The 72,089-nt window shown below is 38.4% G+C and overlaps 1 long non-coding RNA gene across 1 annotated transcript; it reads left to right on the forward strand.

The window, feature by feature from the left end:
- Positions 1-17,616: 17,616 nt before the first annotated feature.
- On the forward strand, positions 17,617-47,409 carry LOC117080733. The gene is made up of 4 exons (XR_004435933.1): positions 17,617-17,794; positions 20,492-20,573; positions 23,654-23,768; positions 47,249-47,409. It is a non-coding gene; the product is annotated as an uncharacterized LOC117080733 (long non-coding RNA).
- The last annotated feature ends 24,680 nt before the right edge of the window (positions 47,410-72,089 follow it).

The following is a 72,089-nucleotide window of genomic DNA, read 5'->3' on the forward strand; positions in this document are numbered from 1 at the left end:
TTTGAAATAGCTTTCAAAAAAGATTACCATTCAGTTGCACATCCCCGAGCTCCTGGGGCAGACAATTCTACCATTTTTCATTTTCTTCCTTTTGCTATGAGGGGGCACCATGTGACCTAGATTTGACCAATGGAACAAGGGTGAAGCTTATATATAAGAGTTTCTGGCCTGGCTCCCAGAATCTCATGATCTTCTCTCTGCTTGTTCATGGTTTAGCAGATTGAAGAGAATCTGGATAATTACAACTCCCTGGAGTCCACTGAGTCAGCAGACGGGGGACTTCTGAGTCCCCACTTCAACAAATGTGATACGATGGACAAAGTATCACTTCTCCACCATTATGGACTGAGGTTGCACACACATATGCACAAGAAGTAGATCTTGCTCCATTAAGCTTCTGAAATGTTGGCATGATTTGCTACAGCAGTGGGCCTTTATTGAAGAATCCTAGCCCATTTCTAGAAATCCTTGCCCTGACTCTGATCCCCTGCACAAGCCTCACAAGTTCTCTTGTCCCTAACGCTATTTTTTTGTGGCTTTGTGGTCTTGACCTTCCCCAGCCTCACTGAGCTGTTGTCTGAGCCCCAGTTTTGACAAGAAGTAGCTATCTGCAATATCGTTATATAAATAGCCTGGACTGAAAGAAAGGCTGTGGGAAAATAGAAAATCCTCCTTCCATAACCATCCCTTCCCTCCCCTTACACCCCCAGTTTTAAGTGCCCGTATTTTCTATTCTGAAAGCTCTGTACATTTCTCCATAGAAACCTGATGATTTGTGGAATTATTGTTTAATTTTCTTCTCTTTCATAAAAATTTGAGTGAGTTCATGCAGCTAGGTAAATATGTATTAAGAATTATCTGCTGAGTGTTCAGGTACTATATTTTAAATTTATTTTAAAAATTATGGACTTTATAAGAACAGACACAATTTTACTTGAAGAGGGTAAAGAAATGGAGGCAAAAGAAGAAGGCAGAAGAAAGCTCACCTGCAAAATACACACAGTATGACCTGATGAACATGTGAGAGGTAGTCCACAAATTTGACTGTAATGCATTTACTTCTTGAAAATAATGTCATTCAAAATCAAAATATTTGGGGATATTTTTGATGCTTTGTCCTTTCAGGTATTGGAGGTCTGCTTAAATGTGTCTTTCCATTCTGAATGGACATTGAAAAGCTTTCAAAAGCACAGATGCCTGGGCCACCAGCAACTCCTTAAGTCAGAATCTCTAAGGCAAGACAATTTAAAAGCCCTTAGTGATTTTTATGTATACCTAGGGTTGACAATCACTGTTTTTCTAAGCATCTCCAAATACTATATGAATTGGCGTGAAAATCTCGAATATATTGATGTTATGTGAATTAAAAATTATTTCAAAACTAAATATATTCAAGTCAAATATGACACACACACACACGCTCTCACGTGTGTTGACTCAACTGTCACAAAATCCCATGAAACTTCAACTAGAAATTACGCAAAGGAGATAAGGATGATAGCCACCCCTCAGACTGTGAAAATTAATGAGATAATGGGTATAAAGTAAATATCAAACTATCCAATAAATGTCTATTGTTATTGTTGAAATAATAATTAGCAATTAAATATTAATTGGCCTTCTTTGACCCCTGACCTCCTGCAGATCATTTTCAAAACGGCAGCCAAACTGATCCTTTCAAAATGTAAGCCAGATAATGTCATTCTGCTCAAAACGATCCAATGCCTTTTCATCTCGCACGGAATTAAAATCAGCGTTCTTACCAGGGCCTACAGAGAGCAACAGGATATACACAGTCCTTTCTGATACACTCTCGACGGCAGCCTCCATAGTTCACTTTGCTCAGAGGGACAAATTCTTGTGTTTCCTTGGACAGGCTGGACATTCCCCACCTCAGAGGCTTTGCACTTGGTTTTTCCTCAGCCTTCAAGGCTCATCCCGCAGATATTTGCCTTGTCCTTTATCTTCTCTAAGTCTTGGTCTAAACACTATCTCCAGAGAGAAGGCTTCCATCACCACTCCAGCCCCACCTAGGTCTCTTCTTTCCTCTATTTTTCTCCTCCACACATAAAATGGCTTGATAAAAATATATTTGTTTATTTCTTTAGTTACTTTTTCACCTCCCTTTCTCACTCTATCTTTTCTGTACAGTACTTGTAACTGTCCGATAAACTATGCATCCTATATATTCATTTTATTTAAAGTGAGTTCCATGAGAACAGAATGCTTATCTTCTCATTTACAACTGTACCTCCAGTAATAAAAAATTGCCAAGCACATAGTAGGTCTTCAGTAAATATTGAAGTAAGAATTAGCTGTTCATCACAGAAACAAATACGACTATCTCTGTGGCTGGTCTGATGGATAATTAGGCGTTTGTTCTGCAACCTGAGGTGTAATCTTCAAGTTGTGATCCCGTGAAACGTGTCGTGGAGCTCCTTACTAATCAAACCATGACTCCAACAGTTAAAGCCTGTGAGAACATGGGCACGTTAATTCACTCTCTAATCCTATTTTCTCATTTTGAAATGGAGACAAAACTACCTTATGAGGATATGAGAGTTAAATGAGGTTGACATTTAATTTCTAGAACTCCTCGTCTGTGAAAGGGCACGCATGAAATCTAAGTTTTGTGGTTTCTGTTGTTCCTTTAAGCCAGGGGATGTGGCTCCATTGCATGGAAGATGAGAACTGTGCCTTTGTATCTGGAAATTTGCTTATTTTATGGAGTTATCTTTCTCCATTCGTATCCCTTGGTAGTGAAGTATGAATGATGACTTGACAGGAATATGTGAGAAGCTCCTAGCAATGAGGGGATTGATCTAGATCATGTTTAGGGAGGGTTCCTTCCTACCCTGACAGGCTATGGCTCTTTCATTCACACCCTAGGGTTTCTATCTATCAGAACATTGGCAGACACCTCAGTTGGTAGAAGGGTTTGAAACTAAAAAAGAAAAGTAAATGTAAAAGGCAATTTTTCCTTTTATCATATCCCTGTCCCGAAGGATTCTTGATTTATGAGTAGGGTTTACAAACCTCCAAAATGCACAACTTAATAACTCTTTTGTGTTCTCTTGGCAACAGGTTGCATAAAGAGGGTTAGATGACCAGCCATCATCCAGTCCTTGGTGGCTATAAAATACAAGGTATAAAAATAAAGCACAATGGAATAGTGTAAATAATAGGATGACATTTAGTAAAAAAGGAACTTGGGGAATAATAACTGGAAAAAATTTCCTTATGTTTTAGATCAGTTGGATGATGAAATAGTCTCTAGGGAAATGGTGGGAGCCTTCAAGACTAAGATATTTTGAAATCTGATTGTACTGAGTCCCAGAGGTCAACACTACAGGATCATTTGTTTTGTTTTGTTTTGTTTTGTTTTGAACGAGACGGCAGCAACGTAAGTTAATGGGTATTTTTCACCCTAATGCCAATTTATTGAATCAGAACTTGAGACTGTGTTCCTTACTCAAGTAACATATTCATTTTTTAACCAAATGGCAATAGTCCCAGGGGTGGTTCATGTAGCCACATATGGTGGTTATTTCTGGAAACTTTCACCATAAGCATATTGACACAGTTCCTTTCTTCCTCTCCCCACTCCCTTCCTTCCTTCCTTCCTTCCTGCCTTCCTGCCTTCCTTCCTTCCTTCCTTCCTGCCTTCCTGCCTTCCTTCCTTTTCTTTTCCTCTTCTTCCCTCTGTCTCTTCTCTTCTTGTGCATCTATTTTGTTGTTTATTTCCAGAAGCATATGAAAGGTTGAACAAACATCTTTTCCCTCATCCATCATCAACTCTTAAAGCATGTCAGGTCTTACAGTCTCAGCCACAAGCGACTATATCCAAGTGCTTAGAAATGTCCTGTATGATAAAGAAACACACAAAAGAAGTGGGAAGATATAATTAAATAGCTAACAGAAAGTGGCTGTAAATCAACGAATTTATCACAGTAGTCTTCGCACTCAGATATATCATCTTTAAATATCAGAGATGTCTTAAACAACACTTGAAGTCAATGGTGGTAGAAATTCAATGAAGATAAGCAGAAAGTCTTCCCCAGTTCAGAATTTTCCAAAATATCACTCAACATATTTCAAATCTATTATGTAATTTCTTTACTTTCCACTTGGCTTTGCTGTACACCAATTCAAAAAGCCATCTCTTCCTGCTTCTATTATACTGCCTTGCCCTGAAATGCATTTGGAAGCAACTGAACCACAACGGTTTCCCCGTAAAGGAGTGAGCAGAGGCAAAAGTAATCTTATGTAACAGTTACATAGGAAACAGCTGGGGAAATGAGAGATCAGTACAGCCAAGGCCAGCCACAGGAAAGAAATACCCAAGCATCAATCAACATGTTCAGAAAATGACAATATTTAATTCTACCAGGAAAAAAAAAAACTGAGGTGGTGGGGGAGCAGAGAATGGGTGAATGTCTGCCCAGGCTGTTAGAGAAACATAGACTGTGGATTTATTTTGAGTTTAGGTAAATAATCCCCACATCCTCAGCAGGAATTTTGTTCTGGGAAATTTGCACTTCTGTTTACATGCCTGCCCTGGGTCTCAGTGTGGGAGCAGGCAAATGGTTAGTGCCTTGCTTAAAGTTTACAGTGGAAAGCACTTCATCAACAAAGTGTATATATTCATTCAGCCACCCAAAAATGCAACTTATATATTTCTCTGGATTTGTAATTTCTCTTATGTATCAGATAAATATATATATTTACATTTATATATTTATATATTTAAAATAAATATATTGTATGTAAAACAATATATATATATATTCTTTTTCTTGCCCTCTCCTATTTCTTAGCTACTTTAATTAACTTAGTAGCTTTCCCATGTGATACGAGACATGATTCACATTCTACTGGATGTGAGCCTACAAGAAATTGGAATAGAGAAATGTCCTTACTGTCTAAACCTGAAACCACAGGGAGAGAGAAGGTAGAAAACTTTTCACGTAAGACAGATAATTTTCTTAACAACTACAGATTAATATATTTTTTGCTATAAATTTTATAGGAAATACAGTAGCCCAATTGCAAGAGCAAATTTTTCACAATATATGTGTAGCTTTCTACCTTCAGATTTAGAGAATATTTAATGAAATCAGAGATTTGTTTTATTTATTTGAATATCTTTATTGTCTGCAGTTTTATTACTTTTGGGAAAAAAGAAGAAAAATCCAGCCTCTTCTGGTTTGCAATCTAAGCTCCATTTTCTCAGGCTATTTTAAAGAGACTTCCACTATGAAATCCATTCTCTAACATCTGCAAGACTTGTCTTTTTCTGGAAGAAGAGTGGTTATAGTAATTGAGTAATAGGGAGTGAGATATGTCTCAGCATTCTGCACATTTTATTAATCACCAAGTGGTAAATAGTAAGCCTCTGCCCTCTATTTATAGTATAATTGGATGTATTTCATGACACTGGCTACACATCTGGTCAAACTGCAAAGCACATTTGCAGTCACCTTCTCTTTTTGAACTCCTAATGTATCGCAGACTACAGAAAGATGTCTGCAGATAATAATAGAAACACAAGGTAACGAAAACCTTCATGAAGGACAATTCCATGGATTGCCAGAGCATGTGTCAATCTATGAGAAACTTTGATGGATTCAGCTACCTTCTTGACTTAAATAACACAACAAAAGGTTTTAATGGTAATGTAAATTAAAAATGAAATGTTAAGTAAGGCCTTAGGGATCTTGGTGAGCAGAACTATTGAGATGGTGTTTGCAACGGATTCTAATTCTTTGCACAATCATACTTTCACACACATCGGTATATAAACTCCTGAGTTCCCACATGTGGATTCACAATTTGTAAAATATTCTGTTTTTCATTAGGCTGGGAAGAAATGTGTTCCACATTTCTTTAGGATTTGAATTCTTTATAGGGAGAGGGTGGAAAAAGGAATCTATCTGAATATTGGACTTCAAAAACAAGAACCAAATAAAGAGCTTTGCACTCCAGAGTATAATCCCAAATTACTTTGCCCAGTGATTTTAAGAAGTGAGATTAAATGTAATAATGCCTGCTTTCCTCAGGATTTGAGTTTTCTGGACAGCATTTACCAAATGCGACTGGTGGAGGGTGTAATAGTGCTAATAGCAATGGTACCATTCTTAACCTTCCTGTTAGATCTTCAGTTAGATACTGGCAACCCCAAGATGTTTGTGTTTGCTAACCAATGCTAGTGGTTCCAGGAAGCATTTCACAGGATTAATGAATTACAGGCCTGATAAACCTGTTTTCCCCAATTTCGTGACTTTCTAGGTCAGGAATTCTCAAACATTCCTGTACTAAAGAGTCTCCTAAATAGCTTGGGAAAGGTACAGATCCAAGCCATGTCCAAAGATGGAGGCTACATCTCAGTCTGAGATTCTGCGAGTTTATCAAACACCCTACGGATAATCCAGATGCAAATGATCTCTAAAGCTCACTTTTAATAAATGCTGTTCTAGAGATATTTCCCTACTTCATCTTCTCTCTTCTCCAAAATCATAAAGCTATTGGACGGACGGGGTTCAGTAATTGTGCTTATTCTTGATTGTTGGACAGTAAGTCACTTCAGTAGTACTCCCTATAGCACCATCATATTTAGGGACCTTAAAAAATAAGTTAGCCTTCAGTGAAACTCAATCAGTACTTAATCAATTACTCTACCCAAGGATGATTAGCATTCTTTTTGTTCTAAGACGTAAATTAGATGAAGAGTGAGAGTCATCAGTGAAATGATGCCTTACTACCATAAAGTCATTTGGCATTATGTATTATAATACATAAGTGTATTGTGATAAATCAATCCTGTTATATTATTATGTGACTATCATGTTAAATTACTATTAATATATCAAATAATTTTATATTCTTATGATAAAATTATATTCCTGCATGGTTGTGTCAAATAGCTGTCAGATGAAAATTGTGAGTTATCTATCTACTATCACTAATCAATGATTTTACTATCAATAATTTGTGCTACTGGGAGATTTTATTGGAAACTATAACAAAAATGAGAGGTAGTATCTACATGTTAAAAACTGATGTGATCGTATTATGCTTTTTTAGCTCTGATTACCTGAAAGTTACAAATACATTTAGTTTTTGCCCTAATTATCCAATAATTGTCTTATTTCAACATTTTATTCTGTAATTTAATATTCTGTTCCATCTATGTTCATGACTGTCACTCTCCATAGCACATTTTTTTTTCAATGAGTAAAATTACTAACAGAAAGAGGGGACTTAATTTAACAGGAAAAAAAATATGCAATAAAAGATTTATGGTCCTGCAGATGTTTCCAGCTGAAATACCAGCTGGCATTGTAGTTGTTTGTGTGGAGTGGAATCCCATAAGCCAATGAAAGGAGACAATCAGTTTTAGCTGACTCAAATTTTTTTATTTCCATTTTTCTAACACAGATGAATATGATGCAAATTGTTTGAAAATAAGAGCCTTACAGCTAAGTACATTACCATACTCTGTTGCAAAAAAAAAAAAAAAAAAAAAACCTGGTGACGTGACAACTGTCTAGAAATACTGCCTTCTAAAGGTTGTTAAAATGTGGCGGGAACCCTGTTAGTTATTTTGACTTTTGCTGCTATTGCTGGTGCCACAAATGATGGGAATGCCTCAGTTGTTATAATGTGCTTTCCTTAAAGAGTTCAAAGGTCCTTACCAATAAAAGCCATTGGGAGGCAGGTGCAGTGGCTCACACCTGTAATCTCAGTACTTTGGGAGGTCAAGGGAGGTGGATCACCTGAGGTCAGGAGTTCGAGACCAGTCTGAGAAATATGGTGAAACCCCGTCTCTACTAAAAATACAAAAAAAAAAAAAAAAAAAAGTTAGCCAGGCAGGGAGGCACATGCCTGTAGTCCCAGCTATTTGGGAGGCTGAGACAGGAGAATTGCCTGAATCCAGGAGGCGGAGGTTGCAGTGAGCCGAGATAGCGCCACTGCACACCTGCCTGAGCAACAGAGCAAGACTCCATCTCAGACATAAATAAATAAATAAATAGACACCATTGGGGAAAGCGTATACCACATCTTTTCTCATGTCCAGGCATCGTGGTTAACATGACATGGCAGACTTCCATGATATCAATCTAAAAATGACTGGAATATGGTATCCTACACTAGATGAGTGATGTAATGTTAGCAACTCTAATAGCTCATATATACTCAGTGCTTATTATATGTCAGGCACTTTATGTTATCTAATTTTCACAAAGTTCTATGATCTATTGTTATATTAAACTCATTTTACAGATAAGGACACTGGGGACACTTAAATTTTAAATAACTTACCAGAGGTTGTATAGTCAAGACCGTACCAGAGATTCACACTCAGGTCTGATCCTGAAACCTCTGTGCTCTTAACCACTTTGCAATATTAAGTCCTTTGTTCCTTACATTTTATTAGGTTATGTTCAAGAGATATTGCAAACAATAAGAAAGTTGGAAGAGCAGAATGGCAGGTCCTTACATTGCTCAGAGTCAGTATTAACATTCACTAGGCCAGTAGACATTGCTGAGCATTCACTAAGTGCCAACTAGGAGCTCAGGATATTGATATAAGTGTTCAGAAAATAATGTGACGAAGCTTAAACAAGGAATGCCCTATTATTTAGTCATTAAGAGAACAGAAGTAGTCAGACAGGCAAGTTGCTAGGAAAACTCTGCTAAACCATACTAATTTTGCTTGAAACTAGAAGACACAATTTGGTGAAGAATTGGTCTCTATGTGAAATACGCTGATCTGTGCCAAGAATCTGATCTCTATCACATAGCTTCAAATGATCCCACTGAAGAGAAACTCATGATGGAAATTGGGGAAATTTCTCAGTGAAGACTTCTGTGTTCTTACCTTTTAAAAGTGAGTTGAATGGAATGGGGATGATGACATTTTGCAGGGTGATTTTTTTGCTCTCTCGCTATCGATACCCATTCTCATATCATTCTCTTTTAAATTAAGTAGATAAAATTTAGGCCATTTCGCTGCACACTTGGATGCATGCAGTGAGCCGTGACTCCATCAAAATGGAATCAGCCAAACACAGCAACAACAGTGCATGAGGGTGGAAGGTTGGGATGGATCGACATGCTTAGGAAAGCCTAGGAGAACTGCCTGAGCCACTGTCATTTCTGCAACACCTCCTGAATCACTGGAGGACTTGGGACATTCAGTGAGATCAAAACCTGCCTTTTAGCCTTTGGGCAATGTCATGCTCGCAGGCTTGAAAAGTAGCCAGAGATCTCCCTGTCAACAGCTGACAAGGGACTCAATCTTCCTTACAGCTGCTGTTGATCCATTGCATACAGTTTACGACAACATCTATGAGCAGGGGGAGGCTTTGTAATACAGCTCCCATTGTCCAGAACTGCTCCTGAAACCCAGCGCCTGCAGAGCTGGGACTCATCTCACCATATTGTCTACTCATGAAATTATTAACGACAACCTCCTGTGGTTGGTGTTTGGCAGGGAGATCCTGTTTCACATGTGGCTGGCATATATTTGGCCAACAAACCCACAGCTCACCCCACAGATAGACATGTGATCTTAATTATCCACTGGCTGAAAGTACAATATGTCTCAGAGCCTCCTCTCTACCCCATGGTTGATTGATCCATGGACAAGGATCTTGTTAAAAAAGAAAAAACATAGGTGTCAAGGCTGGGCAAGATTCCAAACTAAGATCATCAATAGCAAGGTTTTCTGTGAGAATACAGCTCTAACCAGTGCAAGATAGTTCAATAAGCTCGTGAAAACATTACGTTAGATTTGGAAGATTGACGAATGGAAGGTCCCAGTGTTCATTATGGCATTTGGTCGCTCAAACTCTCTCAGCATTTCTTTCAATGTCTCATTAAAGTCTCTATTCAGGGACCACCTTGAAAATGCAACGAAGAAACAAACAGAAAGTGTTTATATTTTTTTCCAGCTATGTTAGAAACCACTAGGCACGGCAGGTAAAGTACTCGTTTTTCAGCTCTTTTCAAATCTGTGGTCTCATTCCTCCTTGCTCCTAACAGCACCACGAGGGACTGCCACAGTTCTGTGTTTTATCTCACAGGATGAATCAAACATCTCAGGCACCCGTCACACTATTGTGAGGTTTTGAAAAGTGACACATTACTTTCCTAATTCAATTCCTATGAAAAGTTGCAGAGATAAAGTTTACCTAGTAGTCATATTAAATGAATGGAAAGCAGATAGTCCTGTGTACAAAACAGCATACTGCTGCTGGTAAGAGTCAGCAGAAAGTTCTGACCCTCACCCAGCACACACCTATCCCCAAGCTCCTACATCTTGCCAAATCTCAGCAACTTAATATAGTTCAATTCCCTATAATATAGTAATTAAATTCCTCATATTGTATTTTTCTTTCTTTCTTCTTTAGTGCAAGTACCTGACCACGTTCTTTACACCATATAGTTAGGACAACCTGGAATAAAGCTTGAAGGCCCCACTGAATTAAGCAAATGTAAAGCAAATTGATGCTCAATGTCCTGGAAGAACAATGCACAAAGGCCTTCCACCTAGTTAGTTTGCATATTACCTTGGATGAAGACAGAAATCCTATAGCAATTTGCACCGTGAATTTTAGCAAAGTATTAACTGTTAGTAGAAGATTAGCTACTAAGAAAGAAAGAAGGAAAATTCTGAAGAATATTCTAAGGCTGAGGTAGAGCCCCCTAGAAAGGAACAAACTAGGAAGGAGAATCCCATCTCTGAGGCTGGGTTTCAGAGCATGTTGTTGAGGGTGTGACGAGAGCCTGCTGGATGGGGGAACATTTGCTGGGCTGTTCCAGGCCGGAGGTGGTGCCAGTTGCCAGGCCAAGGGTCATGGGTAGAAAACAACAAGCAGGAAATAATCTACTGGGTTGGCAGCTGGCTGGTGCTTGTGGGCAGGAATCACTGGCCTGGGTCTGGCAACCTGAACGTGCCCCACACGGCTGGCCATGGAGAAGGCTGAGAACAGACATTCCTGCAACACTGTCCAGTGGAGAAGTAGAAACGTTGACACGACCCAGCTCCAGTATCACAAGCTGTCAAAGAAGGTGGATTTGACGACTGTTGAGAAACAATAATCTGACAACTGTCATTGTTGGAGTTTTTTGTTTGTTTACGTGCCTGTTGTTTGCTTAGTTTGGGCGAGTTGGAAAATACTCCCTGGCCCCTCCATACACACTGCTTAGATCTAGAGGATAAAATAAACCAGCTAGCAAAAAGAGACTGAGGTTTTTTGGACAGGAAAGCATAGTATTATTTCTCATCATTACAGGCAGACCAGTCACAATAGACCAGGTCACACCTGAGGGGCTGTGACCAAAGCCCAGGGGCAGGCAGAACATTGAAATTTGGGGATTAAATTCACGTTGATAAAGGTGGGTATCGAGTCTTCACATCAGGCCTGGTCTAGACATCCATGTGTTTGAGGGGGCTTTCAAGTTTCTTCAGTGTGTGGCTGATACTGGAAACGTTTCCAGTCCCTGCGTCAACATCAATAAATTCATCTTGAAGAATAAAGGCTGAGCATGGTGACTGTGAGCTACAGAGAGCCATAACCCTGAGCGCAAGTTTGAGCCCCATGAATGCCCTGCGATATATGTGAGTCAGTAAGTGCACCCTGGGGAAGGTGCCATATCTTCAATGCATACACTATGCATTGAGTGTAGAGGACGGAGCTGGCTTGACCGTTCTGTCTACATCTGCCACTAGAAGCAGGTACCTACCCTCATCCCAACAGGCATGCACCCCGACTCCACCTTAGGGAAAAGTAAGCCTCTAGGGTTCTTGAGACAGGAGAAGGCTTAAGAGAGAAGTAGTGGAATTTTTTAATAAATACAACACATTTTTATATTTTTAATAAGAAATAAATTTACAGAGAGAAAAATTAAAGTATTTCAAAAGAACATATTATAGTAGGTCTTAATTCAACCCCTTGTCCAATCCACCCGGTTTCACTCTCAAGAAACTATTGTATTATTAGAGCTTTGGTAGTGCTTCCAAAGATACGGTATGCATTATAACCACACACACACACACATATTCTATATATAATATATATATTATATACATATATATAAAATCTTATCCTGTTTCCACATAAATAGCATTCTACACACTGTTCTGTGCTTTGAGCTTTGTTTTTTTTTTAATTTTTGAGTTACACTTTAACCAACAAAGTATAAGCCATAGTGTCCTGTCTCCTCACACCTTATTAAACTTTTGCTAGTCTAATAGATGAAAGATTGAATCCTTCAGTTTGAATTTTTACTTAATTTATTCAAAGTAACACTTCATATTTTTGGTTAGGTTGAATATCCATTTGTATTTTTTTTCCTACTGTGACTTATCTATTTAAATTGCCTCCCATTTTCCCATTATGTTGCTTCTTGATTAAGAGATGTTATTTTTCTCTGAGTTAGGAGATCAAAATTTGTTTCTCTCATTTTTTCACTTGATTGGCAACTTTATTTACTTATTTATTTTGGTGATTTTTGTCATGCAGTGATTTTTAAAATGTATTTAAATGTGTTAGTCTTTTTAGTTTTAATTCCCTAAAAAGGCCTTTGGAACCACAATATTACAATGCATTTCCATGGTTCATCTAATAATTTAGTATCTTACATTTAAATATTTAATCCAGTTATGTATTTATTTTGGCTATAATTCATGAGGTAATGTTCTAACTTTATTTTTTTCCCATATGAATACACAAGTCTTTTTATATAGTTGTACAAAAAAATTTCTCCTCCAGGCCGGGTGCGGTGGCTCACACTTGTAATCTCAGTACTCTGGGAGGCCGAGGCGGGCAGATCACCTGAGGTCAGGAGTTCGAGATCAGCCTGATCAACATGTTGAAACACCATTTCTACTAAAAATACAAAAATTAGCCAGGTATGGTGGTGGGTGCCTGTAATCCCAGCTACTGGGGAGGCTGAGGCAGGAGAATCACTTGAACCCCGGAGTCAGAGGTTGCAGCGAGCCAAGATCATGCCACTGCACTCCAGCCTGGGTGACAGAGCGAGGCTATGTCTAAAAAGAAAAAAAAAATCTCTTCCAAATCAAGTTTAATGATACTTGTCTCAATGTTGTCAGTCCTGAAAAAATCTGTGCTTTTTAAACCTTTGTTTAGATTTTAAAATATGCTAGACTTCATTTTGAATTTTTTCCTGAAGCTGATTATTTGAACATTTTCTTGGACTCCTAATTATGTGTATGTTGAATCTGCTTTCTCTGCCTTCTCTAGATGTCGTTTTTTATCATTCATACTAAGATTATGTTAGTTTCATTTTACTGTATTTACATCTACCATTCCTGTCTTCTGCCTTATTGGAAGTGACTTTTCTCCCTTTGTGTGCCTTGTTTTTTCACACTAATTTCTGTTATGTTTACATTTTTTAAATGTTTCTTTTTTAAAAAATTTTTTGATACTCACATTTCACTTCTTTCTAGTGTGTAGTCATCTGACTCTTGTGTCATTACTTTGTATTCTTATTTTATAGATTCAATTGCTTTATTACAGTATTTGTTTTTTTAAAAAAATCATGAGAAATATTTAAGATGATTTTGATCTATAGCCACATATTTCTGTTGAACATTATAAATTCACTAGTTTCTCTATATTTTCTTTGTTTTATAATGTTATTTTATAGATGTTGCACTGGTTCTTCTTAATTACTGATCTCTGAATTAAATAAGTTTTTGCCAAAACAGTTATTTGGGGGAGAGTTTTATGGTAATAAGTGAGGATTATTTACATACCAGGAAGAATTTGTGTCCTGACCATGGCATTGTGAGTGAGTTTTAATCCCCAGCCAGTAAAATGTCCAGGCATAGGGCTGATTACAATAAGAGCCTTCTCATTTACTTCTGTCCTGAAGAAGATGCCAACTTCAACATTTTCAAATGAAAAGTCTCCTGATGGTTTCTTGAGGAATTGATTGGAAATAAATAAAATAAATAGAGTTGTAGTATATCTTGTGTGAGTGTATAAGTCAGACTATAACTGATTCATAGGGTTTTGAAACAGGAATTGTATATTAAAATTGGCTAAAATATTTGTAACCAGCACAGTCACATTATCTCCGTAGACTGTGAAATAAAGATGTTATACTAGACCAGTTAAGTGTTTCTTCTTTCCCTTACAGCATCCTAATTCACATAGCATTCTGTCGTACAATAGGAATAGTCAAGTCTCAATTATCTAAGATACTCTTTAAAAAAAAGTGTGCTACTTTCCTCTTGGGATATATTCTTCCATTAACAGTCAATAAACCCACAGATTAATGGAGAGACAAGAGAGATGCTGACAAAAATAATAAAAGGTAGGCCCTTTATATTTTTAATTCACAACGAAATATTTTTCACAATAGCCAAAATCCATATCAAATAACTTTGATATCTAGGATTATTTTGTTTCTGGATGATACTAAATTAGACTTTGATCTGTATCATCATCCTTAATCATATCATCACTGTATCTGTCATCACTTTCTCTCCTGTCCTTAATCACTTAATCACTCTATTTCCACTAGCTTTTAGTTAATAGATGAGAACCTCTAAAGTCATGATAATTGTATCTCAAATACACTACATATTGTATAAATATATATTCTATTAGTCTGTCCTCACACTGTTATAAAGAAATACCTGAGACTGGGTAATGTATATGGAAAAGAGGTTTAATTGGCTCACACTTCTTCAGGCTGTACGGGAAGCATAGCAGCTTCTGCTTCTGGGGAGGCCTCAAGAAACTTAAGAAACTTACAATCATGGCAGAAGGCAAAGCTTGAGCAGGTGACTTACATGGCTGGAGGAGGAGCAAGAGAGAGAGGAAGGAGGCGCTACACACTTTTAAACAATCAGATCTCATGAGCACTCACTCATTACCATGAAAGGAGCACCAAGAAGATGGTGCTAACCTATTCACGAGAAACCACCCCCATGATCCAATCACCTCCCACCAGACCCCACCTCCAACACTGGGTATTACAATTCAATGTGAGATTTGAGCAGGTACACAGATCCAAACCACATCATATGTATGTATTTAATTAGGCTTTCAGAAGAGAGTGGTGACACCTAAAGTAATGACCTCTGCAAAGGAAGAGAGAGTAAATTTTGAGATTGATCTTTTTGGTGGACTAGGGGAGATGGAAGGGCAGAAAGGATCATAGGGTAATCTCATTAAGCAACAGAATAACATGCAAGCAAAACAAGTCTTTAAACTTAGAACCAATTTAAATTATCCAATTCTTCACCCAGACACATTAAACTAGGTGGTGTCAGGATTGAAAATAAAACAAAACTTTGTGTAACTCATAATATGTAATCCATAAAGCTCCCAGAAAACAGATTCTAGTGTCTTAGGGCATGCTCCTCCAATACAATCATTCCGACACCATCATATTTGTGAAATCAAACGCAGAGGAATAGGGTGCTAGGGTTTAGATATGGTTTTCTTGGCCCCACCAGGTCTCATGTTGAAATCTGATGCCCAGTGTTGGAGGTAGGGCCTAATTGGAGGTGTTTGTTCTTGGGGATGAATCAGTCTTGAATGGACTGATGCCATCCTTGCAGTAATGAGTGAGTTCTCTCTCTTATTTTCTGAAAGAGTTTGCTCAAGAGCTGGGTGTTAAGAAGAGCCTGGCACATTCTCCCTCTCTTTTGATTTTTCTCTTGCCGTATAATCTGCACATGCCAGCTCCTCTTGCCCTTCTGCCATGAGTGGAAGCAGCCTGAGTCCCTCACAAGAAGCAGATGCTGGCACCATGCTTCTTGTGCAACCTGCAGAACTATGAGCTAAATAAACCTCTTTTCTCTTTGAATTACCAAGCCTGAGACATTCCTTTATAGAAACACAAATAAATAAATACAGGAGGTACAAACATAAAGGGGTAGCATGAAGGAGTTATTTTGTAGTGATAGAAAATTCTGTATTTTGATTGTGATAATGATTATATGAATCTGTATATGGGACAAAATCGCATAGAGTCACATACATACATACCTGCATGAATACATGTAAAAGTACTGAAAACTAAATAAGATCTATAGTCCAGTTAAGAGCAATGTACCAATGTCAATTTCCTTGTTCGATGTTGTACTATCATTATAATAAGATGTCATACTTGGGAGCAGCTGGGTGAATGGTGCAGGGGTTCCTAGGTACTCTTTTGCACACCACTCTGAGTCTATAATTACTTTGAAAGTTTTTTTAAGCTAAGGAAAAGTTTCTCTTATTCAATTATCACATCAACATTAACTTTCAACTGTTGACCTACGTTACCACAGGGGTGAGCAGCTTGGGAGAAGAGGGCTCCTCAGTCCTGGTGTCAACATGTTGTTTCTTGGCACCCCCACTGTTAACCTTGAGCAGACCTCCAGACCTACTCCAGTTGTGTAAAACCAAGTATCCTGTTCAAGATCTTTTCCTAGTCGTCATCCTTCCCTAGTTAGATTGCCACTTGAAAGACGTTGGAAGCCACCATGAGATTGAGGAACTGTATACTACTGGTAGTTCAGGGACCCAGACTGAACAAGACAGAGAGGTCAGCTGGAGAATTATAAGGTCTTCTTAATCTTATCAAATGTTTTTCAAGGATGGCAGATTAAATTCTGTCACTAACTTGGTTTTATTTGTTTGTCAAATATTTATTCAGTGACTTCCCAGAAAGTCCTGAAACTTGTGTAAATGATTCCTGGTTGCCCAGTGCCGACAGGATAAATTCCAAATCATTGAGTCGCTCACATAAAGTCTTTCACAATATTTGCCCAGTCTGCCTCTCTAGACCCATTTTTTTTCTTACTCCTTTCACCGTCATTCTTCTTCAGGTTACCCCTACTCCAGAGGATATGATGCATTCTGTATCCATCCATGTACATTTACTTGCAGTTTCACAAATATTGCACCACCCATTGTTCCTGCTAATCACTGAGTTTGGAATCTTTCCTCTGCCATTCCTGGAATATCCCTTGTCCCAACACACACACACACACACACACACACACACACACACACACACATTTAAGCACAGAAAACACATACAAATCTTTTAAGACCCGGTTCAAAAGTCTTGCTTTGACATATTCCCTAACAAACCTTTGTGAGTTAGAACAGCCACTTCTCTTCAGCTCCTCCCATTAGGAGGTGGAGAGAGTTTTCCCCATTCTTGATTCTGGAATGGCCCGTGTAATTGTTCTCACCAGTTGAATGCAGTAGCAGTGGCACTGTGTGACTGCCCCGTTTCTCTCAAGAGGCCTTGCAGTTTTTGTTCTCACTCTCTTGGAAAGCTGCTGCCCCTATATTAAAAACCTGGGTCAATATGCTGGAAAAGCCACATGGAGGACAGCCAAGACACTCAGCTGCAAATTCCATGTTACTGCCAAGTATGTGAAGGAAACTTTCTTGGAACCTCTGGCTGCAGCCAAAACACCATGAGTAATCCCAAGAGATGCCAACAGAAGAACTGTGTGGCTGAGCCCAGATCCCAGAACAAAATCATGAATAATACCTTTTGTTTGAAGGTTCTTTGTTTTGGAATGATTTGTTACACAGCACTCAACAACTGATATAGCCTCACCCCAACTCCAACCTCAAATAACTGGTCATTCTGAATTCTGAAAGACCACAGCACTCTGTGTCTACTTCTATTATAAGATTCATATTTGACCATAATTATTTATTTCGGTATGTCTCTCCAGTACCAGACTTTGAGTTCCCTGGAACTAAAAACATTGCTTGGACCTCACACTGTACCTGCATACCTAGTAAGCACTAAAATAATAATTGGTAAAGCAATGAAAAACTAAGGACTGGCCTTCCTCAGGTTGATCCTGTCTGAGTGTGTTCGTCAAACCCCAGGCAGAAGGAACTTTCACTTTGTATACTGGAAAGAATAGTGAACCTCATGCCTCAGTGGTGTGGCTCACCTGAGGTTAAGTTTAGCAGCAGTAATAAACTGGAACTTTTTAGAATGCTAAGATTCAAAGGCCTCAGATGAACAGTATTTTACTAGCTCTGCCAATCTAAAAGCCTAGGGAACTCTTTGCTTGCAAACAACAGCATGTAATTCCAAGCAAAATCCTGTAAGACTTGGCTTCTAGTCAAAATTATAAAAATAAAAACATTTGTTTTTTACAATTCCTCTCTAGAGTTTTGTTCAGCATTATCCAGATGAAGTTGAATTATTCACTGTAACCTATAGTTATTTGCATATAACTGGTGATATGGCTGAAAAAAGCAGGATCTTATCAATTATCTTCAAATCATGATTTTTCCAGTTTAGAACCGTATTTTGCATATATTTTAGCTGGACTAGTCCAACTATTGAATCATTAAGTAATCCATTTCTAAGCATGGATATTAAATTACTTTTTTACATTTAGTTAAGGTTGCATTATTGCATTTAGTACTATTTTCATCATATGTGTTACTGTTAACATCATGTTATCTTTAAAATAATCACTAGCATGAAGTTGGAAGGCAAAGAAAGATTGAGTAAGGGACTTGGAAGAAGAAATTTTCAATTCTTGTTTTGCTTTGTCAGTGACTTGCTCTTAGTCCCTTTTCATCTTAAATATTTGTCCCTAGTTTCTTTACTGGCAATGCCTTTTAATGAGAAAAGAAATGTTTTAATTAACCACAACAATATTTGTTTATGTTAATTTAAAACTTACAGCATTTGCAAAATTTTAACTATAATCAAAATCAACAGCTAGCCTAATTTTTAAAAAGAATTCAGAATGCCTTATTTGTGATCCATTTTACTTTCTACTGTTGAACAGCAGATCCTTCTGGTTCAAGAAAGGCTACAAATCCTTATTATGTTGCTGTATTTTTGGCAAAATACAAACCGAACTCCATATTAGTGAGCCTGTATTTATTTGCAAGAAAATTGAATCCATATGATTTTTGAGTCATTGTCACTTACAGTAATACAAGCAAATCATGCTGCATAAGTGCTACTTGATTTCCAAGACTCCTTTTGAGCCATCTTTTGAGGTGGTCTTTTTTATTTAGGACAAGAAGGTTTATTTTTACTGGTTGAAAAAAAGGCTCAAGTTTGAGTAAAAATACGGGCATTCATCACAACAGAGGATGAAAAACAGGCTTCTTCAGACAAGTAACAGCATAAGTGTTGAGGAGTGTTCTAGACAGATAGAGTGACTCAGCTGTGAGGTGTACACTTTCTGGGCAAAGATTAACCCTCCTGCCAGCATAGGCCAACAGTAATAAGCAAGTCAACTTTTCTTTTCCACATTGTCCAATGTAGATAACTGGTGACTGAATTAAAAATACAAATTGAATTATTGTAAAGTGAATGTTTGTTGATTTTGTAACGTTTATGTAGGTGGGAGAGCCAGGGTTGGAATCAGTCTTGTGTTCTCTGTTGAACTGGGTGCTGAATGGAATCCACCTAAACTGGCTAGTCCTCAAACTTCATACCAGAGCAATGAATCACCTTTAAAGCTAACTCAGGGAGCATATTGGCTCCAAAGACCATTAACCCTGGGAACTCCCCAACTGAAAGGTGGGACTGTTGAGATTTAGAACTGCTGGCTTGGAGTTGTGAGTCATGTTTGGATGCCAACAACCTGGCATAAATCACGGAAGCACTTGAATTTCACATTCATTGCTTACAACAGTGTGGAAATTGCTCAACATTTATGGCAGACATGCATTCCACAGATATAAAAATAAAACTTTATTAGAAATCTTGATCTTAAATTTAGACATTGAGAATTAAATTCCAGGAGAGTCAATCTTCCTCAAACCATAAATAAGAAATAGAGTGGTTCCACTGTTTAACTTAACATTTCTTTTTCATAATCTATATGGCCAAAAATCTTAATCAAAAGACATGACATTTCAAGACCAAAAACATAGATTTAAGACCCTACACTGCTGATCTCTAGTTAACTGATGTTGGAAAAACACAAAACTCTCTACTTTAGCTTAGTTTTTTCAGCCTAATGTGCATCATAGGGTTAACATCAAGATCCAATGAGGTACTATGTCTAGAAACCTTTTAGAGTCATTAATTTAGAGTCATTCATTTATTCTTTGGATTATATGTGCAAAATTGAGAAAAAGGCACAAGCACAAAACTTCATGTGACTAAAACCCAGGAATCTCTGAATATTTTTAACCTCTGTAGGAAAATGTTGTAAGATCTATAACACTGCATTTCAATCTGTTTCCAGGCATTAAGAACAACTATTTATTTGCCTCATAACCCAAATTCATGCTCCCCAATAAAAACTGAGTATCTAACATTAGGGTATAAAATTCCAGCTGAAAGAGTATTGACGACCATATACAATGAAGAGTCATACTTCCAAGAAGAAAGCCAGTGTCCCACTTCAGCATCAAATCTAAGACACTGCATTTTGCTTTCTCTGTACCAATATCATAATTTGTTTGTTAATCTCTTGGTTGTATTTCAAAAACAAAACTATATTTAGAGAGGAAACAAATTTTGCCAGCTGCTGTTGGATGCAAAAGATCTTTTTCGTTCTTGGATGCTTTATATTTGGACAGAGAAAGGTACATATTTAAACCATATGTGAATTCAATGTAATGCATTAGCTTTGATTGTGCCAGAGTTCCTAGAGGGCTCCAGAAATCAAAGGATGTGGCTGGTCACCCTAATTTTGGAGACATGAATGCCTTTGTTCATAGTAGGAATCCAGAACAGAACGTAGCAACTTCTGATCCTCATGATTTCATATACTCCATCCATAATCATCTGTCCTAATTCCAGATGCTAGTTTCATTTACCGTACGGTAGCAAAATCAGTCAGTTTTCATTTTCTCAGGAAGAGAGGAGACTACTGGCAGGAGGAAGAGGAAGGCAGAGCAGAATGATAAAACCATGTGTGTGAAACATGGCTGCTTAGCCCAGTACTAGCAATAGCAATAATTTTGCTATCGCTCTTCTTTGTCTATTAAGTGAGAGTTTGGCTTGGTTGATTTCTAAGATCTTTTCTATGTCTGACAGTGAGTAATCTTATCAAATTCTTGAATTAGGCCACCACATAAAGATGAATTAATGCAAAAATGCTAGTATAAATGAAGGTATGGCACAAAAAAAATATAAAGGAGGGAAAGAGAGCTATACCATTTTAATGCAATCATGATTTTGACTTCAGTATACTCTGGAATCTACCAATCAAATTACAATATCTTCTCCCTAAGGCAGGCAATTCAGTAGTGGACATAAGAGAACTAGTGTATCTGTCAGGATCCTCCATAGATAAAGAACAAAGAGAATATGTAAATTCACCTTTGTTTGTTTGATTGATTGTTTGAGTAGTTGCCTCATCCCACAGTTGTGAGGACTGTCAAGTCTGAAACACATACGTAAGGCTCACAGTGTGGAAACTCAGGTAGGATTTGATGCCACAGATTTGATGCTCGGGCCTTGAGACAGAAGTCCTCCTTCAGGATAGCCCTTGGGCTATTCTTCAACAGATCAATGGTTCAACTTACTGTGCTGTTCAGCTTTCAATGGATTAGATGACATTCATCCACATTATCAAGGGTAATACACTTTACTTAAAGACAACTGCCAAAAGAAGACATTCATACAGCCAACAGACACATGAAAAAATGCTCATCATCACTTGCCATCAGAGAAATGCAAATCAAAACCACAATGAGATACCATCTCACACCAGTTAGAATGGCGATCATTAAGAAATCAGGAAACAACAGGTGCTGGAGAGGATGTGGAGAAATAGGAACACTTTTACACTGTTGGTGGGACTGTAAACTGGTTCAACCATTGTGGAAAACAGTGTGGCGATTCCTCAAGGATCTAGAACTAGATGTACCATATGACCCAGCCATCCCACTACTGGTATATACCCAAAGGATTATAAATCATGCTGCTATAAAGACACATGCACACGTATGTTTATTGCAGCACTATTCACAATAGCAAAGACTTGGAATCAACCCAAATGTCCATCTGTGACAGACTGGATTAAGAAAATGTGGCACACATACACCATGGAATACTATGCAGCCATAAAAAAGGATGAGTTTGCGTCCTTTGTAGGGACATGGATGCAGCTGGAAACCATCATTCTTAGCAAACTATCACAAGAACAGAAAACCAAACACCGCATGTTCTCACTCATAGGTGGGAACTGAACAATGAGATCACTTGGACTCGGGAAGGGGAACATCACACACTGGGGCCTATCATGGGGAGGGGGGAGGTGGGAGGGATTGCATTGGGAGTTATACCTGATATAAATGATGAATTGATGGGTGCTGATGAGTTGATGGGTGCAGCACACCAACATGGCACAAGTATACATATGTAACAAACCTGCACGTTATGCACATGTACCCTAGAACTTAAAAGTATAATAATAATAATAATAAAAGACAACTGCATCAGCAAAATACCTTCACAGTAACACCTAGACTAGTGTTTGATTAAATAACCTGCTTTTCAGTTGAGTTAACTCAGAAAACTAACCATAACAACTAGTCTAGTGATGAGTTAAAAACGATTCCCTTTTCAATAAAACATTAGGGATTCCGCAAAATAGAGTTAATGCTCTGAAATCTGTCGGAGTTTGTAGCAGATTTTACATTTCTGCCAGTCAGTGTCATTTTCTTCAAGCATCTAGTTTTCACATTATTTAGTTAAAGATGCCCAAACCACTTGGTTGATTGAGCAGATGACTTTGTTTCCAATGGCATTATATAGGAATATTTTAATAGGAACTTGTTCACAAGTCCACATTTATGCACATTTTTGAATATTTAAAAAATTACAGAATTTTTTAAATCAAGGGGCATAAACATGTAGAATCTTAGAACTGCATGGGCCTTCAAGATTATGTCGCTCTACTTTTCACTCAGTGCCACAATATCTTCTCCCTTAATGCTGAAGTTTTTAGTAGAATATTCCTGATGATGGGTAGATTACTATTTCAAAAATCAGCGGATTCTAAGTTTTAAATAGCTCATTATTGGAAAGATCTTTCACAAGATGGCCTGTGTCTATCAACCTGATAGTTCCATCCATTGACCATCTCTCTGCTCTGTGAAGACATGTATGATAATCTATCATCTCTATAAATCCAATCCTAGTTTCACATATGATCTCTAAAATATATGTAAACAGCTTCCTGCTTCCTTCACCATGCCTCAGGTGGCACTATAAATTGCTTTCACTCTCTCCCTAATCCCCACTATGCTCTAAAAATAAAAAAAAATAAAATGGAGTATTAATTCATCAGATGTTTATTGAGCTGAATCTATATGTCAGATGCCAGATGAATTTTTGGCATTGTGCCATTTATCTAAAAAACTCACACAAAGGCATTTTTAGTCAATGTAATAAAGCCTTAAAATGAATTTAAGGCCAAGATATGGGTATCTATGCTTTTAGAATAACTAAATCTTGGTTATTCCTTTGCAAGAAAAAAGGCAAAAGCCATGTTAATAAATGGATAATATGTTTTTATGCAAACTAGATACTCATCATTGGAAGGAAATTAATAGCAATGTTGGTGAACTATGTTTGAGTTTAGGAACTTAGGAGAAAAGCAGAGAACTTCTGAAGATAACCATTTTCTTTTCCTCTTTCTCATCAATCCAAACAGAATCAGAATCCATCCTGCTTTCTCTTAATTGGAATTTGAGAGGCACGAGAAGGGAGCTAAACACACAGACTTTAATATCTGGTGGAAAGAGATAAGGTGTCTCAATGAAGGTTAGGTAAGGATGGGGTGTCAGGGACATCTGAATAAAAAAAGAGTTTAAAGGAGAAGCACAATGATTAAAGAGAAGAGTGCTTACAATCTTCTGGAACACCTTCCCTTCCCCGTAATTTCTTAAATATCTCAGTAATATTTTATAATTACTAAAGATATTTCTACAAATGGGAACATTTCCTTATACGTGTTTGTTCAACCTAATTCAATATGGTGGTTAAAACCTGTATATGAATGTTTAGGGCAGCTGTGTCCATAATGGCCAAATACTAGAGCAACCCAGATGTCCTTCAAAAGATGAATGGTTCAGCTAACTGTGCTGCATCCACAGCACAAAACACTCACTACTCAGTGATTAAAAAAAAAAAAAAAAACCAAACTACCAATGCATGCAAAACTTTGTATCCAAGGAATTAGGCTGCGTGAAAGAAAAAACAAAAGCCAGCCCTGAAGGCCTACATATTATTTGGTTTGTTTATACAATATTCTTTAGGTGACATAGTTTGAGAAATGGATAATGGATTGATAATTTTTTTTTTTTTTTTTTTTTTTTTTTGAGACGGAGTCTCGCTCTGTCACCCAGGCTGGAGCGCAGTGGCTGGATCTCAGCTCACTGCAAGCTCTGCCTCCTGGGTTCACGCCATTCTCCCGCCTCAGCCTCCTGAGTAGCTGGGACTACAGGCGCCCGCCACCTCGCCCGGCTAGTTTTTTGTATTTTTAGTAGAGACAGGGTTTCACCGTGTTAGCCAGGATGGTCTCGATCTCCTGACCTCGTGATCCGCCCGTCTCGGCCTCCCAAAGTACTGGGATTACAGGCTTGAGCCACCGCGCCCGGCCTGGATTGATAATTTTTAAAGACTGAGGGAGGTGGTAGGAAACTGTGGCTGCAGAAGAGCAATACAGGATCTTTGTGATGACAGAACTCTTCTATCTCTTGGCCGTATCAATGTCAATATCCTGGTGTAATATTATAAGATGGTTTTGCGAGATGCTACCATTGAGGAAGACTAGGTAAAGGTTACATGGGATCTTTCTGTATTATGTCTTACTGCTGCATGTGAATCTATAATTATCTCAAAATAAAAAGTTTAATTTACATAATCATATGGTCATATTTAGGTCTGCGTCTGCATTATCTATTCTGCTTTGTTTCTATTAATCTATGTCTGTCTCTCCACCAATTCTACACTATCTTGATTACTGCAGTCTTAGTAAACCTTCATATTAGGTGGAGTGCTTCCTCCCACTTTATTCTTTACTTTCAAGGTTGTTTTCACATTTCTAGGCTATATATCTTTTCATACTAATTTTCAGATACATTTGTATATGTCCACAAAATGTCTTGCTGAGATTTAGATAGGAATTATATTATGCCTGTAGATCCATTTGGGGAGAATTGACAAGTATATTATTTTGAGTCTTTTCAATTCATAAACACAGTATTCCCATTTATTTAGCTCTTCTTTAAGTTTCATCATAGCATTTTATAATTTTCAGCATAAGGAGATTGTACATATTCTGTTAAATTTATACCTAAGTATTTCATTTTCTTTACAGTTATTTTGTAAAAGATTGTGTTTTGAATTATGTGTCTAATTTTGATTTTCAGTTATTTGTTGTCAGTACACAGAAATGTGACTAATTTTTGTGTGCTGATCTTGTATTCTGAAAACTTGAGGACTTTTTGGGAGGCAGGTACCTTGAAATTTTCTATGTAAATAATTATGTCATCTGAAAATAGGGACAATTTTCTTACTTTAGAAACTTCCAACCTTTTGGTTTGTTTGTTTCGTTTGCCTTATTGTAATGGCTGAAACCTCTAGTCCTATGTTAATTAAGATTAGTGGATAGATATCCTTACCTTGTTCCTAATCTTGAGGAAAAAATTTGGTGAGAAAGTCATCTACACTTAGGTTTGATGTTAGATAAAGGGTTTTTGAAGATGCTCGTTAGTAAGTTGAAGAAGTTCCCTTCTATTCCTATTTTTCTGAGTTTTTTTTCAACCATCTATGGATGCTGAATTTTGTCCAATGCTTTGCTCTATATTGATTTATATGATCTTGTGATTTTTCTTCTTTAACATGTTGATATGGCAGATTATACTGATCAATTTTGAATGTTAGATTGGCCTCACATAGTTGGAATAAAGCCTGCTTAGTCATGGTGTATAATTCATTTTATACATTGCTGTAGTTGATTTGCTAATATTTTGTAGAGGAATTTTGCTATGAGGAATAATTGTCTATAGTTTTCTTTGTTTTTTAAAATTTGCATTTTCTTTTCAGTTTTTGGTATCAGAGTAATTCTAGTCTCAAAAAATGAGATGAAAAATATTATCTAAAATTGGTGTCAATACTTAAAAGTTTGGTAGCACTCTCCTGTGAAACCACCTGGACTTGGACATTTCTTCCTCAGGACATCTTAATTACAAATTGAATTTCCTGAATGGTTATAGAAATATTCAGACCGTCAAATCATCTTAGCTGAGTTTGGGTGGCTGGTGGTTTTCAAGGAATTGGTCTCTTTTTTCTGTGTTGTTGAATTTATGAGCTTTCAAAGGGTTAAGACATATGAATAGTCTGCTATGGTATAGTCAGCTTCCAAGATGAGCCTCAATGATTGTTGCTTCTTGCTCTTCACACTCTTGTGTAGTCACCTTGCACATTATACTGGAGTTGGCCTGTGTGAAATACAGACTGTGTCAGAAATGGCAGTTATGTCTCTTCCAACACTGGGCTATAAAAGACGTTGCAGCTTCTGATGTAGTCTCTGTCTCTGACTATGGCTCTGAGGAAAGCCACCTGCCACACTGTGTGCAGCTCTTTGGAGAGACCACGTGGTGGAGACGTCAGCTCTGTGAGTGCACCGTCTTGGATACGGATTCTCCAGCTCAGTCAAGGTTTCAGGTGCCTGCAGCTCTGGCCAACACCTTGCTCACAATTTCATGAGGGACCATGAGTCAGGCCATTCAGCTAATGATTTTCCTTTTTCTCCACTTTTAGTTATTTGATCATTCTTTTATTCATTCATTTACCCATTCCTCCATTAAATAAATATTGAATAGACCTCTACCGTATGCCATACATTATATTGGGTCTGGGAGTAAAAAGAATGTTAAACAGAATATTAAATAGAATTTTCCTTTTGTCTCAACCCCAAATTAAGGGGCAATAGATACTTGTCCTTTTCTCCTAAAGATAATATCTTGGAATTACAACATATACCTTCTAGGGCTTAATACAAAATAGTAAGATTAGTCCTGTACCCCGCAAGCCAGGCAGCTTCTGGAGAAGCAACCAGTTTCTACAAAGCAAAGGCCAGACATCTAAAAGGAATTCATAAATGAGAGTTGTTAGAGTAGGAAGAGCATGAGAAAAATGCTCTGGCCTTCCTCCTCTCCTTCCCATTGGGAGGGTTTCCTCATCACCCCCAACCCTACTGGAGGGATTTTTCAAGAGGGTCTCCACAGAGATGGAGTTGAAGTATCTCAAGAAGATTGGCAACTTATTCACCAGCCTAATGAAGTGGAGCTGCAGAATCACTTATGCTTAAATCAGTATTGCTGCTGAGCTGAGAAATTTCACCCAGGTATGACAAGCATGCACTGGGGTTTAAAGGTTATAGGCTAGAATGAAAACCAATAACTGTTTCTTTTATGGTGCATTCCTAAGGCAGGAGACTGTCTGGAGTAGCTGCCATTGTAAAGAAGCAGAGAGTGCAGCAGTAGCCAGCACAGCTTCTATGCACCTGTCTCCAAACCTTCATCCCTTTCCCTTCCTTCTCCCTGGGAAGTCGTAAGCAGCAGAGAGAGGAAGTAAGGGAATCATGGAAAATTAAACACTCCCTCCCTACACACATACACACACACACACACGATCCCTGAACAATGAGTTAACTCTGAATTTGGATAGAGCAGAGAAATAGTATTGCATATGAGATTTGAGGTTTCAATGGATTTAGCAATCCCAGAATGTGACCACAAATCCATGAAATATGCTTGAGTTGTGATAAGAAGTGGGAGAGGAAGATACAAAAGAACATGCCTGAAAATAGTTATTAGAGAAGAATAATGTTTGTTCCTGTAAGAATTCAGGTCTTCAATGAACAAGTTAATCAATGATGAATTAAAAGTAGAGACACTGTCTGGCGTCTGGAATCTTTTCATGTTGGTCTTTCAGTCCCTGGAATTCACAATAAGGAGAAAATCACTTACAAGATATTTTCTTAGCTGTTGACTTGATCTAGGAATATACCAGAATACAGAGAGGGAACAATATCCAAAACGGTGTGAAAAGAAAATAATTTTGGTGAGGGGGAAAAAGGGCCAAGAAAAAAACAAAAAGGAAAGGGAAATTGAAAACCAGAAAACAAGCCCCTACTGAGGATCACAGGAACTGACCGCCTCTGTCTCTTCCTTAATCCACTTCTGCCAAATGAATAGAATTCTCGCTGTGTCTCAGCAGCTCATGTGCACCTTGAGTTTACATCCGTGTATCTGTAATGGTGGGCACAGTGTAGGGTGAGAAGAGGAAGAGTAGAAGGGATTATTTAAAAAGCAAGTTTTACAACCAGAAAGTATTGGAAGAGGCAAATCATGGCAACTCTGGATGGTTTTCCTAAAACTCCAGAGAGAATGGAGTCTAAATAAGCTAAAATTTTCTCTAGATAAGAAGTAATTTTCCTCTTGGAGTCCCAACGGTCCCTTGCATCATAAATGAAGCCAGGAAAAAAAAAAAAGTTATGTTGAATAGAACTTGGTAAACTTATCAGATGCCAAGTTACAATGATATGACATTCCACCTCTAGCAATAAGAAAGCTGTAACTTGGGACCTATGAACACGGAAGTGTTATAATAATTGTTCAATCACACCCTATTGGTCTAAGAAAAATAACTTGCCTTTATAAATTACTCACTAGCAGGAAGTATCTCAGCACTGAATGAATTTCGCTGTACTTTCACTAGTCTTCAAATAAAATCTCCTCATCATAAGACACTGAAATGGACAGGACTGTTCACGAAGTGGAATTTAGGCCGGGAACAGTGGCTCACACCTGTAATCCCAGCACTTTGGGAGGCCAAGACAGGAGAATCATTTGAGTCCAGGAATAAGAGACCAGCCCAGGCAACATGGTAACGCCCCATCTCTACAAAAAATGCAAACATTAGCCAGCGTAGTGGTGCAAACCTGTAGTCCCAGCTACTCGGGAGGCTGAGGTAGGAGGATAACTTGAGCCCAGGAGCTTAAGGCTGCAAAGAGCTATATAATTGCACTCCAGTCTCAGCGACAGAATTAGTCCCTGCCTAAAGAATGAAAAGGTGGAATTCAGAAAGTCAGCATATATTTCCTCTGCTTTTAAAACATCTCTGCAAAGATATCTTGCATAATTATGCCCACCTCCTACCTCTGTGGATCGAGAGCCACCTTATGTTTGCAAAAACTTAAATTTTCCAGAACATTTTAGAAGAGGTCTGATTAGTTCTTTCTGGAACGAGATGGACTTGGTATACCAAAGACACACAGAGAGTAAAGAAGCTTGGGTCTAAGTGAAGGCTGGTCCTTTTATGTTACGTGTAACATTTTTTGTTTGTTTGTTTTTTGTTTTTTTCTTTTTTTTGAGACAGAGTCTCGCTCTGTAGGCCAGGCTGGAGTGCAGTGGCACGAACTTGGCTCACTGCAACCTCTGCCTCCGGGGCTCAAGCAAATCTCCTGCCTCAGCCTCCCGAGTAGCTGGGATTACAGGCATGTGCCACCACGCCTGACTTATTTATGTATTTATGTATGTATTTATTTATTTATTTATTTTGCATTTTCAGTAGAGATGGGGTTTCACCATGTTGGCCAGGCTGGTCTCGAACTCCTGACCTCAGGCAATCCACCTATCTCGGCCTCCCAAAGTGCTGGGATTACAAGCGTGAGCCACCACACCCGGCCCTGATGTGTAACTTTTAACAAGTCATTTAACCCCTCTGACCTTCAATGCATTCATCTGTAAAGTGCAGACAATAATGTCTTCCCTTTATATTATAAATACTTAGGAAGATTAACCAGTTAATATGTGTATTAAAATTATCATCACTGGCCATGCTGCTTTGGTTTCCTGTTTCTGATTTCCTACTAACTGCACCAGATTAATCATAAAATTCCACTTTCTTCATACAATCAAAGAATGCTGACTTTGGGCAGGACAATATTATTCTGTATCCAAAACATGCCACAGCATAGCCTCAGTCTACCCTTTTCAACCTTCAACCTCATTTCCCAACACACCACAACCTGTGTGCTGTGAACTCAGGCTGAACTATCCTGCAAAATATCTTTCCCTCCATGTCTTTGTTTACCCCAGAGATAAATAAAGTATACATTCTGCCCTTGCACGTTTGGGTTTTCTCCATACCCTTGAATGTTTCCCTTGGAATTTACAAGGTAGTGTCCAGGTTTTTGGCTTGAGATGTAACATGATTCATCTTTTTCCTCTCTCCTGTATTGTGTCCTTGAGGAAAGAGATAATGTATTCTGATGGGTTGTTTTCTGTTTTGGGTTTTTAATTTTTGTATTTTTCACAACATAAAGAACAATAGTTTGCACATAGCAGATGCTCAATAAATGCTTTTTAAATAATGAATGTATGATTTTAATTTCATACAAATGTGAGACTTGTTCTCTGGACTCCACTTTTCAGAAGAGTGAGTGGAGACAGAGGTCGCCTCTCCTTATCTGCCTTGGAAGCTTATTGAAAAAAGAAATGTGCAGCCCAGAAGAAACAAGGGTGCTGAGAGGCTCTAGGGAGAGCACCTTGGTCCAAAATGAAAAATGCAGAGGTTTATCCTTCAGGCTTGAGTAATAAATCCCTCAAACATTGAATTATTTTTCACTGGAAACAAGAAGACATTCTTTGAGTATTTAAAAATTCTTTAGATAGCAGCAGGTCATGGGAAGCCACGCAAAGGCTGCTCAGTGCAGGAATCTGGTTCTGGGTGTCCCCCTGGGAGACCAATCTCCTGAGCTCAAGGAGATCCTCATCTCTGATTTTTTTCAAATAACCGCAAAGGAGACCTAAGTCGGAAGACTTAACCTCTTCTATGCTCAAGTAAGCCCTTAGCTGCAAGTGGAATTCAGAGTATTTCCACTTCAGAATATAACACACATTTTGGAGGAAATGGGGGATTGACTTAGCCTGGAAAGATAAGGCAGCAAGGGGATCTCAAAGGAGAATGGAGTTTTTAGCCTCTCCACACAGTGCATTACTAGGGAAATCTCCAAACATGTAACACATGCACTGTGGCTGCAGCAGGGAGCCCTGGCTTCTGCTTCAGCCCTGCTGAATTCCCCTCAGCACAAAGAAAAATTACTTTCTTTTTTTAAAATGTTAAGTTATGGGGTGCATGTGCAGGATGTGTAGGTTTGTTACGTAGGTAAGTGTGTGCCATGGTGATTTGCTGCACCTGTCACCCCCTCACGTAGGTATTAAGCCCAGCATGCATAAGCTGTATTTCCTGATGCTTTTTCCCCTCCCTCTGACAGGCCCCAGTGTGTGTTGTTCCCTTCCTGTGTCTACGTGTTCACATTGTTCAGCTCCCATTTATAAGTGAGAACAAGTGATGTTTGGTTTTCTGTTCCTATGTTAGTTTGCTGAGGATAATGGCTTCCAGCTCCATCCGTGTCCTGCAAAGAAGGACATGATCTCGTTCCTTTTTACAACTACATAGTATTCCATGGTGTATATGTACCACGTACCACATCTTCTTTTGCTTTTCTTTCTTTTTTTGTTTTTGGAGACAGAGTCTCGCTCTGTTGCCAGGCTGGAGTGCAGTGGCACAATCTCAGCTCATTGTAACCTCTGTCTCCCAGGTTCAAGTGATTCTCCTGCCTCAGCCTTTGGAATAGCTGGGATTACAGGTGCACACCACCACACCCAGCTAATTTTTCATATTTTTAGTACAGACCTGGTTTCACCATGTTGGCCTGGATCTCCTGACCTCGGGATCCACCCACCTCGGCCTCCCAAAGTGCTAGGATTACAGGCATGAGCCACCGGGCCCGGTCACCACATTTTCTTTATCCAGTCTATCACTGATGGGCATTTGGGTTGATTCCATAGTTTTGCTATTGTGAATAATGTTGCAATGAACATACATGTGCATGTATCTTTATAATAGAATGATTTCTATTTTGGGGGGTATATACCCAGTAATGGAATTGCAGAGTCAAATAGTATTTCTGGTTCAGCGTCTTTCAGGAATCACCACACCATCTTCCACAACGGTTAAACTAATTTACATTCCCACAAATAGACTTAAGATTACGCTACAAGGCTACAGTGACCAAAACAGCATGGTACTGATAGAAAAACAGACACATAGACCAACGGAACAGAATAGAGAACTCAGAACTAAGACAGCACATCTACAACCATCTAATCTTTGACAAACCTGACCAAAACAAGCAATGGGGAAATAATTCCTTATTTAATAAATGGTGCTGGGAGAACTGGATAGCCATGTGCAGAAAATTGGAACTGGACCCCTTCTTTACACCATATACAAAAATTAAATTAAAATGGATTAAAGTCTTAAATTTACAATCCAAAACTATAAAAGTCCTAGAACAAAATCTAGTAACACAATTCAGGAAATAGGCACAGGAAAGGACTTCATGGCAAAAAACGTCAAAAGCAATTGCAACAAAGGCAAAAATTAACAAATGGAATCTAATTAAACTAAAGAGCTTCTGCACGCAGAAGAAACTACCATCAGAGTGGACAGACAATTTACAGAATGGGAGAAAATCTTTGCAGTCTATCCATCTGACAAAGGTCTAATATCCAGAATCTACAAGGAAATTAAACATGTTTATGAGAAAAAAAAACATTAAAAAAGTGGGCAAAGGACATGGATACTTCTCAATAGAAGACATTTATGTAGTCAACAAACATACACAAAAAAGCTCAACATCACTGATCATTAGAGAAATGCAAATCAAAACCAAAGTAAGATGCTATCTCATGCCAGTCAGTATGGCAATTATTAAAAAGTCAGGACTTTTTTACAAGCTGAGACATCACTTGTCACTGGTTAGTAGGTCTGTCGCAGCCACCACAAGACATGGCTATTCTCAGAGCTAGTCCTCACTTCAGATTTCATATCATTCCTACCTGTTTCCTACCTTGGCTCCATGTGTAACGGATTGCTTACCACAGGAACATATATTTTCCCCCTCCTCTGTATTTGTGTAGAGAAATATGGAACATGTATTTCTAAAGAAGAAAAAAAGATGTTTTTTCAAGTACAAGGCCATTTTAATGCAGATTTAGAAAAGTAAAAGTAAAAGTTACTCATGTGAACAGTTTGAACCTGCCACTACAGATAAAAAATTAAGTCAAGAATCATAACTAGCTGGTAAAGTAAACATGTACACAATTGACACATTATTAAAAAAAAAAAAAATCAAGCAGCAGCTAGGAGCAGTGGCTCAAGCCTGTAATCCCAGCACTTTGGGAGGCCAAGGCAGGTGGATCAACTGAGGTCAGGAGTTCCAGACCAGCCTGGACAACATGTGAAACCCCATCTCTACTAAAAATACAGAATTAGTCGAGTGTGGTGGTGCATGCCTGTAATCCCAGCTACTTGAGAGACTGAGGCAGGAGAGTCACTTGAACCTGAGAGATGGAGGTTACAGTGAACCGAGATCGTGCTGCTGTACTCCAGCCTGGGTGACAGAGCAAGACTCTGTCTCAAAAAAGAAAAAAAAAATCAACACACAAAGAAATTAACAATAGCTAAAACTCCACACAGTAGAATTGTTCAAAGTGAAACATTGAGCAAAGAATCACCTTATGATTAAACAGACAAAAAATAAACTTGATAGAAATCCTTTTAGATAGACTGAAAATAAGTAAAATTATACACAGTAAATATTGATGACAATAATATTTGTTAAAATATCAAAATACCCTCAGAAATTTAGATCTAACATTTTTAGACACGAAATTTGGACTTTGTAGCAGTTATGGCCACAAAAGATAGTTTACAATTGCATATGGGTAAAAATTGATTTAAATTCAAATGAGACATTTTTTGTAAAATTTACACTAAAAAGGATTTGTGCAGATGAAAACAAGTTTAGTGAAATAAATTTTTTTTTAAAAATTGAGGTGATTTAACTCTGGATACTAAATTGATAAAGGAAAAATAACCTTAATGTCATTTTCTCCAGAAAATTTTTTTCAGTTAAAAAATTATCAGCACTAGTACATGTAAATACAGTGTTAAAATATACTCAGTCTAAGAACAGGCAGATGTTAATAACTGAGGTGCAAAAAGGGCCAGATGCACTTCCCATGTGGAGTGAGCACAGAGCCAACTTCTTGTATAAAACCAGGAGTCGAAAAACCCTTCGTACACTCTATGCTATCTTCCCTGATGCTTCTACTATGTCCCCCCTCAATGTTTGTCACCTCAGCCTCTGCTGGGGTGATCCCGCTATCATGGATCCTCTCTCCAGAGAATATCCTTCAATGCCAAGCTTGCATTCTGGTAGATTGGTCTTAAATTCTGACACACACACACACTCACATTCAGCCTCACACATAAAGGTGTGGAGGTTGAAGAGGGTAACAGAGTAGTCTTCTGAGATGCAGTGAAGATAATTTATTTCTAGTCATGGAGTCTCATTTGAGTTTTACAACCCTACAACTGCAGTAGGCTCCAGCACAGAGAGTGATGAGACAGCCATCCACCCATCTCCCTCTATGAAGAGGAGAAACTGAGACTGGGGAAAGCCGGGTGACTCGTGGTGACTGGCATGACAAGTTGAGGGAGCAAGTGTAATGGAAACATTCATTGTCCTTTGCTAGTACTTCTATGGAAAAACAAATCAACACAGTTAATGACTCTTAGCCCTGCATGCAAGTTAAAGGCAAGAAACATTTTTCTTTCCTGCCTTTCCATTCCACTCCTCAGAGCTCGCTGACACTTCTGGCCCTAAATTAGCACATTGCCCTGGCATCAGCATCCTGCCCAGGCTGCCCCTTCCAGCCAGGCACCACATGCTGGCTAAACCTCACCACATCCTGTTTCTCAGAACTATTTCTCACCTAATTCCCATGAGGTTGCTAAAAGTGCCTGACTTTCTGATTTATGAATCACTAATAGGTTTATATGTGTTAGAAAATTTCAGTGTGCTACCTCTCCAAATGTTTTTGCATTTCAACACAAGACTCCTAAGAATAGTTGTCTACTTCAATTTCAAATTAATTTTAATTATTTAATAAAAAGTTATTGTGCTGGTATTAATGGCATGCTAATTATATTTGTAGGAGACATGAGGCAGGGAGTAATTGCTAAATTTGGATGCTAGACTGTAACAAAATAATTCTGGCAAAAGAAAAATACGTGTGTACATATGGGTATGTGTGTACATATATATGCATATATGTGTGTGTGTGTGTGTATATATACATATGTATGTATACAGAGAGAGAGAGACAGTCATGCCTCATATCATACCAATTAGGCAACCAATAAACAAAATATTCAATTTCAGATGGATTACAGGTTACAGATCTAAATATTAAGAGTAAAACAATAAACGTTCTGGAAGAGCACCTTTGTAACTTCAAAATAGACATCTTTAAACAGGACACAAAGGCATCAAACACAAAGGTAAAAATCATAAACTACAGAAAAATTAAGAAATTCTGTTTCTCAAAAGACACAACTGAGTGAAAATGTAATCCACAGAGCAGGAGAACGTATTTACAATAAATATATTTTAAAAGGATTTATATCTAGAATAGATGAAGTCCTACAACAAATTGAAAAGACAAAGGCAAATACCTAATTGAAAAAATGCATGAGAGACTTGAGTAGATACTTCACAAAAGATAACATCAAGATTGCCAATAATCATGTGAAAAAAACATTCAACTGGATTAATCATTGGCAATTACTAATTAAAACCACAGTGTGATACCACAACACACAAGCTACAATAACTACAATGAAAAATTCTAAATGTGGCAGAGGTGGGGCAACTGGAAGACTGATACACTATGCGTGGGAGATTTAATTGAGTCAACCACATTGGAAAACAGTGTAGCAGTGTCTACTGAAACTAAATATGTAAGTGAACTATTGCTTAGTAATATCACTTTTAGTTATATACCCAAGAGAAGTGCAAACGTATGTTCACCAAAATACATTTACTAGAACTCTCATAGTAGCATTATTCATAGTAGCCAAAGTTGGAAATTACCCAAATGCTCACCATCAGCACAATGGATAAGCATGGTATATTTTACACCATGGAATACTACGCAACGATGAGAACTAATGATCTATAAATCTACGTACCAAGATGCACAATTGTCAAAAACACAACGTTAAACAAAAGAAGACAATATATATTTGTGATTCTAGACATATCCCAAAAGAGCAAAACAAATGTGTTACAAGTCATAGTAGAGGTTTCTCATGGGGAGATGGGTAATATCTGGAAAGGAACACAAAGAAGAGCTCTGGGGTGGTGTAAATAGTCTGTTCTTTTAGCTGGGTGCTGGATGCACAGGTGTAGCTGGTAAAAAATTAGCAAATATATTCCTGGAATATGCTCATTTATATTTATGCATTTTGCAGTGCATTAAAAATGTTTACAAATATTAAAGTAAATTTAGGCAGAAAATTATACCAAGTCCTTACCTGCATGTAAAAACTAATTGCAGACAGGAGAGATGTTGGCTTGAGAGCAACACATGGAAAAAGGCCTGAGGTTTTAATTGACTACAATCTCAATCCAAATCACGAGTAGAGTGTGGATGCCAAAATTAATTTGAAAAAAAAAAAGGTTCACTAGTATAAGAATTAAGTGTATTCAGTATGTAAAATGTTCTCAGCGACTATACAATACAGGCCTTTCATTTTACATGTGAGAGAATCAGAGACCACAGAGGACTTGGTCCAATAAAATTTAGATTTTAAGAAAAAGAGTTAGAACTGAACATCCTGCTTTCTGACTTCATCACCCAGAGCACATTCCTTTAAATCTGTGCTTCTCAAGCCTTCCTGAGAATAAGAATCAACTGTGGAACCCTTAAAAAAAAAAACTAAATCGGCCGGGCACAATGGCTCACGCCTGCAATCCCAGCACTTTGGGAGGCCGAGGCGGGTGGATCACCTGAGGTCAGGAGTTTGAGACCAGCCTGGCCAACATGGTGAAACCCCATCTCTACTAAAAATACAAAAATTAGCCGGGTGTGGTGGTGCACACATGTAATCCCAGCTACTTGGGAGGCTGAGACAAGAGAATCGCTTGAACCCAGGAAGCAGAGGTTGCAGTGAGTCGAGATTGTGCCACTGCACTCCAGTCTGGGCAACAGAGTGAGACTCTGTCTCAAAAAAAAAAAAAAAAAAAAAAGATCAGGAACATTTTTAAAAAGTTAGACACACTTTAAAATCCACCAGATAGGCAAAAATATCAATATTTAGCCAAGAATGACAGCACATCGGAACTCTCGTTTAATACTGATGAGAGTGTGCTAACAGAACCATCACAAACAGCAGTGGCATCGCCCCAAAACATTTATACTCTGTAGCCCAGCCATCCAAGGTGAGACTGCTTCCCTGTGTGTGTGTTTGGCCTATATAAAATCTACAAACTCTTACAGAGTAAAGATAACTATATATCAGGATGTCCCATACAACAATGTTGTAGCAAAAAGGGGAAGTAATGCAAAGGTCAGGCGGTAGTGAATAAAGACACGTAGTTAGATATAAGGATAAGTCACATGTGTTCATATAATAAAATATACTACAGTTAAAAAGAATAACCTATGTATGTATTGTCATGAATCTGCCTTGAAAATATAATATTGAATGAAAAAGCAAGTTAGAAAACTTTACATGTACTGTATTTAATTTAAATAATGCAAATGAATGATATAGCTTTGCAAATATGTATAAACGTATATATTTTTTATATATGTGCATATGTTATAGTTAAGGGTACATATATAGAACTGGATGCACAGCAAATACTTAATCGCTAGCTCTGGAAGGGAAGGAATACAAATTTGGAAGGACATCACAGGGGTCTTAATTTTATCTATTATTTTCTTTGCCTCCAAAAAAGTGTAAAGAAAATTGGAAAAGTATTAACAGTTGCTCCATTTTGGTAATGGATGAGTGAGTATTTATTAATTAACTGTTTTTTTCTTTTATTAACGGAAAATATCTAAATTCAGGAGCTTAGTGAGGACTACAAGTTTTCCAAACCTAGAGAATTTAAAAAGGAGCTTAAAGAAGTAGTATATAGCCGGGTGCAGTGACTTATGCTTATAATCCCAGCCTTTTGGGAGGCCAACGCGGCTGGACACCTGAGGTCAGGAGTTCGAGACCAGCCTAGCCAACATGGTGAAACCCCATCTCTACTGAAAATACAAAAATTAGCTGGAAGTGGTGGCAGGTGCCTGTAATCCCAGCTATGTGGGAGGCCAAACCCAGGAGGCAGAGGTTATAGTGACCTGAGATCGTGCCACTGCACTCCAGGCCTGGGCGACAAGAGCGAGAATCTGTCTCAAACAACAACAGCAACAAACAACAAGAAGCAGCATATTCATAAGCAGAACAGCTACTGTGGTAAGGGCACCCAAGCACATCATATCTGGAGGAGAAGGAAGAAAGGAGTCCATCAACACAAATTCTCTGAGATGCTAAAACAACTGTCACTGACTTGCATTCTTTTTTTTTTTTGAGACGGAGTCTCGCTCTGTCACTCAGGCTGGAGTGCAGTGGCCGGATCTCAGCTCACTGCAAGCTCCGCCTCCCGGGTTTACACCATTCTCCTGCCTCAGCCTCCCGAGTAGCTAGGACTACAGGCGCCCACCACCTCACCCGGCTAGTTTTTTGTATTTTTTTAGTAGAGACGGGGTTTCACCATGTTAGTCAGGATGGTCTCGATCTCCTGACCTTGTGATCCGCCCGTCTCGGCCTCCCAAAGTGCTGGGATTACGGGCTTGAGCCACCGCACCCGGCCGACTTGCATTCTTTTGCTCCAAGGTCCCTAATGAAAATCCATATATGGACATTAGAAGATTAGCCTCAAATTAAGAAAGAATTCTCTAGCAATTATAATTTTGAAAAATTACTTGGCAATCTCAGGAGGCAGTAAGATGCTATCACTGAAGTTCGTCAAATCTAATGTGAATACAACCTGGTGTGAATACAGCTTTTGGACTTGAGTAATGCTTGGTTGGCATAGTTTGAGGTTTGGCTATGGGGAGAATGGCAAGCATGATAACACCGTTGACTCCAATAACAAGGCATTTTGCTGAGCATTTCAAAAACTCCCTTACTTAATTCTTAAAATAACACTAGAGGTTGGTAATACTTCATTATCCTCATTTTACAAATGAAGGTGAGTATCCCATGCTTGGTAGAGATTTGAATTCAGATTGTTCTGACTCTGAGGTCTGAACACGTCATTAAGTTCCTTACGACCATTAGAATGTCAAGAGTTATGAAACCAAAGAACTAGATTTCTAGTTGTGAAATTTAAGGTTCACCAAGGATACATGTCTTGAAGATGTTAGGGCCAATTCAGAGTCCCTGAAGACAAACCACTTAAAAGTGAACTTCAAAGGGCACTATTTGGTCTCGTAAAGACTAGTTTTAATGCTATGAATGTTACTGACTCTACAGTATCATATAAAGTTGCATAAAAATAAACAAATAAAATCTGACAAAATGATAGAGGGATTTGTACAAAAGAAGAAATGAGTACAAAGCCCAGTTCCGGAGACATTCGGTGTCTGTGGGTGTGGATGTTTCACCATTTAGTGATCCCATGACTCTACACAGTCCACATTTTCAATGTACCCCTTACTCTATTCCTGTCATATGCTCAATCCTTATCACTTGAAAAATCTGTGAAATATTCTATATTCTCATAGCCTCAACCAAACCCTTCCCACACAGCTAACTGCCTGGCATTTATTTTATCTATATCTGAATAAGAGAGAGGTAGATGAGTCAAATATGCCAGAATTGTAACCTATAGTGTGAAGGAAGTGTAGGTGTTTGCAACGCCAAGTTTCGCTTACTCCCCTAGGTGGGGGGATGACAAGGAATTTGTCCACTTAGCCTCGTGCCTATGTTGGTTAAGAAGGGTACTTCCCCAAGGATACTATGTCCAGGTAGGGGAAACAAATTACAAGAAAATTAAGCCCAGACCAAAAAGTACCTCTCATTGAACCCTCATGGCCATGCAGATTCCTCAAAGAGAACCTGAAGGACTCAATGAGTTCTGGTTCAGAGTTTGGGGTCAAGGGTCAGACCCACAACTAAAGGTGTTTTGTGAAGTAAGAGAAAAAATGGTGGGAAGGGGTGGGTGGCACAGTGGTGATGTGGGTGCTGCCATGTCTCAGCCACATCCAGTGAAAAGCTCATCACTAGTGTTCTGGGACAGCCTGAAGGAGGACAAGTGGGAGCAAACACAACCTCTCCAGCTCAAGAAGCTCCCTTAGCACTGCTTCTCTTGCCTTCCTTCCTTTTATCTCTCTCACCTCCACGGTGATTAGGATGCTCACTATGTTAGAGGTCATTCAAATGACTTTGCTAATGAAGACTTAATTTCCCCCAAATGTGTGCATGGAAATATAATCAGGGTAGCTATTGGATCCCAAAGTTTTGGTCTCCAAGGAGTAAATCTCCAGACAGCCACCGAAAGAAGCCAGTTGGTCAGAGCCCAGAGAGGTAGCTATGCAGAATGTTCAGGGCACTCTGGACCTTTGGGCTTCTCTGTCCAGGACAACTCTCAGGCCATCATGGTTGAAATGGCTCTTCAGCAGGGATTTCCACTAAGCCCAGAGAGCAATCAGGACTGGGTGCTGAGGAGATTTTATGCATCTGAGCAAGAGCAAATGAGAGAGAAAAACGTTCTTGGCAGGAGCTTAAATTTCTGATTCTGGAAAAGGATTCTACTGAAATTTCTGAAAATTACATAATTTTAAGTACAAAGTCCAGGCTGGGCATGGTGGCTCATGCCTGTAATCCCAGCATTTTGGGAGGCTGAGGTGTGTGGATCACCTGAGGTCAGGAGTTTGAGACCAGCCTGGCCAACATGGTGAAATCCCATCTCTACTAAAAAATACAAAAAACTAGCCAGGCGAGGTGGCGGGCGCCTGTAGTCCCAGCTACTCGGGAGGCTGAGGCAGGAGAATGGCGTAAACCCAGGAGGTGGAGCTTGCAGTGAGCTGAGATTGCGCCACTGCACTCCAGCCTGGGCGACAGAGCAAGACTCCGTCTCAAAAAAATTAAAAAAAATACAAAAATTAGCCAGGCATGGTGGCATGCACCTGTAATCCCACCTACTTGGGAGGCTGAGGCAGGAAAATTGCTTGAACCCAGGAGGCCGAGGTTGCAGTGAGCTGAGATCACACCACTGTGCTCCAGCCTGGGTGACAGAGTGACGCTCTATCTCAAAAAATAAAAAAAGTAAAGCAAAATAAAAGTACAAAGCTCTATGTCATTATTCATTCCAGAGAAAACTTCCCTTTGAACAAAAAAAAAGTACGAAGTCCTATGTAATTTTTTGTTACAACCCATCTCTGAATTGAGGGCCTCGGTAAGCTCCACCTGAAACCAGCATCATGATATTTGCATACATAAGGAGAGTTCTGAGACCGGGTGCATACTTGTGGTTAAAGTCCCATTAGAATAGCTCCTGTATAGAATACATTGTACACACAGGCTGTAAACTCAGACAGTGATGGGAGAATATCAAGGCTAGAAGCCACACGCAAAGACACTTGCAGGCATGTGTCTGGAGCAAGTAAACCTCTGAGCTTCAATTTCTTGTCTGTAACAATGAAAGAGTCGTAATTACTCTAACCATCTTAGAAAGGTGACTAATTGTGGCAATCAAATAAGGTGATTTCAGTGTTCTCCCCAGAGTGCTACAACTAAATGCCATAGACTGGGTGACTTAGACAAAGATATTTATCCATTTTTCACAGTTCTGGAGGCTGAAAGTCCAAATCAAGGTGCCAGCAACATGGTTTCTGGTGAGGGCTCTCTTCCTAGATTGCAGACGACCATTGTCTTGCTGCAGTCTCACATGGCAGAGAGACAGAGCTCCTTCTTGTCTCTTTCTCTTCTTACAAGGGTGCTAATCCCATCATGGGTCTCCTCTTGGGACCTTACCTAAACTGAATTCATTCTGAAGGGCCTAACCCCCCAATACCATTATGACGAAAATTAGGACTTCAGCATATGAATTTGAGGGGGTCACATTCAGTTCTTATCAGTAATAAAATGAAAGCTTTTAAAAGTTATTTAGAACTCTGTAAATCTACTTGGTATCATTACCACCATTACTAATATGAGCTTCATATAATATGTTAGAGCCTGATACAATATCCTGTAATTTTTTTTTTCCTTAAGGATGATGGCATTTTAAGGAAACTTATAAACATGCCCTAATCCCTGTCCCCATCCCTACTTTCCACATGAGAAAACAGAGAAAGCTGGGAAATCTGGGTATAAATTCTACCTTCATATTTTAATAAGTATTATCCTAGAACAAGTTATTTCACCTAAGACTTTGTTTCTTCATTTTAAAAGAGAGACAATGCTGATAACACCTACTTTGTCAGAGCTGTGAAGTTTAAATCACACAATGTATGTTACATGCATACATTAGTCCATATTAACACAGAGTAATAGCTGGATATTGTTAGTGTTAAATGTCACTGAATGTTAAATGCTTCTGTTATGTTTTGTTATTATTAATGTTATTGTTAATCACAGAGTTGGACTACATACCACGTCTCCTGACATCTGGTGTTCTTCAGAAAAAGACGGCGTTCTAATCTAGCAAAGCCAATTAAGACTAAGAACAATTTTTTTCTTAATGACAAATCTTACTAGGTCTTTTGCAGCTGTGTTTTTTCCATCTAAACAGTAAAGTTGAGTGCAGGAGAAAGCTAGTTTCTGGAAGCACCCATTAGAAGGGCAGTAAGTAGAACAGGACTCAGGTTACAAAGCTCGGTAGGTTTTAGTTGAGCCTTGTTGCTAAGATACCTGTATTTTCCCGAAAACCAAAGGCAATATAAAGTCTGGTTTGAAGCCATAGAGAAAACTTCCCTGTGCAAAAAAATATCACTGGATCCTCTCTTCTGCAGATAGCTCGCTGTCGAGGGGAGTCTTTTCTCACATGGTATTTACTTTCTCTCTGTACTAAGTCTATTTGCTACTGTTTAGAATTGCTACTTTTCTAAAACGAGAACAACCACCACCAAAAAATCAAAGTATGAGTGCCCAGTCAGAACCGGTAGGGTTACCACTGAGTGCTCAATGACCAAGTTCTCTGCTAGAGGGAGACTGAATGTTTGCCTCATTCCCAGGCTTCCTCAGCCTACGTAGAAAAAGTTAAAGGATTAGCCCTGATGAATGACTGATGCTCTCAGCAGGCATGGGCTCCAAGCCAGAAATCAGCCCTATGTACAGACAGCAGCCGTGTCTGGGGTTGCTGGACGTGGCTGATAACAGGACCGGAAACCCATCAGAGACACCCACCCCCTTACCTCTGGGCCTCATCAAAATTACCTGCCAAAGAGACTCTGCTCCAGACCAGCACCTTGTCAGCCTGCTTTGTAATAGAAAACAGCTGTCCCTGTTGAGAGGGAGAGGTGGAAAGAGGGAAAAGAATGGAGAAAATGTACCATTCATAACTTTTCTGGTTGTGCAGAACTGAAAGTTGCAATCACAGGGCATATAAAAATGGGAAATTCTAGGAACCCTGTGGGAATGAGAGTATCCTCCTCTGAAGGGGCTGATAGGAAATCACAGCTACTGAATTTAAATCAAAGATGACTGTTGATCCTTAATCATGGATTTTGAGTAGAAGCTGAACACTGCTTAGCAACATCCCAGGGATAGCAGAGGCAAAGTGGTAGAGAGTTTTAATCAGGCAATTCAGGTAGGGAGTAAAATACTCATTGCTGCTTCTTCCTGTTTGTTGCTGTAATCTAGTGCCTAGAACAATGCCTATTGTGTGGCATTGTGCTCCATAAATACTTGTTGAATGAATAATTAATAAAATTTATGACCTGCATTTTCTAAGGCTGAGCAGAAAGAATTTTTTGGTTCATTTGATCACAATTTGACTCAATGTTCTGTCACTTACTAGCTCTGCTGTCTTACGAAAGTTCCTCAATATATCCAAACCTTAGCTCATTTTTCTATAAAATTGGGCTTGAACAGTTACCTTATATAACTCTAAAGATCACTAAATTAAATAGAATGTGTCCTTAAATATCTTTCATGAAAGGTAAGCTCAGTAAATGATAAAAGTGATCATGAACTGTGTGATCATTCGATCCCACAGTAGCTATTAATGTATATAAATGATGGCCAGATTTACCAGGACAGGATAAAAGTAATACCACAAATACTAAGAAATGTTAATATCAGACTGTTACCTTGTTAATAGTAGCCAGAGGGGGCTGGGCACAGTGGCTCAAGCCTGTAATCCCAGCACTTTGGGAGGCCGAGACGGGCGGATCACGAGGTCAGGAGATCGAGACCATCCTGGCTAACACGGTGAAACCCCGTCTCTACTAAAAAAATACAAAAAACTAGCCGGGCGAGGTGGCGGGCGCCTGTAGTCCCAGCTACTCAGGAGGCTGAGGCAGGAGAATGGCGTGAACCCGGGAGGTGGAGCTTGCAGTGAGCTGAGATCCGGCCACTGCACTCCAGCCTGGGTGACAGAGCGAGACTCCGTCTCAAAAAAAAAAAAAAAAAAAAATAGTAGCCAGAGGGAAGGGTCCTTGCATGTTTCAGCAACATCCTAGTTATTTACATCCAGAAGAAGTTTCACCAGGCACATTATATAAAGAGCTCACCAAGAAACAGTGGGTTGAAGAGACCTTGCACAGCCAGCTAACACCAGGGACAAAGATCTTGTGAAAAACGAGAAGCCAGTTGTGACAGAGGCACCATCAGCATCATTGGTCCTTGCATTTATAAAGAGGCAATTTAGATTTTTAGTTAGATCAAGTTTTCTGACTAATGAAATAATCTCTCTGTACAAGCATACACACACACATGCAGGTACCCAATATATACAGAAAAAAAGAGTTAATTCAAGAATAGGAATGGGATTTAAGATCACTCAAATCGAGATCTTCAAAATTCGAGTATACGTATTTCACTCATAACAGGAACAGGAAGCTGTGAATAAGGAGCAGTCATAAAACAAGAAAGATGTCTTTGAAACCAAGATTATAATTGCCATCTACATGCAGTTGCTTGCTCTCTCTCTATCTCTCTCTCTCTCTCTGAAACTTCCATATGTCTTCTATTAACAGGACACTTAATTCCTGGTGACGTATGTATCAAATTCGAATTCTAGCCCTTCTATATAGTTGCAGGTTGTCTATCATCTCTCCCTGAATGTTTCCGAGTCCCTCACCTGCAGTTCCCTGTGGCTAGTTCAGTAAGAATATGCCTCTCAGCTTTTCTAATGGGTCTTCTGGTGGCCCTGAGTGATGAGATCACTAAGGAAATACTTTAGTGTTGAGAGACTCATCTTGGGCCCAAACAAAGCCCACCTTCTGATGTCAGAAGGGGCATGTAGAAGTGAATCAGCACTCTGTCCTATCAGGCTTTCTCGTTATGAAGAACAAGAGGTCAATAGCACTGTCCTTGCTGTGCACACTCATAGTCCTCTGAAGCCCCTTTGATACAATAACTCAGCTAGTTCTGTCCGCCTCTCAGAGCGTGGAATCTGTCCTACCAATGGGGAGATGGTGTGTTTTGAAAAAGCTCCTGTGGGTGGTTCTGATACGGAACACCCCACCCATCCAGCACTGGATTGAGAATGAGGAGTCAAAAGGCACACTGAATGGTGGATGTGACACTTCCTAGATCTCTTACTTCACAGAACTTATGGAAAAGCAAGTTTGGAAATGAATGAGCCCAGGATGAAAATTTAAGTCTCTGGAAAACATCTTTCATCTACGAAGAAACAGCTTTTTCCTTTACCAAAGTTATTTCATATACGTATGTCTTCATTATGGTCATCTGGGTATTTACAGGGAATACCACGTCCCTTGCATTTCAGGTGTGTTGTAGATGAAAGATTATATTATTTTCCTTTTATCCTTATCATCTCCAAACCTCCTATACAATAATTGAAAAGGAAGTAATACTGCAAACTCTCAAGTCTGTTTTGAGGATCAATTTACTTATATTACATAAGATATCTAAAACAATAAAAGGTGCTTAATATATAAAAGCTATTATCATAGTTAACTTTTCTTTTAGTCTTATGACTACATTGTGTAGTAAATATTGTATAATCTGCATTGTGTCGTCATACAAACATGCCATCTTCACAATACATTTCTAATAACCTGGAAAGCATTCTGTCATTTTCTTAATATTGGCGTGATTCTTGGGTTTGTTTAAAAGGGATTAGAAGAGATTCATTCTCCCCGTCTGTACTAAAAATACAAAAAATTAGCCGGGCGTGGCGGCGGGCGCCTGTAGTCCCAGCTACTCCGGAGGCTGAGGCAGGAGAACCGCGTGAACCCGGGAGGCGGAGCTTGCAGTGAGCCGAGGTCGTGCTCTCCAGCCTGGACCACGTAGCGAGACTCCGCCCCCGCCCCGCCCCCAAAACGCTAAGGCGATTCATTCTGTTTGGTCTCTTTTCTCCCCTGTTTGAACTTGTCACAGCCCTTTCCCTATAGTGAATCTGATTGCTAGGAAAGAGTCCGTGGTGAAATATGTCTCAGTGTTACATTTATTTGCAAGATATTCAGCTTTACTCCACGTGTTGGCATTGTTCTCTCTAATGAGATCAATGTATGGCCACACTGAGTCACTGGTTCCTTCCCTTCTTCCAAAGAAAACAACGGCAATTCCAAGGAATTCTTTTCTTTGTTAGTTTTTAGCCTCCTATTTCATTTCTATTATAAATAGCATCAATTATCTGATGTGTAGCTGACAGAGAAGTTGGCTTCCCACGAATCATTTAATTCAGCTGATTCGGCAAAACATTTGGCGAAGAGGGTGCATGCGTGTGTGTGCGCACAGACTCCAACGCCTGAGTTTTAATATAAGCTAGATAAAGGCCATTTGTCTCCGGATTAATGATAAACAAGATTAAGAACACAGTTTCTAAGTTTTGTTCCATTTGGGCCTTCTCGAGCTGCACTTAGCAGATGCTAAGTTATAATGACCTTTGGAAAGTTCACAAGTTTCCAGGGGTCCAGGATAGTAATTATCTCTTAATTGTAAAAACAAGTGCTGCTGAAGAACATAAGGTCAAAGGAAAATCAGGAATCAGGACTTCGTACAGGAAAAAAAAGTGAATACAATAATGTTTATTCATTTATGAGTCACTCATTCATGATTTTCTTTTTATAATATCGTCAACAGAAATAAAATGCCTTATGTTTAAATGTTCGCTGTGCTTGTATTTCAGCATCATCAAGAGCTACTACTCCTGATGTTTTCATTTTACTTTCCTCGGATCTGCCTAAACTCAGTGTCTCTCCTAGAAAACCAGTCAACTCATGAAAAACTGTTTGTAAGAAAACATTCTCGACACAAAGAAAAATAAAGGTTTGAGATGATAAATATGCTCATTACCCTGATCTGATCACTATACATGATACGTACGAAAACATCACTATGTACCTTGTGAATGTGTATAATTATTATACGTCAGTTAAAAAAGGGAAAATGTGTTGTGCTTAATTATAATACAATTTAAACAGATTGATGAGAATTCAGATGTTTTCACTGATGTGAATATTAGTTAATGGAAAAAAAGACTCATAAAAACTGTTCCATACTTTTTTTACCCCAAAGAGTTAATCCATACTGTTATAGCTACTACCCTGTGAGACATACAAATGCTTTTCCAACTCATTGATTTCAAACCAAAGGGCAAAATATACATGAGTAATGATTATCTGCAAAACTCTCCTCAATGTGAATATCAGTATTTACGTGTTAATGTCAGTTACAAAGATCCCTAAGCAGAGATTTGGGATGCTTTATATTCATGAATCAAGCTTTAATTCAGGAGTTCAAGATACTGCAAACTGGCCAAGTGTGGTGGCTCATGCCTGTAATCCCAGCACTATGGAAGGCCAAGGCAGGTGGATCACTTGAGCCCTGGAGTTAGCCTGGGCAACATGGTGAAACCCCCCCATCTCTACAAAAAACTACAAAAATTAGCCAGGCGTGATGGCCTATGCCTGTAGTCCTAGCTACTCAGGAGGCTGGGAGGATGGCTTGAGTCCGGAAGGTAGAAGTTATAGCAAGCCGTGAACATGCCACTGCACTCCAGCACATGTAACAGAGCTAGACCCTGTCCCCTTTCCCTCTCACAAAAAAAGAAAAAGAAAAAAATCACAGAACTACATTACTGCATATATGTTTGTGTACAATTTACTTTTAATGTAACAACTTCTAGTTTCCCAATAAATTGAAATCCTACACTGAAAAAATAAATCCAGCAACTCACAATTATGTGTTTTAGCTGGCCAAGCATGTTTGTCATTTTAAAATAAAACACAGTGTTGAAAAAAAAGTTGTAGTATCCTGGCAATTGTGTTTCAGTATTGTAATGTGTTGGTATCAGAAGAGATTGGGTAGATTTCAGCATGTTAAGTTACATTTTATTATAGTTCATGACATTTAAGAAAAAATTAACTGAAAATGCCATTTTTCTTGTTATCAGCATGGCAAGGCCTCAGTATAATAAGTACCATGAATTCTCTTAGTGAGCACGTACTGTGTGCCAGTCAATTAACACTGTTGCCACGTAGTCTTTTAACATCCCTATGGTGTAGACAGATTGCTTTTATTTACATTTACAGATGAAAGTGAGTTTTGGAGAGGTAAGGTAACTGTACTCAAGTTTAAAAAGAAGAAAAAAGGTAGTAAGTACAGTAAGTAGAGGTGCTGAGAATTAAACCCAGCAGCATATGACTCCTTAGACTATGATAACCTCTCTGCTAGTCTCACTTGCACAAGCTGGCAAAAAAATAAACCAATACAAGGAGCAAAACTAAAACCAAGAGATCTCATGCACACAAGATGTGCACATAGACACCTATGCTTAAGGAATCATCATACACTAAAAGGCCATACGTTTCCAGGTATTTTTCCCGAGGAGTTGACGGAAATGTATCCTTTGAAGGGTATAATGTGCCACCAATCTTTACCACTCTCCTCCCTCCCATTGTTCTAGTGTCTTGTGTTTTGGGGCGAGTATGCTGAACCAGATCTCTGAGTAGCGGAGTCTGTAGGTAAAACACACATTCATATCAAAGATCCTAGGGAGGCTGTGCACCAATGTATCCATTCTTTTACATGCTAGATCAAAGGCTGTAAACATTGATGAAGACGAATGTGATCATCTTAGCAATGCTGACATCTACGAATGTGGATGAAGATCAAATTTGCTTAGAGTTGTCTTTCTTTAGCTCTTTCTCTTTTAAAACCTATGCTTGGAGTTTTAAAAGAGTTCAAAGCAAAAGTTAAACAATTTTATATGAGTTCTCATCCAAGATAAGACCAGTAGCATCACCAACACAATCAAAATGACCCCAAGCAATGTTCCCCTTTGAGAATTCTTTTACCATAAACTTTTAACCCTCATGTATTTCAGAGGAAAACATTTTGTTTATACTTATTTCAGCAAACTTGACTGAGTAAAACTGATGGGCTCTTTAAGGTGTTTCAGTAGATTTGATTTTAAATAAAGATGCTATAAATTAAGAAGCCTTTTAAAAATTCAACTTTCTAAAGATGTCACATTTTACTGGGTATGTTAAAAATCAAAGGAAATGTTCTAAATAATATTTCAACTTGCAAAAGATGTTCAACTAAAAACCTGATGGAAAATAGCTAAGCATGGACAGCTTTACAGCAGAGGGGAGATGAGGCAGGGCTTGTCAGGACTAAATGAGCTATGAACATCATTCAAATGTGGGTTCCAATCATGGCTGCACAATTGCCTTCTATGGGACCTCTGCTCATTATCGACTCAGAGGTCAACTTTTAAGAATGTATAGAAGATTAAATTGAGATAAGATATGTAAAATGCCTGGCACATCGATCACACGGATGTATAAATTAAATGTACTACTATGACCAACTAGAGTTCTAGACCAATAGAAAGTGTGATACTGAAACATACAAATCAGAGGGTAGCGCATAACAGTTCAGCTGCTGCTTTCGACAGTTTTTAGCATGCTGCTCAGGAGGTCGTCCTTGCAGCAGAATCATCACACATAAAAACCAACAATTCCAATTGGAAGAAAATTGACCCTGCTCTCACCCCTCCAACAGAAGGGTGATGGTTGTACCCTGGAAGGTGTCTGGTCACAGACGGAGAAATTTCTCTTAAAGTCTAGCTCATTTTTATCACATTAGATCCTGAAATGGAAATGGATATTCTTGTGGATAAGAGCATTGATTCTAGGTCTGCACTGCCAAAATTCAAATCATGGCTCCCTTCCTCAGATCCAGCTATATAATTTATAGGGCCCAATTCCAAATGAAAATGCAGGGTCTCTTGTCCAAAAATCAGGGGTAAAGTGTCATTACAAGAAAAAATTAAAATTGTAAATTATTAGCACAAATGTTACCATTCATCTTTACATTGTGCATACCAGTTTAAATGCAAATCTAAGACCATTTAACTTGTGTGCAGAATTACTTAAATTACACAATCTGTCTTCCACAATTCAGATATTCATGTGTTTTGTTTCTTTTCAGAACAGTGGAAACTGCACTTAACTAACTCAACTGTACTTGTCAATATGTGCACATTCTACCAACGCTCTCTACCTTTGGCTTACTGATAAGTAAGGAAGGACGAAAAGAAAAAGGAATTACGGCTCGTCCTATCTTTCCCTTTCCTTCTATGCCATCATTACAAGCATAAGTAGTTGGCTACTACAGGGAAATAACATGAGTAAGCAGGGGTGTGATAAAATGTCTCAGCATTCCTTAGAGACATGCCACTGCCTTCTTTTTGTGTTCAGCGCAAGTTCTGGTTTGAACAGAAAGTGCGGCCTCAGGGGGCTGCAGTGCCCGTGCTTAGTCACAGATCCACCATGCTTACTTTGTACTTGCTTTGAGTCTCTCTGCACTCCCATGCATTGGGGATCCACTGGAGTTCTGTGTTCAAGGAACATCATCAACACTACGTGTGGTTGGAGCAATAAAAAACAGCGGACATCCATATTGCACGTACTTCCTCTGCTCACACGCACATTCCTGTCACATTGAGCTTCAATTACAAAACACAAATTCAAAGATAAAATTATTACAACTTCCAAGACAGTAACAGCGGAGCATTAGACTAAACATGCAATCCTTCTGAGAATGGGGCCTCGTGTGATTGGACAGGCTAAACACCCATAAAGTCGGCCCTGCGCTTACTAATCGTGGGAGCTCAGGTATATTTGTAAACGTCTCTGTATCTCAGTTTCTTCTGTAATTTAGGAAAAGGAAAATGATCTTACCTATCCTATCTTATAAATTTGTTGTGAAAGCAAGTTTACTAATGTATAAAGTGCTTGAAACTATCACAAGGTTTAAAAATTATTTTATAGTTTCTCTACATGAGCATGATTGACATTTCTGGCCGGATAATTAGTGCATTGCTGTGGGGTGTTATCTTGTAGGTTATAAAATATTTGGCAGCAAGTCTGACCTCTATCCATGAAAAGATAGTAGTGCCCTCTCTCCAGTTATGACAACGAAAAATGTCTTTGAACATTGCCAAACTCCGGGGGACAAAATCCTCCTCTCCAACCCCACTTTCCCATTGAGAACCATTGCTTTGTCATTACATAGTGTGCATCTGTCCAAGAACATTTAAGCTGTCTTGCCAAACAAGTACATCAAGGGCCAAATACCACCCCCACTCGCAAGCAGCACGCTCAAACTCTAACACAGCAGAACCCCAAAATGACATTCTCCTTAGGTTCACCACAGCCCTATAGCAATCTGCCTTTTCTTCTCACTTACTGAGCAGGGAGATTCAAGCTGTTTAAAAAAAAAAAAAAAAGTGGAAAGGTTCATTCAAGTCTGGGAACTGTCAAACCTCTGATAAGCCAGTCCAAAGAGACAGAAGTGAATTAGCTCTTGCTCCCAGGATGGGAAGCCCTAGGAGGTATTATTGTCTAGACGATGCTCCAGCCCCGCTCCCTCCTCCCCCGCTGCCGAGGACCTTGGCATGCCTCGGCTCAGACAGAGCCCTTATGGAAAGTAACATGAGGATTGTGCTGACTCCAGTGAGTTTGATTTATCAGGACTACTGGCATTTGCAAAAGCAAGTGGTCTGTTTGGATGAGATGTTTCCCAGGCAAAACGAAGAAAAAAATCTGGCTGGATTCTCACTGCTCTTGGAACTTCTGAATGTCATTGATGCTTTTCAGCAGAGCAAAAACAAGAGGCATTTTTATCTGCAGGAGACTGTAGGTGTCCCAGGCATGTGTGGCCCCCAACGCGCATCACCTCCTCAAGCACTTTTGAGTCCTTACACCAAGAATGTTAACAAGCCCACACTCTACACTGCTCACCTCTGCTTGCTCTGTAGCCTTCCTCACCACACTCTCCTCCTCAGGCCTCCCTCCATTTCCCCTCCCCCAACTCCAGGTCCACTCCCATCTGTTTTCTGTTAAGAGTTCATTTTCAGAGTGCAGGCTGGTGGAATTCGGAGTTCAGACCTCCTCGAGTGATGAGAGTCCTGGGGCTGCTGAAGGTCCCTTCACGCAGTCCCTGCCACCTCCCCCTCCTTTCCCTCCCTATGCCCCATTTGCCCTTGTGCAATAACATGCTGGAGCCCACATCTGTTTTCAATTCCATGTTCATTTGAACTGTTCTGGGAAAATGGAGGCTCTCACTAAAGGCTAGGGTCTTAAAGCAACAGCATGAATGCAAACAACTTCATTGGACCAACAAAGGAACACATATATATCTCCTTCCATATGCAAGCTGGAGCTTTTTCATGGAGGATCTCTCTGTCTACACTGGTTCCTGGGTGAGGTAATATATAATTATGGACTCTAAATTCCTTAATTCTTGGTTCCGATGGTCATCTCTTGCCCAATTTCCAATGTGGGAATGTTGCCTGAATTCCATCCACAATCTGAGTTAACAGAGTAGACGTTCCCAGACTCCTGTCTTTGGCTTCAGCTTATTGTCTAATCACAGCAGGAGATTTTTTTTTCTCATTGGAAAAATAATGTAGGGGATTTTATTTTCATTATTTGTCTCTCAGTTTATTGTCAGAATAAAAGATGAATAATACACAGTGGGTTGCTTTTAGCAGAGAAGACTAGTGGTATGCTCAGCCTTCAAGCAGAGCATACAGATGACCTTCTACAGAGAGGCGGTGGTACATCCTCAGCCAAATATCCTGCTTCTTCTTGAGAGAAGTCTATTTGATCATAGTTAGGAAGCCATTACCTATATCTTACAGGTCACTGCTAAGTTGTGGAAAGAATTAATTTAAAAAGCTTCAGAGTCCAGAAGATCCTGGAAAAACAAGCTCTGTCATCATAAAAAAAAAAAGCCCTAGTGATAGGAAGTTACCATAATAAAAAGAATTTGTTCTTTCAGGAACTAGGGAACTAAAGGTTGTTTATTTGTCATTATGGAAAATATAAATGCTTTTATTTCATCCCTTCTCCGAAAACAACCTGAATGTTGCATGCCCCTGAATCTTTTGATGAACACATGAGTCACAGGTACAAGTAGGATAAAATTATTCACTCAAAAAGTATTCATGTTAATTTAATATTCATATATTCCACATCAATAATGCAACTTTCATTTATTATGTGCCTTATATATAACAATATGTAATATTCCACCCTGACAAATATTTGTGGAATAATTATACATTCATATGTCTTATAGGCTATATATGTATATATACACATTATTCAACAAATATTGAGACAGTATATATTAGTAACCCTAATGTATAATAAACTATATATAGTATGTAGATATTATATGAATAATGTAAATATATGCAAACATGTTAAAATGATGCATATAAAATTACTGTAAAATTATATTCTAGAATGTATAGAATAATCAATATATAATAGATTCATATAGACTACTGACATTCATTCAACAGCGATTTAAGGCACTGTAGCTTGGTAGTTTAGAATTTGGGCTCTGGTATCTGATTTTTCAAGTTCAAATCTTGTTCAAATCCACTTAATCATTGTGTGACCTTGGCAAGTTACTTCACCTAGCTGGGTCATGATTTCCTCATGTGTGAAATAGACATAATGATATTAGCTACCCAAAAGGGGTCTTAAGAGATTTTAATAAGTTAATCCCCCAAAAATTCTTTAGAGAACTCTAGCATGTGGTTAGAGTTTGATCAACATTAAAAGTTATATGCTCCATCTGGGCAATGCTAGAGCTATGGTCTAGTGAGGGAGGGAGACAAGCACTAAAACGGGGGTGAAGAAAGTGAAACAAGTGGTAAAGTAGTAGGTGCCACTCATGGAGGAAGGAGATGAGGAGCTTTCTTTCCAGCCCCAGACTCTTTTACAAGAGAGTTCAAGAAAGGGTTCCCATTTACTGAGAAGTAGAGTTACCACTGAGTTGACATCAAGAACCAATATTATTATAAACTTTCTCTATTTTTTATTTGGTTTTACATCAGTCTAGAATGTAATTGGCTTGATTCTCACCCAAAGTTAGTAGGTTTTGAGAGAAGAAGGATTTGGGCATTTAAAATATCACCCACTAGATTTACTACTTCCACAACAAACCCTACATGTAAAGCTGCTACAAAAAGAATTTTACATAGTGTCAAATCTAAAGGTTTTAACCTAATTTTAGGTTGGTATTAAATTTGAAGCCTCAATATTTTATTAAGGAGACTCCCCACAACCTTAATTCAGCCTTTGGTTGGAACTTCAGTTGGATTCAAGAAAGCCTCTTTCTCTCTAATAAAAAGCTTATAAGTCGGGTTTCTATAAATAGCGTCATTTTATTTTCATTCACTCAATTTCCCAGCTAGCTCAGGTATAATTTCTGATATAATTTCACCTATTAATAATCTCAATCCCCTTCTTAGACCCTGCTCACTTTAACCTGTAAATGATCCAGAGGGTAAAGGGTACAAAGGTGTACAGATGAAAAACAAAATATTTTTTCAGTCCCAGGACCTGTTTTAGCTTCTGGTATCTTATCCCAGAACTCATATTTAACCAAGACTTAATAAAAATGAATCTAGTTCTTCACCACAAAGTCTAAAGAACTTTGAAACTCCATATATTTTAAAAGAATCTCTTAACAAAGGACAAAATGTCCTTGAAGAAATAGTTGCTTAATGAGTTCTTCAAAGGAAAAAACTTCCATATAATCTCTTTTTTTTAATTAAGAAGAAGCAAAGTTAAAAAAAAAATAATAATAAAACCTCCCAGATAATGAAAGGAAAAAACGTTGGGAAACAAGACCATATTAAATTTGCCCAGTGAGGTAGGAAAATTAGGTTCATAGAGGAAAAAGTAATGTCTCAGATCTACAACTATTGATCACAGTAAGTGTGAAGAAGATGAGATCAGACAGGGTTAAAAGATTGTTGACTCAAAAAGCAAAGCAGCAATATAACAAGTGTGTTTTGGAAAAGAGACCTGAGTTCAAACCTCAGATCTATCTTTTACTAACTATGTGACCTCGAGGCATTTGCCTCATAAAATGAACTTTAGCTTCCCTGCTTATTCCATGTCACCTGTTTGGCTCCTTGCAATGATTGGCAATTGGTCTCATTAATCTCTGTGAACCATACCCAGCACATGAGAATTATGAAATGCATGCTACTTGTCCTCACAGGAAATCAACATGTCACAGTAGAAAGAGTACAGCATTGGAATTAGGTAGATGGAGTTTCGGAGACATGCCATTCATTGACCTGCTGTGTAATCTTGGACTCAGTTGTCTCTTTTTAAATAGGGGTTAATAATACTCACTAGGCATGACGTTAATACAAATTAAATCAAATGACACCAGTCTCTGGCTCATAGTATGTATTCAACAGAGGGCGGAGATTTTATCACTTCCATGGGGCAGAACAGAAGAGAAGTTCCAGTATTACTTCTGACACTGCTTCATTAGGCCCCACCTCAGTGCTCTCCATGGACAACCAAGCGTGCTCAAATACTCCAGGATGGAAAAACTCAGTCAGGTGGAGAGGTGGGAGAGCTCTATAGCGATGGAAATTTAAGAAGATAAAACACTTCACCAGTGGGTGGCAAATATATAGATACCCTATTTCTCAAAATAGCTCTGGGCCTTGGGGTGCCGGGGTAAGCAGGCTACCATCCCACTTCCATAGCTGAAAGCAGAAGAATGCCTGCCAGGGACAGAAAAGCAAGAGAAACGTGTTTATCTTCCGAGGAATACTTACAAAATAATTGGTGAGGGGGGTCTTCTAGGGTTACATTGAATGTATAAACTGTTTATTTTTGCAGCACTGATTGGGAGTGCATGGAGAAGGGCTAATGCACTTGGGTTCAGTGTTTACTCCTTCTAAGAGGCTGTACCCAGGGTTCATGACTGTGCAGTCATCTTCTTTCTAAAATAGATATTATTCCCCAGTTTTTCTCCAATGATACCAAGCCATACCATCTCACTCCATTTCCCCTCTTTTTAACCCAGTGGGTACAAGTAGAAACCAGCAGCCCATGCCCACAAAAAATTTAGGGGAATATTCACATGTGGGTATCCTAAAAAGCCTCTCTTGTACTCACTCCCACTAATTGGTTGGAGGAGGGAGTGACTGTTTTCAATCAACTCTGCTTTAACTTGAACTTGTCCCTGCATCAAAACATAATGGGGAGGATATTTTTTCTCAAAAGATTTATCGTAACTAATTAATCATCATGACCATAAAAATCTGTTCATTTTTGTGCGGCATAGAAATTATGTGAAATCTGTCCAATAACGTTAATAAGAGTTACACTGAACAAATGCTGATTAGGCACCCAACATCCTTCTGAGTGCTTTGTAGAGATTAATTTATAAATTCTTAGAGCAGTTATTCTATGTGATTTAACATTATTATCCCTATTTACAGATAAGGTAACAGAAGAAGTACAGAGAGGTTAACTGTCTTGTGCAAGACACTTAAGAAATGAGAGGAGTAAACTATGAAGCTGCAATTTGGAATGCAGGCAAATCAGGTCAGGGCCTGCTATTTAAACCCTGCTGTAGAAGACTGCATTTTTACATTGACCATAGAAATGTATTAGATAGAGGAGCATCGAGAAACACTGGAAATCCTGCAAACCCACGAGGTCTAGCTCTCAGCCCTAGGATGAAGGCCCATCTCCAGGTTTGTTCCTCCCTTGGGTATTGCTATGGTTTGGCTGTGTCCCCACCCAAATCTCATCTTGAACTGTAGCTCCCGTAATTCCCACTTGTGGGAGGGACCCGGTGGGAATTAACTGAATCATGGGGGCAGGTCTTTACCATGCTGTTCTCATGATAGTGAATAAGCTTCACAAGATCCGATGGATTTTTAAAGAGGAGTTTCCCCACACAAGCTCTCTTCTCTTGTCAGCTGCCACATGTGATGTGCCTTTCACCTTCTGCCATGATTGTGAGGCCTCCCCAGCCAGTTGGAGCAAGTCTATTACAATTCTTTCTTTTGTAAATTGCCCAGTCTTGTGTATGTCTTTATCAGCAATGTGAAAATGAACTAATACAGGTACACTGTCTCAGTCCTACAGGCAGTAACTTCTCCCTGGAGCTACTATTTCTGTGTTCTTTAGCCTCTCTTTTCCCTGTACGAGTCAATCCTTTGTCACTCTAGTCTCCTGTTAATCCCCTATTTCTATATAATAAACTGTCTCTGTTCAAATCCCTCATGCTTCCTTCCTCCCCAGAGGACTGGCCCCAAAACTTGCTCGGTGCCTCCTGTCCTCACTGACACTCTTGCTCAGTGTCAGCTGCTGTCGACTCCTCGCTGTTCCTCTGGTCTTCCACCTGTGTTCCCACCTGAGAGCTTTTGTACTTGCTCTTCCCTGGAAAGACTTCACACACACACACACACACACACACCTCTTAGATTCGATAAATGAATGTATTGAATTCACAGGATACAAAATAAACTGACAAAAATTAGTAGCGTTTCTGCACACCAAAAATGATCAAGATGAGAAGCAAATCTAGAAGGCAATATCATTTACAATAGCTACAAAAATAAAACACAATAAAATTAAATACCTAGGAACATATTTAATTAAGGAAGTGAAAGACCTTTGCAAGCAAAACTACAAAACAGTGATGAAAGAAATTGTACATGGTACAGAAAATAGAAAGTATTCCATGTTCATAAATTATTCAAATGACCATACTGCTCAAAGCAATCTATAGATTCAATGCAATCCTTATCAAAATATCAATGTTACTTTTTTACAGAATTAGAAAAACAATCCTAAAACTCATATGAAACCAAAAAAGAGCCTAAATAGCCAATAAAATCCTAAGCAAAAGAACAAAGCTGAAGGTATTACATTACCTGACTTCAAATTATAATACAAGGCTATGGTAACCAAAACAGTATGGTACTGGTGTAAAACTGGACAATAAATCAATGAAACCAAACACAGAAACCAGAAATTAAGCCATATCTCTACAGCCAACTGATCTTTGACAAAGTAGACAAGAACATACACTGGGGAGAGGATACCCTTCTCAACAAATAATTCTGGGAAAATTGGAAAATTAGATATCCGTATACAGAAGAATGAAACTGGACCCCTATCTCTCACTATATACAATAATCAACTCAAGATGGATAACACACTTAAATGTAAGACCCGAAACTACAATAATACTAAAAGAAAGCCTAGAAAAAAATGTTCTAGGCATTGTTGTAGGCCAGGGGTGTACAACCTTTTGGCTTTCCTGGGTCACACTGGGAGAAGAAGAATTGTCTTGGGCCACACATAAAATATAATAACACTAACAATAGCTGATGAGCTCATAAAAGTTACTAATGAATCATAATGTTTTAAGAAAGTTTAAGAATTTGTATTGGGTCACATTCAAAGCCGACCTGGGCTGCATGTGGCTCATGGGCTACAGGTTGGACAGGTTTGGTCTCGGCAAAGAATTCATGACTAGGACTTCAAACACACAAGCAACAGAAACAAAAATAAGCAAATAGGGCTTAATTAGCTAAAAAGCTTCTGCATAGCAAAAGTAATAATTAGCAAGGTGAATAGGCAACCTACACAATAAAATAAACTATTTGTAAACTATGCATCTGACCGGGGACTAATATCCAGAATTTACAAGGAACTCAAACAACTCAAAAAGAAACAAACAAAAACCAGAAACAATTTTATTAAAAAGTGGGCAAAGGACATGAATAGACATTTTTAAAAAGAAGACATACAAATGTCCAACAGATACATGAAAAATGTTCAACAATGCTAATCATCAGCAAAATGCAAATCAAAACCACAACGAGATACCATCCTAACTCAGAATGATTATTATCAAAGAGACAAAAATAACAGATGTTGGCAAAGATGCAGAGAAAAGGGAGCATGTATAATCATTGGTGGATATGTAAATTATTTCAACCTCTATGGAAAACACTGTGGAAATTTCTCAAACATCTAAAAATAGGACTATCCTTCAATCCAGCAATCCCACTACTGGGTATCTACCCAAAGGAAAAGAAATACTTGTATCAAAAAGATACCATCACTAGCATGTTTCTTACAGCACCATCCACAATAGCCAAGATATGGAATCAACCTAAGTGTACATCAATGGATAATTGGGCAAAGAAAATATGATACATATACACAACGGACTACTATTTAGCCATAAAAAAGAATGAAACTATGTCTTTTGTGGCAATATGGATGGAACAAGAGGTCATTATCTTAAGTAAAACAACTAGAAACAGAAAGACAAATACTGCATGCTTTCACTTAAAAGTGGGAGCTAACTAATGTGTACACATGAACAGAATGTGCAATAACAGACAACAGACATTAGGAAAGGTGGAGGGGTTGGAGGAGGATGGATGAAAGAAATTAATTAATGGGTACAATGTATGTTAGTTGGGTGATAGATACATTAAAAGTTCCAGGCTGGGCGCGGAGACTCAAGCCTGTAATCCCAGCACTGTGGGAGGCTGAGGCGGGCGGATCACGAGGTCAGGAGATCGAGACCATCCTGGCTAACATGGTGAAACCCCATCTCTACTAAAAATACAAAACATTAGCCGGGCGTGGTGGTGGGCACCTGTAGTCCTAGCTACTCGGGAGGCTGAGGCAGGAGAATGGCGTGAACCCAGGAGGCGGATCTTGCAGTGAGCCGAGATGGTGCCACTGCACTCCAGCCTGGGGGACAGGGCAAGAGTCCGTCTCAAAAAAAAAAAAAGTTCTGAGTTCATCACTTTGCAATAAACCTATGGAACAAAATTACATTTGTACTTCTTAAATTTATAAAAATAAAAAATACAGTACCAAAAATTCTAAAAAATTATGAGGTGGTTTGAATTAAGTGATGAAAATAACGTAAGAACATCAAGATGAATCAATAGAAAGTATCCAATCTGAAGAACACAGAGGAAAAGAATAGCGGGGGAAGTATTGGAACAATATTAAATGTTCTAAAATATGATTATTTGAAATCTCAGACAATGAAGACACAGAATGGCAAAAAAACATTTTTCAAAGAATTAACAACTGAAGTTTACAAATTTGAAGCAATTCAGAAATTTAAAGAATGAAGAAATTCAGCCACCCAAAAGAGCTAAACATGAAGATGATCATACCTCAACATATCACACACAAAGTGCTACAAACCAATATTTTGAAAGCAGTCAGAGAAAAACAACACATTGCATACAAGGAGAAAATGATGATTCAAATAACTATTAACTTCTCATCAGAAACAAGGGAGGTAAGAAGACAGTGAAAAAAATTATACTGGTAATCGACAGATTAAATCAACCAAATAATTGATAAGATTTAAGAAAACTATGCAACAAAATATGTTTAACCTTAAGCTTAGATTTTTTTCAGATCATAAGACAATAAAGCTACCAAATCCAACAAAGGTAGACAATTGCATTCTCACCTTCACTCTGTGTATTTGTGTTATTTTAAAATATTTTAAAGTAATTCATGGGTCAGTACAGAAATCATATGAGAATTGATAACACATTTCAAATGAATTGTAATAAAAGCAGTGTTAAAGTTCTTAAAATGAAACATATAGTCTTAAGTGTCTATTTTAGGGAGTAAAAAGTATTTCTTAAAAATGTTACTTCTACAGTTTAGAAAATTTGAGTAATTCCAAGAAAAATAGAAAGAAGAAAATAATAAACATGAAAGAATACATTAATGAAACATTAAACAAAACAAACCATCAAAAACAACACAAAAGATTAGTAGGAAAATGAAATACATAAAATGTTGACAGGATTGGTCAATGCAAAATGGAACTTTCAAGTAATTAATCTAAGAGTAAAAATGCACTATTCACAATAGCAAAGACTTGGAATCAACCCAAATGTCCATCTGTGACAGACTGGATTAAGAAAATGTGGTACATATACACCATGGAATACTATGCAGCCATAAAAAAGGATGAGTTTGTGTCCTTCGTAGGGACATGGATGCAGCTGGAAACCATCATTCTCAGCAAACTATCGCAAGAACAGAAAACCAAACACCTCATGTTCTCACTCATAGGTGGGAATTGAACAATGAGATCACTTGGACACAGGAAGGGGAACATCACGCACTGGGGCCTATTGTGGGGAAGGGGTAGAGGAGAGGGATAGCATTGGGAGATATACCTAATGTAAATGACGAGTTGATGGGTGCAGCACACCAACATGGCACATGTATACATATGTAACAAACCTGCACGTTGTGCACATGTACCCTAGAACTTAAAGTATAATAAAAATAATTTGATATAATTGCAGATGATATGGGTTTTTAAAAATTAAAAGACAATATAAAGAACATTAGTGTGTAATAAATTTGAAAACTTAAATGTAATGAAACTTTTACTAAAAAATTATTTTAAAACTCCTCAAGAAAAAATTTAACAGACAAAACAAAATATACTCATTAACCATCAGAGAAAAAGAATCCATGTAGATTCTACTTTCCACCAAGAAAAAGTAATAGAAGTAATTTTGCCTAGTCATCTGAAGCAAGCAAACAAAAAGAAAACAGACAAAGTACCTGGAACAATTGAATATCAGGCAACGAAAGATTATGATCTGTCAGAGGGATCTAGGAAAGCAATAAGCTGAAGTCTAAGACCTTCCTATCTTACCCTTTTGAGAGTGTGTCCCAGATTTAATCTAGGAAGAGGCAATCCAGATGAAGACTGAAAAAATCCTGAGTTGAGAAGACAGAACTGAAAATCTGGAATTATCAAAATGGCTGAACTTCCCAGGACAGAATACCAGAGAGGAGGGAGCCACACAGAGAGAAAACTAGAGACAAGCAGAAAATTATCCTTGATTATTCAAAAGAGCACTCATCAGTATATGTGTATGAGGAAATTATATGAGACAGGAGAAAGAGCATCCAAAATGATGAGAAGAAATAGTAGCTCACGTTCTCACTGTGTGGGAACACTGCCTGGATTGCTCCAGACAGAGAGAAAACCTTATAATTTATAGGGCATTAGGTAAAAGTCTCAGAAAGTCTTACCTCAACAGTGGAACATAACTAGGCCTAGATTAAATGCTGTTCTTTTCCTACCCAACAAATCTCCAAAGCAAGCAATAAAAGGATCAAACTGTTCACACGTATCTCAAGTCTCAAGATGAAGTTCAGAAATATTTAAAGAAAATATCCAGCATCCAACCATGTAAAATTTCTAAGACCTGGAATCCAATTCAAGATTACCACACAACAAGAGAAGCAACTAAATATGACCCAAATAGGGAAAAAAATCAATCAATCAAATCTAATAAAGAAAATTGACATAGAATTACCATACAAGAATAACTGTGCTTCAAATGTTCATAAAGGTAATAGACACCTGAGATAAATAAAAATGAAATCATACGTCTAGAGATAAAAACTGCAATGTTGGAGAATAAAAATACCTGAATGAAGAATGTTCTTTCTATGTCTAGTTTGTTAAAGGTTTTTATCATGAATTGATGTTGAATTTTGTCAACCTCAACATAGCAAAGACCAGATATGACAGAACCACAGCTAACATCATACTGAATGGGGAAAAGCTGAAAGCCTTTCCTCTAAGAACTAGAACAAGAAAAGAATGCCCATTTTCACTACTGCTCTTCTACATAGTACTGGAAATACTAGCCAGAGCAATTAGGCAAGCTAAAAAATAAAAGGCATCCAAATTAGAAAAAGGGTAGTTGCATTGTCCCTCCTTACGGATGACAAGATCTTATATCTAGAAAAAAATCTAAAGACTCCACCAAAACACACTTAGACCTGATAAACAAATTCATAAAAGTTATAGGATACAAAATCAACATACAAAAATCAGTAGCATTTCCGTTATACCAATAATGAACTATCTGAGAAAGAAACCAGGAATGCAGTGCCATTTACAGTAGCTGCCAAAAAACAACAAACAGTAATAAATTTAACCAAAGAAGTGAAAGATCTCTGCAAGGAAACCTACAAAATATTAACTTAAAAAATTAGATAGGACACACACAAATGGAAAGACCTTCCATGCTTATGGATCAGAAGAATTAATATTGTTAAAATAACCAAACTAACCAAAGCAATCCATGGATTTAATGTAATCCCTATCAAAATACCACTGTCACTTCTCACAAACCAGAAAAAAAATCCTAAAATTTGCATCAAACCAAAAAAGATTCTCAATGCCCAAAGCAATCCTAAGCAAAAATAACAAAACTGGAGATATCACACTACCTGACTTCAAAATTTATCACAAAACTATAGTAACTTTGCGTAGTTTGTATTAACATGGTACTGATACAAAAACAGACACATAGACCAATGGAACAGAATAGAGAACCCATAAATAAACCCACATATTTACTCACAGTCAACTAATTTTTGACAAACTCACCAAGAACATACATTGGAGAAAAAACCGTCTTCAGTAAATGGTGCCAGGAAAATTGGATATTCATCTGCAGAAGAATGAAACTGGATTACTATCTCTCACCATATACAACAATCAACTCAAAGTGGATTAAAGACAAATGTAAGATCCAAAATTAAAAAACTGGAAGAAAACATAGAGGAAACACTTCAGGACATTTATCTAGGCAAATATTTTATGGCTAAGACCTCAAAAACATAGGCAAGAAAAAAAAATGGAAAGATAAGACTATTTTAAACTAAGAAAGCTTCTGCACGGCAAATAATCAGCAAGTGAATAGACAATGTATTGAGTAGGAGAAAATATTTGCAAATTATTCATCTGACAAGGGATTAAAATAACAGTAATAAGTAAACAAATAAAATCAATAATCTCATTAAAAAGTGGGCAAAGGTCCTGAATAGACATTTTCCAAAAAAAGACATACAAATGGCCAACAGGTATATGAAAAAAATGCTCAACATCACTAATCGTCAGGGAAATGTAAATCAAAACCACAAGGAGATATCATCCTACCTCAGTTAGAATGGCTATTAAAAAGACTAAAAAACAACAGATGCTGGCGAGGATGCAGGGAAAAGGGAACAACAAATATGTAAAAATATTATGTATCAATTTAAAAATACACTGAAAGAGATTAACACAGATTAAATATCAATATAAGTAATCTTGAAGACATTATAAATATCCAAGTGATTCACATAAAAGAAAAAATAATAATTTCTAAGATGAAAAAAGCATCAGTGAGCTCTGAAACAGTTTCAAGTAAGCTAACAGATGTATCTTAAATTCCTGAAAAAGAAAGGTAGTGACAGAAAAAAAATATTTTAAAAATAACAGTCATAACATTTCAAATTTTGAGGAAAACTGCAAATCCACAAATCTAAGAAGCATAATCAATCTCAAGCACAAGGGTTATTTAAAAAACTACACCAAGACTGATCATAATCCCATTGATTAATACTCGTGATAAAGAGAAAATCTTAAAAGGAGCCTGAAGAAAAAGGAACATTACATAAAACATAAGGTTGACAGCAGATTGACTGTCTGAAACAGTGCAAGCACTGAGTCAGTACAGCAACATCCTTTAGGTACTGAAAGAAAACACTCTAAACCTAGAATGTTGTGTCTGGAAAAAATATCTTTAACAGTGATACAATGTATTGTATCATTGTAATGTAATGTATCATTACAAGTTAAAATAATGCATCACAAAAAGACCTAAACTACAAGAAATGTTACAAAAAGTCCTTAAGGCAGATGAAAAATGATAGTATATGGATACACGGATAAACCAAAGAAATAAAATGCTATTTAATCCTAATTACATAGGTAAATATATTCAATTTTTTATTACTTAAAGATTTTTAAAAGATAATTGGTTGCTTAAATAGACAAAAATATAACACAAAGTCTATAATGCATGTATAATTGAAATTCAAACTATGATAATAGAAAATAGATGAATGGTTCTCTGGGGCCTAGGTTAAGGCAGAGATTTGGGCAGCCAGAAAGATAAATTACAAAGGGACAAGGGCAAATTTGGGGAGATTACAGATGCCTTCACTATCTTAACCATGGTCATGGCCTCACAAATACACACATATATCAAACCTTTTTCTGATTTTACATTAAAAATAGAAGTCTATAAGCAAAGTCACTGTGTTAAGGTTTTCTAGCAAGTTCAATTTAACTATGCAGTAGTAAATAGTCTCTATTTTATAAATTGTATCAGGAAATAGAAAAGGAGAGAATTATCCCCAAGTCATTTAACAAGGATAATATTACCTTGAAACCACACTAGAATAAGGTAGCCTGAGAAAGGAAAAAGTTTATATTAGGTTTGGGGCAGATTTGGTACTTCGCTGGGAGTCCTCTGCTGAGAGAAAAGGACTATAAGGACATTCAGCAGCACCTCCTGTGCAGTTAGATTTACAAGGGCCCCTGAAATCCACTGCTGGCTCCAGGGCAGGGACAGACCTCAGTCCCCTAACCTACATATGCCCCAGCTGGTCCACTCTTGGAGTTTACCAAGCAAGCAACTGTTTAGAGACAATTTAATTGTAATGTGCCCTCATAGCTAAGTGGTCTTTTATTAGCCCAAATGGAGTCCCATGCGTCAGGAGGGGTCACCTTCTCCCAATTCCCCTCCAGTCTTTCGCCATTAAAGTGAAATATGGCTTTAATATAGTCACACCTGGGGGAAGTGCTCTCTTAGCCGGCAGCCATGGATGCCCACCCTCCCCCATTTAAAGGTTGCCTCTTATTTCTTTATTCCTCCGGGCTGGGTTTGGCAGCTTTTTGAATGATCAGATTAGTTTTAAAGTCAATAGAAACATAGCATACGAATAGCAAAATCACTGGCACTTAAGTGCTTTGGAGCTGACTTCAGCCACAGTTTAAGTATAAAGAGACTGGGGGAAGACAGAACAAATAGCCCATGAAAACTAGTTTTAGAGTTCTTTATTCAGTATATGTTTGGGGAAGTTGCAGGATAGACGACTCCAACAAATCCAGGTTTTAGTGTCTCTTGGGCTCCTGAAGCCCGGGAAAGGCACAGTGGCCAAAGCATGCTGGCCTCAGTGTGTGTGGGAATGGCAGGGGATGGGGGTTAGGAGAACAGTTTATAAAGAAAATGGTTCAAAGCTCTACTTTGATTCCTAAGGTAAAGTATGCTACCAGGAGGAACACGGAGCTCATTCAGGGCACAAAGCTCAGATTAAAATGTTTCATCAGCTTTCTAACTTCCAGCACGCTCACACTTGGGCACAGCTAGCAGCCTGTGAACACCCAGAACTCTGCTGCTTTGGGTCACCAACAATATACTGAAACCAGTCAATGACGATTTTCATTCTCAATCATGTTAGCAAAGGCCCAGAACAGTTAACAACTACGAGAAGGTCACACAGCCCTCAATCCTTTGACTCCCAAGTCTGTGCTACGGGAGTCAGTGGATGAGAATACGTTCCTCTCTTGTTGTATTTTCTTGACTCTCACTTAATTCTAAAGGTGTCTTTCATACTTCCAGCCTCCTTTTTGAAGTAAGTCAACAGTATGGCCTGGAAGAGTCACTTAGTAGCTTTCCCCCAGTCATGGGTGATCAAATATTCTTTTGCATATTTGACATATTTATATTCCTCAGGAAGTTGTATCCACTGGCCCATATCTTTAGTCAAATATAAGTTTTATGGTTACAAAGTTCTAAATCTCTCTTACTCTCACATTTAAATTATCCCAGATCTTTCTGGAGATTCAGGGTCTACAGGAACCAGCAAGTGTCTCTAAGCTGTGACTTGAGGAATTTGATTTATTTGGCTTCTTCTCCTTTGAATAGCTTCAGTGTTCCTGCTACAGGGAAAGGCCACAGAGTAAACAAAATAAAATAACTAATGAAATCTAAGTATCTAATTCCAACAGAAGAGAGAGAGAGAGATAATGTAGAAACTCAAATAAATTATTTTGATTTACTATCTGAAACCTTAGATCAAATTTCTGACTACTTTTATTCACACATTCATTGCATCATTTTTTCCCTCAAAGTCCACCTTTACTTTTGATCACAGGCTGCCCTCAGAAACCGTGATATCACTGAATACTACTGCGTTCCTCTTTTTCCTTGAAAGGGTCACTTACTTACTTTGCTTCTTGAACGAAAGCCCCAGTGCCTTATAATCAAGGCCATGAGAGTGAAATGGATGTAGGGACAGTTTATTATTTTTCTAATGATATTCATATGAGCTGCTGCATTCCCACAAAGACAGGGCCAGGCAGGGCATGGTTAGATTTTATGAGAAAGGTGTAATAGGCAATATTTTTCCTATCTGTAATTCAGGTCCTTGAAAATGAGCCACTGTGGCATACCAGCTAGGAGATACTTTAGGTCTAGAATGTGGACATTCCTCTGTGAAGTTTCCTCACATAAATAGGAAACAGAAGATATTTTAGAGCAAAAGCAAAATTAAGATGATCTGAGCTTACTCCAAATATGGAGAATTCAAATTACATATGGAAGATCTTCTGAACAGGAAGCAGTAAGAGGGGAGAGTTCCCTGACCCCCCTCATAGGAAGTGCGGGAGGCGTGTGGCTTTTCTGTCTGGCCACCACATGCTCAGACCCCTTCCAGGAGGGAGACCATTCAGACAGGCAGGCTCAGGAGCCTGGATGAGCACTTTTGGGCTCCAGCCCCACAGTAGCATCTGGGGAGAGTACCTGCAACTCCTGAAACCTCGACGGCATGTTACAGTGCTCCTTTTAGCTCTGACATCTGCAGACAGCTTGAACGTTAACCAGCTCAGTGCCCTCTTGGTACCGGGGTTCTTGTCTGGCATCCAGGAAGAGTCAGGTCACACAGACAAATTGAAGGATGGTAAATGCGGGGGATTTTATTGCCAGATGGAGGGGGCTCTCAGCGGGATGAAAGGGGATGAAGTGGGAAGATGATCTTCACCTGGAGTTCAGCAATCCTGCAGCTGATCTCCTCTCTGACTGCCCCCAGCTGAACTCCTCTTGATGTTCAGATGCTTCTTCTCTTCTCTCCTTCTTGGCCTTGCCACTCTTCTGTTCTTCTGTTCTTCTGCTCGTGGAGCCTGGCGTTTGGAGTTTATATGGGGACGGGATAGAGGGCCATGGCAGGCCAAAAGGCAACATTTGGGTGCAGAAACAGAAATGCTTGTTCCCATTTAGGGCTGTGGGTTTCCATGCTTGAGGCTTTGCTGGGGAACTGCCCTCTTCTACCCAGTATCTACCTGCCTTCTGTTTGTGTCAGCAACATCAGTAGGATATGGAATTACGTTTCCAGACGACTTCTGAAAATACATGATATCCATCAGGGCGTAAGACTTCACAAGAAGTACTTAATAGAAATCATCCCTAGCATTGAGAAGAAAGAAATGAAGTTAGCTCCACTCACCGCAGGCCCTGAACCCACGGGATAACAAGGAGATAAAGGTAAAAGCTCATGTTCCTTCAGAGTAGCAGATTTTAGCAGGGAAGAATATAGCCAGGGATCAAAGAAACTCATTAGAAAAGATGACAAGAAACCTTCCTGTTTAATACTGCTGTACCCTTTCCACTTATTGCTGAGATTTCCTCTTCTGAAAAAAAAAAAAAATCATAGAGATTCGGACATTGTCTGGCTTAAGTAAAGCGTAAGACAACTCTGCTTCAAATTCTTCTTTCATCCACCCCCATTTATTTCTGATTGACATGACACTTCCAGCCTCAAGAAGTTGACAATCATTGGATAAGAGGCAGCGCAAGAGGTTCCCCTGAGAGGAAGTAAACAGGAGATAAATGGGGAAAAAACAGTAATACCACATTTCAGTGCAGGAGTTAGTAAAGTGCTTTTATTTCCTTCTCCCTTTATCCCTTCAGGCAGCCAGTACAGTTCTATTCCTTTGATTCTCAACCCAAAACATCAAATCTTGATCTCAGTGAATCTTTTTTGTTAGAATGTCTTCCCTTTCCCATTTGTGTGAAATGCCTAAATCCTGACCTAAATCCAAACTGCCTCCTATCTGCTGTGCTATGCCTCTTATTCTCCATCTCCCACTTCCATGGCCCAGGAATGAGTCCGTCACCGTCTTCTCTCTGTGCGTCCTCTGATCCGCTGGACTCTGATCGCTCACTCCTGACTTTTGCACAGTAGAAATAACACATTATGCCGTCCACGTTAATACAATCATCCTTTTCTATCTCTGTGTATGCAGAGTAGCGGGGGCAGAGGTGGTGAAGAGAAACAGGACATAGGGAGGAGGGCTGGGCTTAGAGGAAGGAAGGCTAATGACAGAGCAAAAAGGGAAGAAGGGGTAAATGACTGTCTTCAGACGGAATGAATACATTCTAAGCCCCAAGATTTGGATTTTCAGAAAGGGCTTATAAACCCACCCAACTGAGCTTCAATGCGTCATAGAAACAGATTTGGTATACTAAGCTTGAGCTCACAATTACAGTGTTTTACGCATGAAAGCACCAAGTCAGAGAAAACATGAGCAGATAATGGGGAAGGAGAGAGACGGAAGAGAAAACATGAGTAGATAATGGGGAAGGAGAGAGACGGAAAAGAAGCTGTTGCACGAGTTTTAGCTGATGAGAAGCACCTTGTCAGGTTCTGCCCTGGGGAATCCCAGTCTGGCCATGTCTGCGGGTATGCTAGATGAAGAACACAGAGCCAGGTGGGCAGAGGAACACCCTCGGTGTACCCAGAAATGGGCTCATTTGCTGCAGGAAAGCCAGGGCCATCTGTTCCTTTTCAGTTTGTAGAAAATATCACTTTAGTCCAAAAGGAGACTCCATATTTGGCCACTTTCAATAGCTGCACATAAAGACATGTTACCTGTTCACAGGCTGAATATTGTTGATGACTTTTGTTCATTTAAAAAGATAGGTTTATGTTGAGAACACTTCAAATACAATTATATTATAGATAATTTATATACAAGAAACTATTGTTAACTATTGTCTCCCTACTGTACTACAGAGCATTAGAACATATCTCTTCTAACTAACTGTATTTTTGCACCCATTAACCAACTTCTCTTCATGCTCCCTCCATAACCTTCCCAGCCTCTGGTAACTACCATTCTACTCAGTACCTCCATGAGATCCATTTTTGTCAGCTTCCACATGTAAAAGAACACGCGGTATGTGTCTTTCTGTGCCTGGCTTATTTCTCTTAACATAATGACCTCCAGGTCTATCCATATTGCAGCAAAGATGAATGTCTGATGTGGTGGATTTCTCAATTACCCTGATTTGATTATTACACAATTTATACATGTATCAAAATGCCATATATCCCCTAAAATATGTATAACTATTATGTTTTAAACAATAACATTTTTAAGAGCAAATAGATGAAAAATAGATTTAACTTTATTTATCTAAAAAAGTACAAATACACACAAAAAATAAGCCACCAATAATCCAATTTCGAATATGAATACAGATACAGCACATACAAATGCTAATGTGTGCATGTGTAGGCAGATAGATAGATAGATCAGTAATAGAAAAATAGATATAAGAATGTCATGTATGGGGGAAGATTGTCTTCCCCTTTGCCTTCCGTCCAAGATTAAAAATGTATTGTATATTTTTTCTTTACGTTTACAGATTTTTAAATTTAAATTATAAACAAACTTGAATTTCCTTTATGTGTACCATTTAATATCAAAAGCTAATGATATATTCTTCTAAATTTATTTCCAATATCTCCAACATTATTTAATATAAAATGTATTTCCCAGTGACTTTGAGACACATTTATCACATACTAATTTCTTATGTACTTTCAGATTTCTTTTTTGACTCTATTCTCTGACGCTAATATTTTTGCCTCTTCCACTGCTGAAATGTTTGCTTTACAGCTTGTACTGACCTACATTTACACTCTCATCTGACCTTTAGAATTAATTTGCATGATTAGTCCCAATATCTATTCCCCAGGGTGAAAAGTAATTGCCTTCTTGTTAGAATTGCTATTAAGTTTGGAAAAAAAAAAAAAACAGAAAAAAAGATAACAATTGAAGCATCAACAAGGATGTTTAATCTCAGAGGCAATATCAAGGCAGAGACCTCTTAGATCGTCAGAACCCCAATGTATTTATATCTATAGTAAAATGCACATTTTTTTGGCTTTGAAGCTGGATGAATTCGCATTAAAAATGTAAGTCTGCCATTGAATATGTAACGTACTTGATTTCTCTGAGGCTCAGTTTTTTCATCTGTAAAATCGGGAAGATAATACCTTTCAGGATGATGTTGAAATGTGCTGTGTATCTAGCATAGCAGGTGCCCAACAGAAGTTAGGTCCTTTATCCCTTCTAATCGTCAATTCTCAGTCACCTGTCCAGCTGTGTTTATTCAATTGTATAGCTCAGCATTATTATGAGAAGATTGCAGTTGATTTTATAGTGTTGAAATTGATATAACAGGGATGGGAATGGGGAAAGAAGGTCACAAGCAAAGCGCACCCTTGCTTTAAGGAGCTTACAGTCAAGTGGGTGAACAAAAATATTTCTTGCATGTTTTAAATAAAATAATCAACACAGCGATTTTATGGAATTTCTAAATATGTTTTTAGAGTTGCAAGTTAATAAAACTCCTCATTCTTTTAGATAATTTTAGTAGGGAAAAAAGAACAATACAG

This window comes from Trachypithecus francoisi, unplaced genomic scaffold, assembly GCF_009764315.1.
Source record: "Trachypithecus francoisi isolate TF-2019V2 unplaced genomic scaffold, Tfra_2.0 Lachesis_group8, whole genome shotgun sequence".
In the NCBI taxonomy this organism is placed as follows: Eukaryota; Metazoa; Chordata; class Mammalia; order Primates; family Cercopithecidae; genus Trachypithecus; species Trachypithecus francoisi.